The sequence below is a fragment of the Lycium barbarum genome, chromosome 12, assembly GCF_019175385.1.
Source record: "Lycium barbarum isolate Lr01 chromosome 12, ASM1917538v2, whole genome shotgun sequence".
Lineage (NCBI taxonomy): Eukaryota > Viridiplantae > Streptophyta > Magnoliopsida > Solanales > Solanaceae > Lycium > Lycium barbarum.
The window spans coordinates 104,756,805-104,826,960 of record NC_083348.1 but is presented as its reverse complement, the minus strand read 5'-3'; the positions used below and the strand labels follow the sequence as shown (position 1 = coordinate 104,826,960).

General features: G+C 36.1%; 9 protein-coding genes across 10 annotated transcripts in view; 3 read left to right on the top strand and 6 right to left on the bottom strand.

The window, feature by feature from the left end:
- LOC132622028 (uncharacterized) overlaps positions 1-2,272 on the top strand; it is an 8,094-nt gene extending 5,822 nt beyond the window's left edge. The window contains 5 exon segments of the mRNA XM_060336537.1: positions 310-433; positions 658-824; positions 912-984; positions 1,066-1,195; positions 1,282-2,272. Coding sequence (XP_060192520.1) covers positions 310-433; positions 658-824; positions 912-984; positions 1,066-1,195; positions 1,282-1,420 — 633 coding nt within the window. The 3' untranslated portion in view covers positions 1,421-2,272.
- LOC132622027 (ribosomal RNA-processing protein 8) lies at positions 1,960-6,136 on the bottom strand. Its single transcript, XM_060336536.1, has 9 exons — positions 5,940-6,136; positions 5,799-5,860; positions 5,317-5,368; positions 3,299-3,413; positions 3,113-3,207; positions 2,909-3,015; positions 2,706-2,820; positions 2,578-2,622; positions 1,960-2,495 (listed from the first exon to the last, which is right to left on the bottom strand). The coding sequence occupies exons 1-9, from the start codon at positions 6,090-6,092 to the stop codon at positions 2,424-2,426; spliced, it is 816 nt and encodes a 271-aa protein (XP_060192519.1). The 5' UTR covers positions 6,093-6,136; the 3' UTR covers positions 1,960-2,423.
- Positions 6,137-7,412: 1,276 nt separating this feature from the next.
- LOC132622525 (chalcone isomerase-like protein 1) lies at positions 7,413-10,462 on the top strand. The gene is made up of 4 exons (XM_060337131.1): positions 7,413-7,982; positions 9,051-9,291; positions 9,387-9,478; positions 9,946-10,462. The coding sequence occupies exons 1-4, from the start codon at positions 7,631-7,633 to the stop codon at positions 10,077-10,079; spliced, it is 819 nt and encodes a 272-aa protein (XP_060193114.1). The 5' UTR covers positions 7,413-7,630; the 3' UTR covers positions 10,080-10,462.
- Positions 10,463-17,103: 6,641 nt separating this feature from the next.
- LOC132621181 (fruit-specific protein-like) lies at positions 17,104-17,922 on the bottom strand. Its single transcript, XM_060335350.1, has 2 exons — positions 17,710-17,922; positions 17,104-17,423 (listed from the first exon to the last, which is right to left on the bottom strand). Exons 1-2 carry the CDS (start codon positions 17,777-17,779, stop codon positions 17,227-17,229), a joined length of 267 nt encoding a protein of 88 aa, XP_060191333.1. The 5' UTR covers positions 17,780-17,922; the 3' UTR covers positions 17,104-17,226.
- Positions 17,923-19,393: 1,471 nt separating this feature from the next.
- LOC132621363 (putative pentatricopeptide repeat-containing protein At3g01580) lies at positions 19,394-22,634 on the top strand. The gene is given in 2 exon segments (XM_060335596.1): positions 19,394-21,877; positions 21,879-22,634. Coding segments are annotated over 2 exon segments (2,022 nt in total). The 5' UTR covers positions 19,394-19,948; the 3' UTR covers positions 21,972-22,634.
- Positions 22,635-23,209: 575 nt separating this feature from the next.
- Positions 23,210-27,435, bottom strand: LOC132621364 (altered inheritance of mitochondria protein 32-like). Its single transcript, XM_060335597.1, has 5 exons — positions 27,016-27,435; positions 26,204-26,289; positions 25,500-25,805; positions 24,895-24,978; positions 23,210-23,823 (listed from the first exon to the last, which is right to left on the bottom strand). The coding sequence occupies exons 1-5, from the start codon at positions 27,376-27,378 to the stop codon at positions 23,502-23,504; spliced, it is 1,161 nt and encodes a 386-aa protein (XP_060191580.1). The 5' UTR covers positions 27,379-27,435; the 3' UTR covers positions 23,210-23,501.
- Positions 27,436-33,414: 5,979 nt separating this feature from the next.
- On the bottom strand, positions 33,415-37,838 carry LOC132623045 (serine/threonine-protein kinase D6PK-like). The gene is made up of 3 exons (XM_060337743.1): positions 37,403-37,838; positions 35,771-36,720; positions 33,415-34,436 (listed from the first exon to the last, which is right to left on the bottom strand). Exons 2-3 carry the CDS (start codon positions 36,697-36,699, stop codon positions 33,599-33,601), a joined length of 1,767 nt encoding a protein of 588 aa, XP_060193726.1. The 5' UTR covers positions 36,700-36,720; positions 37,403-37,838; the 3' UTR covers positions 33,415-33,598.
- A 14,742-nt stretch (positions 37,839-52,580) lies between these two features.
- LOC132621084 (uncharacterized) lies at positions 52,581-59,444 on the bottom strand. 2 transcript variants are annotated; one of them, XM_060335225.1, is made up of 4 exons: positions 59,298-59,444; positions 58,606-58,749; positions 58,405-58,527; positions 52,581-52,844 (listed from the first exon to the last, which is right to left on the bottom strand). In XM_060335225.1, the coding sequence occupies exons 1-4, from the start codon at positions 59,304-59,306 to the stop codon at positions 52,665-52,667; spliced, it is 456 nt and encodes a 151-aa protein (XP_060191208.1). In that variant the 5' UTR covers positions 59,307-59,444; the 3' UTR covers positions 52,581-52,664. The 2 variants fall into 2 exon arrangements, with proteins under 2 accessions (XP_060191208.1, XP_060191209.1); XM_060335226.1 differs by lacking the exon at positions 52,581-52,844 and adding an exon at positions 52,851-54,264.
- A 79-nt stretch (positions 59,445-59,523) lies between these two features.
- Positions 59,524-62,477, bottom strand: LOC132621082 (uncharacterized). The gene is made up of 6 exons (XM_060335224.1): positions 62,163-62,477; positions 61,654-61,694; positions 61,410-61,573; positions 61,193-61,295; positions 60,927-61,096; positions 59,524-60,289 (listed from the first exon to the last, which is right to left on the bottom strand). The coding sequence occupies exons 1-6, from the start codon at positions 62,315-62,317 to the stop codon at positions 59,765-59,767; spliced, it is 1,158 nt and encodes a 385-aa protein (XP_060191207.1). The 5' UTR covers positions 62,318-62,477; the 3' UTR covers positions 59,524-59,764.
- Positions 62,478-70,156: the final 7,679 nt, after the last annotated feature.

Genomic DNA, 70,156 nt, shown 5'->3' with positions numbered 1-70,156 from the left:
GGATGCAGTTGGAGTCACTTCATACGGACTGATTTCGTGAATAGATTTGCGTTGGATTCTTCCAAAACTAAATTCTTAGTAATACATAGTAATGATGCGTGTAGATCAACCAATCAATCAACTTACTCAACTCCAAACTAGTTGGAGTCAACTATATGAATTCTCTATATCCATTCCACTCTATTCGGGCCATTTCAGTAATGGTTCAGTGTAGATATAAAAACTAAATATAAAGATTTTTCACCAACAAGTGAGTTACCAAATGTACTTGGTTTCTGATTGTCCAACCATTTTCCATTTTTGTTACAGGTGCTTCTCTTGCCGATTCTTTCTGTCATGAGTTGCTTAGCTGATCCAATCATCCGTGTCTTGTTTGAGCGATATGCATTTGATTCTTCGGCAAGTGCTTTAGTTTCTTCTCTTTTCCTTTTCTGTAAGTATTGGATCAATTCATATTAGGGTGTCTGAATTACAATTTTATACTTTTTGAGTACTTCGGATGAGGGGTTTATAAATAAGAGCCCCTTTGTACTCGTGAGGGCTGAATCCATGTCTAGACATCAGACAAGAGCTGGAAAGCTACAATAACTTCTCTTGTTAAATGTACTTGTCAAAAAAGAAAAATTATAGTTTATTGACTTCTTTTCTTTGTTATAGATTCTCTTGGCTCACCATTCTTGATTGTCAGAGAATTGCTAGTTGCAGTGTTTTATGCCTTTGGAGATGGATTTAGACCTTTCCTGGTTAGTATTGGAGCTATTGCTCTAAATGCGACCTTGGATTGGTTCTTTGTTCACAGATTACATATTGGAGTGCAAGGATTGGTTAGTTATCTTTACCTATTTCTTGCAGTAAATAGTAGATAATATTCATGCTTTAACAAAATCTCATAGCTACTTACATTTATGAAGGCACTTTCAACATCACTCACAGCTGCCTTGTCTCTCATTACTCTGATCCATCTTCTTCGAAGGAAGGTTGGAGGTAAAATTTAGAAGTATGTTAGTCCAGCAAAACAGTTAATCTCTTAATTCTGTTTTATGTAATTTTGGTTTTACATTGCAGGACTTCTCCTTCTTCATGAATTGACAAGTCCTGGTTTGCTTCTATGCTTCTGTTGTGTCATCTCAAGCTTTGTTACCTCCTTCAGTTATGAAATGGTCTCCAAAATTTTCCTTTCTGAGTATATCACAAGGTTTGCCCTTTTTGCTCGAACCTATGATATGCCATGGGCCATGAGTATAATAATAATTTTAATTGCTTGTTCATATTCTAATCCAGGTTACCTAGGATCCAAGAACTCTTCTGCATAGTATCAGCTGCTGCTCTTGGAATTATTGGCTTCTTTGCTCCTCTTCTGTTATTATATATTTCTGGACATAAATTGGAGCAGAATAACTTGAATATTGATGACAAATAAGACTAAAGCACAGTTCCTTAGTATTTGGTCCTGAACTACTTGTACATGCCAGTTATTGCCAAGTGCTTTTGTTCAATGAAGATTGAAGAACTCAAACAATTCAGAGTAAAGTTTTGGATGATTGTTGGAACACACAACATTTGAATGGCTTAAGGGATATCAATGTGGGCTTGTGATAAGCCTCTTGATACTAGGCAGTCTTCTCGAATAGTTTCAAACATTGGGGACTGCATTGCCCTCAAAAGACACTTGGTGCACGAGCAACTAGAATTGAACATTTACTCTTAATCTGTGTAGACGCTCAATTCCTCAAAATTTTGTTATGTACTTGCGTACATTTATCTCGCACTTGCCTGATCTTGGTAAATGCATTTGAGATGACAAGCAAATACATAAAGCATTTGTTCTATAAGGCTAGATAATCTCATTGTATCTTTTTCCTATGTTATCATCAAAAAGCATAAAAACACGATTAGATCCACAAGACTTGACCCGAAAACGAGCATTGAAGCAAACACTTTATTGAATTGAGGCGCAAATTAGAAAGATTAAAGAGTATCAAGCATATATTAATTTAGTACTATAATCCTCAAATTTTCAATTTAAATAACTAATTTCAGAACCCATTATACAATAATGCTAATATTAATCCAACTCAAAATTGAGATTTAAAGAATTGACCACTTCTCGTAGGATCAGCGTGTCATTGTTTTAAGCGCACACGTCTATGAAACACACATAACGCCGTCCATGAAATAGACAACCCCTCACTCATCACTTCACTGCTGTAAGCGAGAAAAGAGTGCTTTTAATAACACTGGTCTTTCCACAAGGCACAAGGACCTTCTCATTCCTCACTTTAAAAAGTAGCAAAACTGAGCAGAGCTTCCCTTCCCTTTTCGGGAGCACGGGCTTAAATAACGAGTGAGATCGAGACAAGTTTAAACCATCTCCAGATTGGACCAGGACTACACTGAAGTCTTAAGCCATATTATGACCAAGCTTAGCGCCGTTTATATATACAAGGCTTGAGCTCAGGCCAATTTAGCTCCTTCTCTACTGAATTCGGGTTTTCCTGTTGAGAGAGGGACAAAAGCAATTAGCACATCTTTCTGTGTAATGGAAGAACCATAACAAAATTATGCATCAAATCTAACCTTTTTCTTTAAGTAGAACAGCACAAACATTTTGTTGGAGAAATCCTGCAGAAACATATATAAGTTTTAGAAGTTGATAGTAGATTTCATCAACTCATCAACTTATAATGAAAAGAGTCGGAAGAGACCTTTGACTCGATGGTAAACCCAAGCTCACAAATAGCTTTCAAAAATTTGTTTGCATCTGCTCCTCCAGTTGTTGGATCAAGCCTGCTTTTAACTTCTGCAATCAAAAGCCACCCCCTGGAAACAACCATCCAACTCAGTTCATAAACTAAACCATCGGATGAAGATACTTATCTTACAATATAAGAAAGTAGTGAATGCCAACCTGGGCTTAAGAACTCTGCGCGCTTCCTGAAGGAAGCTTGGATAGTTAGTTCCCATCAATGAAAGGCAAAAGACGGCCACATCAACTGACAAGGACTCTAGGGGGGTCTGCCAAAAGAGCAGCAGTAATTTAGAACAATGTTCCTAATCATTAATGTATTCAATATACTAAACTTAAAGGCAAGACACCAAGCGAGGCCCATACATTTGACATGTCACAAGCAATTACTGAAGGATCATTTGCAACAAGATCCAAGGACCAAACTTTGTTCTTCAGGCTTCTTGCCAGCCGTGCATCTCCTGAAATAAGTTGGACAATCAATGAGTCATTCAACTGCAAAAGTGACAATCACATGAAATTTGTAGCTTCCTGATAATTTGAAACCCATACCGCAGCCAAAGTCAGCAACAATTAATGAAGGGCTATGATCCTTTAGCCATTTTGTGATTATATTAACAGGTTGTTCTGGCCAATGTAACATTTGTTCTTGATACCCTGCATGATACTGACCAGCTAAGTATGGTTAAGAACAAGAAGATCATTACAGGATGATGGATACTTAACAAGAAATACTCCAGGATATTTCATAAATTGCAAAAAAAGCTGAAGTTGAATCAGACTCAGAAGTTGCAGTCCATACAATTCTAGAAGGGGATGTAAACCAGCCATCCCACAAGGGTAATTGTGGAAGACAGTAAAAATGTTATTAGGAGTGATTAGTCTGTCGTTACGAACATGCGGTCAGGGAGAAACAAATGGAGTAATTGTTCTCACAAGCCATACTTGGTAACAAACTTAGTCTTCTGAACTGCCCGCCTGTGGGCTTAAATATATGAATTTTTTTTCCTCTCAAAATATTAACACCTTCATTCCTATACAACTTTCAGGAATTCAACTTCATTAAATACCCCAAACATTAATTTTTGATATGATGCTTTCTCTAAACTATAACTACCACAATATATAAGTCAATTTAACATCTTCGACTTTTTGTTCAGTCAAATACCAGTAATATTGGACAAACGAAGTAATAAATTTATAGCAATATGAGGCCAAGAGTCCATATAGAACAAAATAATAGTGGATAGAGGGGGTGCAATAATCCTTTGTTTTTACTTCTCATCCTCTTTTAGTCCTTACAACAAATAACAAATGTAAAACCTTTATCCTTTCAATTTTTTACTTCTCCTCATCCAAAGCCGCCTCTTTTCAATTTTGATGAAACGTCATATACACTATAACTGGTCATATTTTTATTATATAGTGTTTGAACATTTTTCATCCTTTATTGAAATCCAAATTTTCACTTTATTTAACAACTCTTTTGTTTAAAGATTTTTATTTATTCTCCGTGTATATATTTGTAACAAATTCATCACACTTTAGAAATTCTAGGATATTTAATTGATTAGTTTTGGAATTACTTCTACCAGGTAACGGACAATTAATGAGTTATGGAGATAGTTTTCTATTTTTCTTTTTTGGATAAATTCGCTGGGAAGATAGTCTACGAGTCAAACAAGAAGGTCAGTAAGTAGTTTGTGGAGGCTATTATGAAATCTGCGGAACCAAGAATTGGTTCTTTGCAGATTCTAAAAAGTAGGTGTTATGGTACAAATTTGCCAATCTCCTTATATTAGCCATTGGATCCTTGAGGTTAATTTCTAGCCTTAGATAAGAAGGGTAAAACTTTTACCCCTTCTGAGCAGCTGTCACAGTAAGACATCATTTTTCCCGACTTATCTTCTTTATCATCATTTTTATCTCCCTTATTAAAGCTCTCAATAGCAAACCTAAGCACTTTCTCAATAGAATGGTTTCTCCAAAGGACTTACACTAAAGGAATCTCTTGTTCCAAAGCTCCTTAAGTTAGTGTGCCAAGATATTGATATGTTCTTCTTCATATGTCAAATGATGATCGACTTCAATAGATTCAACGGCCATAACATGGGACGGATCAAAGCAAAAAAATTTAAGAATAGAAACATGAAAGACATTATGGATCTTGTCTAACTCAGTGGTAAGGCTAGTCGGTATGCAACCGGGCCAGCTCTGTCAAGTACTTCAGAAGGCCCAATGAATAGAGGACTAAGTTTTCCTTTTTAACCAAATCTCATAATTTTCTTAAACACCCACTTGATGTTCAATTTCACGCCTCCTAAGATCAGCATAGAACTTTTGTCTATCTGAAGCAGTTTTTAATCGGTCCTTGATAATTTTTACCTTGTCTTCAACTTGTTGCACAATTTAAGGACCTAATTTTTTTTTTCCCGCTAACTCTCTTGCAGTCAAGTTAAGTCCAAAGCGATCTCAAGTCAAACCAACTCTAAAAACCTTGAGTTATCACGCGTATAAATAGAGGTGCAAAATACGGATGATAAATCTAACTGACAAAAAATGATGCTTACCACATTAAAAAGTTCTGGATTTTCTTTGAAATAATTGAGCGCCTCATCTCCACTGCATTTAAAAAAACAAAGCAATTAAATCAACATTCCACAGGGACAAGTAATTCAGACCATATCATCACAAAAGACTCAATCTTGGAACAAAATTACAGCAACATGGGAGAATTAGCTAACAAAAATGCTACTCCCTCTATCCCAATTTATGAGGCACTTCCCTTTTTAGTGTGTACCAAACAGAATGTCACCTTTCAATATTTAGAAACAATTTAACTTTATGAGATATTTACAGTCACACAAATATTAAGGCTTGTTTTGAACTACAAATTCCAAAAGTATTCCTTTCTTTTTTAAACTCCGTGCTTAGTCAAATGGTGCCACGTTAATTGGGACGAAGAGAGAAAACTTCTTTTCATAAATATGTAAAAAAACCTTAGTGGTTTTTCTCAATTAGATTAAAAGAATAAGAAAAAAGGAAGACGTACGAGCAAGTGTAGAGCTTTTCATTGAGCATACGGAAGTGGCCTCCTGATAATCTTGCCTTCATCTGCGTTAACAACACACAAGTATTATAGAAACTATTTTTACAAATATGAATATACGTTACGGAGAAATATAATTGCAACCTTATCGAGAAAAGACGAAGATTTTTTGGTTTTTGAGATAGCATTTTTTGAAGCAGAAGATTGATTCAAGTCGGAGATGTTAGAAGGAGAAGATTTTTTGGGAAGTTTTTTTCCTCTGTTGCGTTTACGGCTTCGCTTTTCTTCTTTCTTCATCCCAGCTATTCAGGTTGTCGCTTCTCACCGTTGTTGTTGTTTAGGGATACTAACCAAAGATCGGTCGGCCCAAGACATACTGGGGCTTAAGAGCCCGAATTTCTTATAAAATTGGGTCATTAGTCCTTATGCTGGTCTTTAAAGTTTTGGCCTTCAAAATGGTGGTTTGCCCTACACTAGGGACCGCTTCGTCATGGGTTCAAACCTCCACTCAGACGAAAATTAAAAAAAAAATTCTCAAGGCATAAGTTCAGAAAAAAGGCAGATTCTGTCTTAAGGCAGAAATTCTGCCTGAGGACAGAATCTGCCTTAAGGCAGAATTTAAGATAGAAATGGATAGAATTTGCAAATTCTGCCTTAAGGCAGAAATTCTGCCTCTTTTTACAACTTTTGCCTTGCGGAAAAAAATTTAAATTTTCACTGAGCGGGGGTTCGAACCCGTGATCAAGGAGTCCCTAGTGAAGGGCAAAACTTAAAGACCACCGAAATGAAGCGATCCACGCAAAACAAAAAAACAAAAAAAAAAAGATTTTTATCCCTCACAAGAAACAAGTTTTTCACGGGACGTAAGTTTACATTTTCATATCATAATGCTCCACAAATAATGCACTTATGCCCTGCTAGGTAAGGACAAAAATGAAAGACCAGCTCATTTAAAGGATAAGCATTAAAGACCAGCCCATTTGAAGGTGTGAAGGTCAAGCCTTGCAATTTCTTCGTTATTGTGGCCAAGTATGGCCCAAGTTTCTTACTCCATAAACTTTCCCAAATAGAAGTAGCTGCCCAGATTTGTAACTAACCAAAGATGGTCGGCCCAAGACGCGCTGGGGCTTCAGAGTTATTGTGTGGCCAAGTCTGGCCCCAGTTTCTTATAAAATTCCCAAATAGAATTAGTCTGGGATTTGTAGGTCTTTCAAGTTTCAAGACACCTTATCTTTAGCTAAATCTATGTTGATTCAAGGGATTTGTAGGTCTTTCAAGGCAACCTCTTTCCATATGATTTTAGGTGACATGACATGATATATAATAGCATCTCATAAGACTTTCTCTCATTTTAATTATCATTAATGCATGCTACTTGCACCTTTTAATGAATGTAATAATTTTTAATCTTATTTAATCACCACATGGGAGGTGTACCTTATTACCCATCCGTTCGATTAATATATCCGTCACCTCGAAATTGTAGGAAATATCAGTCACTCAAAATGAAGAAAGGAGATCATTAATGAAAGCCAACATAACAGGTCCCTTGAAATGTGTATCACTACAATGAACATAACTGCCTCCTCCTCCTTCAAGGTGAGCAGTTAATGAGCCTAGCTAAGCTACATATGGAATAACACGTATAAGAAAATTATCTGAGTGCTCATACCGAGGTACAATTGCATGGGAAATCAATGATATTTCACAACAATTTTACACTATAAATATGACCCCATTTGCCCCTAAAACTTCAAACCACAGCAACACCAAACTATATCATAGTCATTCCTACTTGTCATCCTTTTTTTCCTTTGATCAACCATCAGCTTAGAATGCCAAGCACTAAGGAAAATGTGACTTCAATGACGGAGGCAATTGAAATCGACCCGAAAACTGGTCTTCCTTTGAATAATAAGTCAGCAATTGATGAAAAACAGATCAGAGAAACAAAAGAGGAGAATATTACTGATGGAGCTAAAACTGAAGAGGAAAAAAAGGAGAAGGATGACAAAGAATCCAATGGTGCAGCAGCAGCTATAAAAGAGGAGGCAATTCCAGTTGAGACTGAACCAAAAACTGGAATTTCTTTCCCAGTCAAATTATTAGAAGATGGAAAGCTATTGAAAGCTGTTGGTTTAAGGAAGAAAAGCATGCTTGGCATGGGCCTCAAAATTTATGCCTTTGGTAGTTTTCTTCCATTAAATCCATTCTTTCTTAATGTTAGCTAAATAACTTCACAACTAGCTAGTTCTGTTTTTGTGTTAGTTTCAGGTATATGATCACTAAACTTTATTCTCTATATATTGTATGTAAAGTTACAAAATAGTGTTTGTCATGTTAAATTAACTGAACTTATCAATTACTATAAAAGTAGAAGTCGCAGATCTACTTTTGTTGCACTAAAATTGTTGAACAAAATCTAGTACAACAGTATAATCACGGCTTAATGCATATGCAGCCCCCTAAACTTGTCCCTTTTTTCCATTTTGGCACCTCAAACTAAGTGTTGTTCCTATTGAACTCCTGAACTCGTCTTCAAGTGTGTCTATCAAACCCTCTAAATCTGATTTTTATTAGAAGCAAAAAATAAATTGTGGTAATGAAGGTAAAGTAATATTTTAGACGTGTGGTAAGCTATTCTTTAGGTCATGGATGTGTCGGTTTCTGCTGGTTCTGCTCTTTCACTGCCAGCTTAATTAAGAGCTTACACTTTTTTTCCTTCTCAATTGCTGCAAATCTGAGCTAAAATGGCATAATTAAATTAGAGTATATATTTAGCATGTTGTTACATTGAAGATAGAATACTATGTAAATCAGATTGTGTTTGATAGACACACTTGAGGACGAGTTCAGAGGTTCAATAGGAACAACACTTAGTTGAGGTGCCAAAATGGAAAAAAGGGACAAGTTCAGGGGGTTGCATATGCATTAAGCCTATAATCACTAAATTTTACCATTATATATAACGACAAAATCTAGTGTACACATGAAGGGTAACTTTACTATTATAATAGATAAAGTTTTTGTGACTTTACTGTTATTGTTATTAGTTACTTTAAAGTGATAAAATAAAATTTGTGACCTTTTCGGTTACTACAATGTAACAAACAATAGTTTTGTGAGTTTATTGTTATAGTGAACTGTGAATACAGTGATCACCATACGTCAAATTGACCCTCAATTTACATGCATTGCTGGCGTTTATAGTATATTTTTCAAAATTTTCAATCCTAAGCATCTTCATTTATCCAGGAATATATGCAGACAATGAGAAACTGAAAGAATTCGTGGTCTCAAAGATTGGAAAAGCACCATCCAAACCAACAAAGGAAATGTATCAAATAGTGATTGATAGTGATTTTGGTATGATGGTGAGATTGGTGATAGTGTTCTCTGGGCTCTCCATGAGTGTGGTAAGGAAGAATTTCTATGAAGGACTTGGAGCAGCCATAAAGAAACTCACTGGTAGCAAGAATGAAGAGCTTACCAAAAAGTATTTACTACTATTAACAATTTTAAATACTACTGACTAACTGTAATTAACTATAAGTTAATGTCAAAACTCTAATAATCATGTTAATATATTAGGATCATGGGCGAAGCATCTGATGACATAAAGCTCACTTCTGGATCAGTGATTGAGATTTCCAGGCTTCCAGGATACGTTCTTCAGACTAAAGGTAATCATACTCGCATCTTAGGGGTATGCGACGATGAAAAATATTTGTTAAAAAATAAATTGGTGATAATCGGGAAATAATTTTCAAGAAAAAAAAAATCCACCAAAAGGGAAAATAACTTTCCTCACTTTTGAACGGAAGTCATTTTCATTCACAATTATCTCAATTCTTTAACTTCATTGGTTGCTTTAAGCAACGCTGGATATGATTATCAATTTTTAATGATCAGAAATTTTATGAACAGACTATCCTATTTGCTACTATTATTGTAAGTTTTTAACAAATGTTTTCTCAAAAAATATATTCCAAAAAAAAATATAAAAAAATGAGTAAGTCATCTTTCAAAAATATTTTTCTAAAAAAAAGACTTTCATCATATACCAAACATGTACACTTCTAGTTCTTACCAATTTTTTGTGCACTATCTTTTCAAACTCTAATAACTTAAACCTTCACTAAAAATGCAGTTATGGGTGAGATTGTGAGCAAGGTGGAAAGTGAACTACTCTGCAGGGCCTACATTTACATGTATTTGGGAGAAGATCCCTTTGACAAAGAAGCCAAGGAGAAGTTTGGCGCTTCCATGCTCTCTATGCTCTAAGATTGATGTTGATTTCAACAATTTATAGATTGTTCTGGAATAAGTTGACTTGTTCGTGTTGTGCATCTGTGGTGTTCTGTTCGTAGGGAGAAAATCGCGAGAAAGTGATGTCTTTTCACTTGTGCACACTTTCGTGAGAAATCTAGTCTAATTTAGCTATACAGGACTTAGTTTTGCATCACTGAATAATATGTTGTTGAATAAAACAATGAGTACGACATGGTGGGTTTTTTTCGAATTAAATGCAGACTTTCACTAGTTCTAATATGCAGGCTTCAATTGAGTATCTATGGTTTAAAATGTTATTCATCCATCCAATTAATTTTCCATAAGTTGTATAGTTAGCTCTCCACTATAACTATGATTTATCGAATTTTGAATTATTAAAGCTATTACTTTATTAAAGCTACTTTAATAAAGTTTAATCTTTTTTTTTGAGATGTCTTTGTATTGCTTCCACCAAAAAGTCTTTTTTTTCTTTTCTTAAAATGTAATTATTTTGTTCCTTCTTTTTCTTTGCTGAAAAGTCTTTATCTTGCTTTCACTAGAGTCTTCTTTTGTTGAGACTTCTTCTTTTTGCTTTTGTCTTTTTGCTATCATTTCTACTAAAGTCTTTTTCTGAAATGTCTTCAACCGTCTCTTTTGACTTGTGCTATCATTATTTTTCTCCATTAATTGATCTAGGTGTCCAAATTGTATAGAGCAACCGAATCAAAACTCATGCTTGAATCTAGAATTGTTTAAAATATTTGTTAAAAACCACTATATATTTAGAGCCATATTTATGTTTATATTGAAATAAAAACATAACCTCCCTATCACTTTGGTATCAGAGCAATCGGTGGTAGCCATCCCTAAACAACAACCAACAGTGAGAAGTGAGAAACGAGAAGCTGGATAGCTGGGATGAAGAAAGAAGAAAAGCGGAGCCGTAAAAGGAACAGAGGAAAAAAAACTTCACAAAGAATCTTCTGCTTCTAATATCTCCGATTTGGATCAATCTTCTGGTTCAAAAAATGTAATCTCAAAAACCAAAAAAGCTACGTCTTTTCTCGATAAGGTTGTAATTATATTTCTCCGTAACGTATATTCATATTTATACAAAAATAGTTAATAATACTTGTGTGTTGTTAAAGCAGATGAAGGCGAGATTATTAGGAGGCCACTTCCGTATGCTTAATGAAAAGCTCTACACTTGCTCGTACGTCTTCCTTTTTTCTTATTCTTTTAAGCTAATTGAGAAAAACCACTAAGGTTTTTGTAATATAAACCCCCTTGTAAAAATAATATTAATCTTTTAGTAATTTTCTCTTAGTGTGAAGTAGTTTTCGGGTTCCCCAACTTTGATATCAGAAAAGAAATATAGAGCATTAAAAGATCATAGTATTATAAAGTGTAATTTTAGTAACGGAAAACATATATTACATAGCGAAGACAAACAATTTAATACACTAGTAGATTTAGTCATAAATTTTAGTGAAAAAACTCAAGAAAATAATAAAGACATTACTAGAATACTGGAAGTCATAGAAGTTTCTCAAACTAATCAAAAGAAGAAGTTAGAAAAATTAGAACATAATTTTGATTACCTAAAATCACAAGAATTAGAATTAGAACGAAAAATTCAGATTTTAAACTAATAGATTGAATTTAGAAAAATCGCCTATAAAGATTGAAATAGAAAAGTTAATTAAGGCTATTCTAGAAAAACCCAAAGAAATAGAAATAAAGACAAACCAGATAGTAACACAAACAACACAACAAATAGAAAAATTAAATAACGATATTAAAGATTTAAAAAAGACATTAGAAGAGCTTAAAGAAATTACTCTTTCATGAACAAACTAACTATAGTCCAACAAGAAGCCTCAAAATTAATAGAACAATTAAAGAAGGTTGAAATAACACCTCAAAAGGAGAAAGCTAAAGTAATTAGAAAACCACAAAAATGGACTTTCTTCCAATTAGACCAAGAAACGAAGGAAGATCAGAAAGGCAAGGACAAGAAAGACCCAGAGTAAGTTTTTCAAACAATAGAATAAGTAATAATCTTTTATCAAGAATCCTAAATAGAAGAAGACCAGAAGAAAACAATCAACAGCTAAGTGAGGTAATAGACGTAGATAGAGATATACAGATTTTCCAACAAAATCAATTAAAACTACTAAATCCAAAGACTTTATACAATATAGGACAATTCTCAAGTACAACACAATTATATAGACATTATAGAGAAGAACAATTATCAGCTATAGGAACTAAAGTTACTACAATAAATCTAATAAATCCAGAGGCTGTAAGACAAATAAAAAACACTGGAAGAAGTTTAATGCATATGGGATTAATAGTAGTAGGATTAAACGGATTAACTAGAAAGAACTTAGGAACTAAAGTTTTAATAGTAATTTATGACGATAGATGGTCAGACATGAAAAAATCAATAATAGGACTAAGGGAAGTAGACATGACAAACAATGGAGGAATCTTTTAGATTAACCCAGACTTTATAATGAATTTAGCAGAATTTGAAAAACACATAAAAATAGGAATACAGACCAAGGGATATGAAGAGATGTGTGACGGTAATAATTTATTAATTTGTGTAGTTTTTTTTTTAGGAAAAAAGACTAATAATAGTAATACAAAATTTAAAATTAAGGTAGAAGATGTAGTAGAAATAATGGAAAATAGAGGAATAAGACTAATAAAACCCATAAAAATAAATTCTGAAGAATATGCAGGGATGGAATGAAATCTAAAAGATTTTAATATAAAAAAGATTCTGCAGCCAGAATCTCACCTAATGTACACTAATTCTAAGGGAGAGGTTTTTTCAACTTTTCTATATTCTCTTCTTTTCTCTATATCTCTATATAAATACCAGTAGTTTATAGCTATGTGTTTAACAAAAGGTTGTGTTTTCATGTAGAGGTAACTAGTATGGCTTAAATCGCTTCTGGATCTGCTTTTGAGAGTATTTCCTAGATCTTATATGTCCTAATAATTTATATTTTAATCCTGATATTATATCTATTAATTCTTATAATCTTAATTGGTTCTCTTTAATACTACTTAATCTGATATATTCTGGGTACATTCTTTCTAACTCTTGTTTTACCTCTAAATAGTTATCTTGCATTACCCTAATGGGATACATTTTACTTTCTGTTCTAGATGTCTAATACAATCTTCAGTTCTAACTATCTCGTTGTTGGTGAAATATATTTCCCAATTAAGATTAATTCTTAAACTTAGTATTGTTATATTATCATGCAAGTCTCGGCGATGGACTATATCTATATATCTACAATATTCTGTTAAAAACTTTCTTGTTTCTCTATGATTTGTAAGTCTTTTTCGAGTTAAATATATCATACGATAATTATAACTTATATATTTAGTAAAACTATGTTGTCTCATATAATATTGTCTATGAACAGGTATAGCAGTTTGTCTTCTTAGTCTAGCAGAAAACGGTCTTCTCATAAACTGTTGTCTAAAATATAGGTTTAGGTCCAAAAATCTTGCTCTAATACCAAAGTTGGGGAACCCGAAAACTACTTTACACTAAGAGAAAATTACTAAAAGATTAATATTATTTTTACAAGGGGGTTTATATTACAAAAACCTTAGTGGTTTTTCTCAATTAGATTAAAAGAATAAGAAAAAAGAAAGACGCACGAGCAAGTGTAGAGCTTTTCATTGAGCATACGGAAGTGGCCTCCTGATAATCTCGCCTTTATCTGCTTTAACAACACACAAGTATTATTAACTATTTTTGTACAAATATGAATATATGTTACGGAGAATATTGTAAAATAAACAAAAACAATTGCGCCTCAATTCTGTCGTCGAATACATGAATCTTCACTTCTTCACACTACTAAAAAATCACTATTTTTTCACTGAAAAATTTTCGGTGGCTATTTCTCATTGAATGTCGGTGAGAAAACCTACATAGTAGATATTTTACACAAAAAATTTAGGAAGTTTCTCAACGTTTCAATGGGAACCTGTTTCCCACAGTGCATTTTTCCAGTGAAATTTTTCGGTGAAAATTCGGTGGGAAAATCATGTTTAATAGCATAAATTTCTCACCAAATGTCGGTGAGAAAACCCTCTTTTTCTAATAGTGTCACTATTTAAACTCAATTCATAACATGCATCATTATAATTTATATCACAATAAAATAAAAGTGAAAAACAATTTTTATATTATATATGTATATGCAATAGTAATAATAATTATATTAGAAGTTCTTCGACTAGTCTAAAACCTATTCGTGTGGGGTCCATCCCCATTATTTGATAAGGAAAAATCTGCAAAGGGAAAATTTGGCACCGGCCGAATTGCAACTTTTGTAAAAAATAGTTGCAAAAGGTTGAATTTGGCACCAGCCAAATTAAATGCAAGGATGAAAAATGGCACATTTCATCCCTATAAATAACAAGCTCTCCATCATCTTTAAACACACCAGAAAAGAGAGAATTTTTTTTATAGAGAGTAAGGTATTCCATAGACTGTAAGAAAATAGTCTGTGAAGAAAAATAGAGTGTGAGAGATATTGTAGTGAGGTGAGAAAAATCAAAAGAGTGTTTTTTCTTTTTGTGTGTGTAGTGGTCTTTGGAGTATTTATACTTGTGACTACACAATGTAAAATTCCTTACTATAGTGATATCAGCCGCTCCTCTTGGCCGTGATTTTTCCCTTATTCAGAAGGGTTTCCACGTAAAATCTTAGTGTCATTATTGCTGCATTTTATTCTTGCTGATTTAACCATAAGTTTGTGTTCCGCGTTTATCACTAATACCGTGAATATTATTTTTGCGAGTCTATTTTATTCCCAACAAGTGGTATCAGAGCCAAGGTTCTATCTGAGTATGCTCTGTGGTTGCAGCACAGTCTGAACTTCCACATCAGAAAAGAATTACTTTGGTCTCCGAAAAAATAGTATTTGTATTTGTGATAAACGATGGAAGCCAACACTAGTAGAATAGTTACTTTGAGTGGCGTAAATTATGCCATTTGGAAGGGCAAAATAGAAGATTTGCTCTATGTCAAGAATTTTCATCAACCTGTCTTTGCCACTAAAAAGCCTGATAATAAATCAGATGAAGAGTGGAATTTGTTGCATCGGCAGGTTTGCGGCTTTATTAGACAGTGGGTTGACGATAATGTGTTGAACCATATTTCTGGGGAGACACATGCTCGGATCCTATGGGAGCATCTTGAAAGTTTTATGCTCGGAAAACTGGTAACAACAAGATGTTTTTGATAAAGCAAATGCTGGGTTTAAAATACCACGATGGTTCCGCAATGACAGATCATCTGAATATTTTTCAGGGGATCATGAACCAGTTATCTGCTATGGGCATTAATTTTGATGAAGAAATTCAAGGTTTGTTTCCACTTGGTTCCCTACCAGATTCTTGGGAAATTATTAGAACTTCATTATCAAATTCTGCTCCGGGTGGTGTGATCTCTATGGATCTTGCCAAGAGCAGTCTTTTAAATGAAGAGATGAGAAGAAAATCTCAAGGTTCCTCCTCATCAGATGTCTTGGTGACTGACACTAGGGGGAGAGGCAAGAATCGTGGTTCTCAAAATAGAGAACATCATAGAAGCAAATCCAGAAGCAGACTTAAAGATATTGAGTGTTATCATTGCAGGAAAAAGGGGCACACAAAAAAGTTCTGTCGGATTTTAAAAAAGGAGAATAGAGATAAGGAGGAAAAGAAAGAAGATAGCAATCGTGTGGCCACCGTCACTACAGAAAATTTTGTTACTATCCTTGATGCGGATCTGATAAATATTGCTTGTGATGAGTCAAGTTGGGTTGTGGACAGTGGTGTCGCATCTCATGTGACATCAAGGAAGGAATTTTTCTCATCCTATACTCCGGGTGACTTTGGAACTTTGAGTATGGGTAATGAGACTGTATCTAGGGTGGCTGGTGTTGGAACAATTTGTCTGGAAACTAGTATTGGAACTAAACTAGTTTAAACAATGTAAAGCATGCACCCGATGTTCGTTTGCACTTGATCTCTGTTGGTGTTTTGGATGATGAGGGATATGTCAGTACCAATGGTGCTGGAACGTGGAAGCTTACTAAAGGTTCCATGATTGTGGCTCGTGGCGAAAAGCGTCGTGGTCTATACTGGACTACGGCCTCTACCTGTGTTGATATGGTGAATGCAATTGAGAGCAATAACTCTTCAACATTATGGCATAAGAGGCTTAGCCACATTAGCAAGAAAGGGCTAAATGTTCTGGCCAAAAAAAAATTATTATCAAATTTTGAAAGTGCTAAGTTAGAAAAGTGTGAGCACTGCTTGGCTGGAAAACAAAATAGAGTTTCTTTCAAGTCTCATCCTCCTTCAAGAAAGACAATTCTGACCAATTTTTGTGCGCTATCTATTCCAACTCTATTATTAAACTTAAACCTTCACTAAAAATGCAGTGATGGGTGAGATTGTGAGCAAGGTGGAAAGCGAACTACTCTGCAGGGCCTACATTTACATGTATTTAGGTGAAGATCCCTTTGACCAGGAAGCCAAGGAGAAGTTTGGTGCATCCATGCTCTCTATGTTCTAATAAGATAGTGGAACTTCAATAATTTCTAGATTGTTTTGGAATAAGTTGGTTGTTCGTGCTGTGCAGCTATGGTGTTATGTTTGTACGGAGAAAATCGCGAGAAAGTAATGTCTTTTCATCTGTGCTCACTTTCGTGAGAAATCTAGTCTAGTTTAGCTATAGAGGACTTAATTTTGTATCACTGAATAATATGTTTGAATAAAAGAATGAGTTGGACATGGTTGCTCTTGAATTACATGCAGGATTTCACTAGTTCTAATATGCAAGCTTCAATTGAGTATCTATGGTGAAAATGCTATATTAACGCAAAGCATTCATCCATCCAGCTGATTTTCCATAAGTTTGTACAGTTAGCTCTCTACTCTAATTATTATTTGCCGAAATTCGAAGTAGAGGTTGAATATGAGAGAGATCAGAGATGAATACATATAATCCAAACAGCTGCACTTTAATAAGTATTAAAAAGTACAATTATTCATGTGTTTTTCCTGACTTTTTTCACACACAAAAATACAAATTATTAGCAAGACAAAAAGGATAGAAAGTTTTTTCTTAAATTACACAAGCCAAAACCCACTCTGCATAGGGATCAGTAGGGTGCATTTGAGTGTACTTGCATGATTTACAAATCCAACCATCAGAGCAATCACTATCACTATTGCATTTCTTTCCACAAGTCACTATATCTGTGAGAGATAGTAACTTTTTTCCCATCAACGTATTTGGTGGCATCTCTTGGACAGCCATAACTGCATATAATAATTTTGGCCAAAATCAGATCACTATTAGTAATTTAGTATAATATAAACTGAAAATGAAACATAACAAATAACACAATTGTCACTATGTTGCTCGGAATCTCCAAAAATGTTGTGGTACTCAAATTTGATTCTTAAATATGTACTACTTTGGAGAATTCGGCACATAACAATCGACATTTTCAAAGAATCCGGAAAGCAGTTGATAAATATATAGTTTTATCTTGTTTAAATATAAGAAAAGATAGAGAGAAAGAGTGATATTATAGTCACATACCTGAAGATGCTATAAAGAGAATGGTGAAAAAGATGCCAAAATATTTGAGCAATTCTTGTCCACTAGCCATACTAACACAACTTTGGATACTGATCAGAGAGAATAGAAGAGTGTATATATAGTTATTTGATTAAGACTCAGATCTATAGCTGCTAAAATTATCCTACAGTCAACTTATATAAAAGAGAAGTCTTTATTAAATAATGCTGAACTAATTAATTTGGAGTTTTTTGGGACAACTTGTTGCAATTGTTTAACAATTTAGCTCCCTATTCTGAGGATTCATGAACATGTCCCTGAAATAAATGATCATACCACTAGTTGGTATCCGATCATGTCAATATTTAAATGATTAATTAACTTTTTTTTAATTAATGTCAACTCTTTAGCCAAGATCAAATTACTAATAGTACCTCTATTTTTTCATAAAATAATGTCAAAAGCATTTAGGGTTTATCCATCTTTTATTTTCTAGTTGGTTTTTGGGAATCTCACTTGATAAATATTTCCACAATATATCAGAAGATATATTATGATTACTTGTTAATCTCATTTCTAGACTTTTACCAACAGTTAAGAGTGTGACTAGAGTCTAGATTCTAGAAGTCATTATTTTTTCACGCATTTCCCATTGATAAGTTCATGATTTCTTTTTCTCATTTCTTGAATTTAGAGAGCAATTGGCCATGATTACAAGTTATTCTTATTTAAATATTTCCCACTGAGAAGTAATCCTGATTACTATTTATTAATCTCATTTCTTGACCTTGTAGAGCAGTTGATTGTAATTGACTGTGATAACAAGTCCTTTTTCTTGAATTAATCTAAAAAATAATGTCTTGTTATCATAGTCAAGTAATCAACTACTCTCTACAGTCTGGAAATGACAACCTGCGGCAGATTAATAGCTAGCCCATGTTACATTTTAAAAATCTTCTTAACGTACACATACTTAGTAGGCGTTTGGACATGTGAGATCATGAGATGAAATCAGCGTTGAACATGCGATTTCATCTCAAAAGATGAAATTTTAAATCATCCAAAAAGACATGATTTGAGATTTGAAATCATGATTTCAAAAAATATAAATGTAAAATTTGACTCATACGTTTATATTTTATAAAAAAAGACTCATAAGTTAGTAGATATATTTATCAATCATGTTTACCAACCATTTGTATTAAATATTAATCTGCAAGTTACTAAAATATATTTACCAATCATATTTACCATGTGTGAGGATTATAGTAAAGAGTAGTTACATTACTATTCATGTTAAATTTTCCTTTTTATTAAACTAAAGTTTGATTAATTGATGTTGTATTTTTTAGAAAGGCCTTCTAGTAGCGTATTAATTTTATTATGAACTATGATTTACTCATTTGGTAAGACTGTATAAGAATTGGGAAAATTTTGATGGTTTTCATAACTTGTGGGGTTTTTATGTTTATAAAAAAAACTGCAACTTAAGAAATCCAAATTGCATGTCCAAACATGATTTCATTTTATGATTTCATCTCATGAGATGAAATCATGTCCAAACGGCTCCGTAATAAACTATAGAAGAAATAGAAGCTCAATCACAAGTAAATCCATGAAGAACTTTTCTAGGGTCACATTGCGCATGTTCTTTAATAAAATGGACTATCGCATTTACTTGACCCAAGAATTACTCAAAATCATAGTATAAGATTCTTTAACCAATATGAAACATTTAACTAACACCAACTAGTACACTAAGGGATGTTTGGTTCGCAGACTAAGTTACCCAAAATTATAGTCTTGAGATTATAATTTTTGGACTAATTTATCCCAAACGATCCCTAAAGACCGAAATTTCCTAAGTATGAGGCATGAGGGCCTAACCAGGGGCGGAGCCACATTGGCTCCAGGGGTTCGAACTCCCTCGGCAAAAAATTATAGTGTATTTTTAAAGTTAAAATTATTTTGTTAGGTATATATAGTAGATGTTGAACCTGACTTCGTGTATTTAAATTTTTGAAATCCCTCGATGAAAATCCTGGCTCCGCAACTGGTCCTAACGTTGAAAAACACAAGAATAATGATGGGTTTATAGTGTCTGCACTTCACCCATTATCTTAAATTTTTTGGTTGGTATGTTCAAATTCTTTCACATGATATTGTAGTGAAACTTTGAAAAGAAATCTTCAATGTTGTAACTTCTTAGGTGGAATATGTGAAATGTAATTTCATACGAACTGCTTATCTTTTGCGACATATGAGATCACGGGAAATTGTCTTGAATCTTGTAGGAGTATGTAGAAAAGCCAAATTGCTGTCTCAATTGCATTCTTTAACTATCAAAACTGGACTACTTTACGAAACTCACTTAGCTCCAAAGTTGACCGAATTATATTTCGAGTTGTTACCTTTTCAAACTGCACGTAAGTTGTTCGATGAAATTCCTCACCCAAATGTATACACTTGGAATTGCATTCTTCAACGCTTCTGTGGAAGAAAACAATTTGAGGAAGTATTGTCACTCTTTTCGTCTGTGTTTTTATTCGAAAAGCCTGATCATTTCACTCTACTTTTCGCATTAAAGGCGTGTTCTGCATTAAAAACACTAAATTTTGGCAAAACAATTCATGGGTTGGGGAAGAAACATGGTAACATTGATTCAAACATGTTTCTTGGATCAGGCCTTATTGAGATGTACTCAAAATGTGGAAATATGGACGATGCTTTATGCACCTTTGAGGAATATTCAAAGCCGGATATTGTTTTATGGACTACATTGGTTTCTGGATATGAGAAGAACTTTAAGCCTGATGAAGCATTAGCTGTTTTTACTGGAATGGTGATAACACGTGGCGTTAGTCCAGACCCGATAACTCTTGTCACTGTTGTCTCCGCTTGTACTCAGTTGCTGAATTTGAAAGCTGGAAAAAGTATTCATGGAGTTCTAATTCGAAAGGGCTATGAAAATCCCCTGCCTTTATTTAATGCTTTGCTAAATTTATATACAAAGACTGGTTCCATAGAGTATGCGGAGAGTTTGTTTAGGGTGATGGAAGAAAAAGATGTAATCTCATGGAGTTGTGTGATCTCTTGTTATGCTCATAATGGGGCTACTGATAGAGCAATAAGTCTTTTTGATGAGATGATATATAAAGGAGTTGAACCTAACTCGGTAAGTGTGATTAGTGCTTTGCAGGCTTGTGAAGCTTCTTGTAATATAGGAAAAGGTAGGAAAATACATGAATTAGCATTTCAGAAAGGTTTTGAACGGGATATATTGGTTTCCACAGCTTTGATTGATATGTACATGAGCTGTTGTGCACCTAATGAAGCGATTATGGTATTCGATAGGATGCTGAGCAAAGATTCTGTTTCTTGGTTCGGTCTGTTATGTGGTTGTATTCAAAATGGAATGGCCAACAAGTCCATGGAAATATTTTGTGACATGTTGGCCAGCGATATCCATCCTGATGATATTGTGATGGTTAAAATTCTTGGAGCTTGTTCTGAGTTGGGGATTCTTCAATTGGCTTGTTGTCTTCATGGTTATGTCACTAAAGGTGGGTTCATCAGCAATTTGTTTGTTGGGGCTTCACTTATTGAATGTTACACAAAATGTGGTAGCTTGGAGGAGGCTATCGAGGTTTTTGGAAGATTAACAGATAAAGATGTTGTTATCTGGAGCTCCATGTTTGCAGGCTACGGAATTCATGGGCAAGCTAGGGAGTCAATTAAGTTATTTCATCGTATGGTTACAGATTCTACAGTGAGGCCTAACAAAGTTACTTTCCTGTCAATTTTAACGGCTTGTAGTCATGCAGGTTTTGTTGAGGAAGGAATTGAATTCTTCAATATGATGCTGAATGAGTACCAACTGATGCCAGAATCAAAGCATTATGCAATCATTGTTGATTTACTCGGACGAACTGGAGAATTGGACAAGGCTATGTGCATCATTAACCAAATGCAGTCAGAGGTTGGAGCACACGTATGGGGGGCCTTGCTTGGTGCTTGCAGGATTCATCAGAATGCAGAGATTGGAGAAGTCGCCGCCAGGAATCTTCTCCGGCTAGATCCAGATCATGCAGGATATTATATCCTGTTATCAAATGTGTATGCTGTTGATGGGAAGTGGGATGATGCAGCTGAACTTAGAAGTTCAATTAAAGAGAGAGAGTTGAAAAAGATTACTGGCCAAAGTGTTGTTAGACTTTAGGAACGAGGTCCATGTCTTTTTAGCCAATGGTAGATATCACTGGGACTTAAGAGCATATCTATGATCCTAATTTTAACATTCTGCTGCATCATGCTGAAAAACTTAAATAGTTCTGAAATTTGAGAGAGAAGACATCTGGGCAAGATAGTTGTCCACATTTAGAGAGATGGTTGTGTGTTTTTGGACTGCTGTAGTGTCACCAGATCCAGGATATAACAGATTGCACAGGAAACAAGAGGGAAGGTCAGAAATGAGTTGCTCAACTGTCCTTCATCTAGTCCTAAGACACGTTGGGGAAATTTTCTAAAAGGTTACATTTGAGAAATCCACCGAAGAGACGTGAGAGAAGATCACGTTCAACAAGTATTTGCTCAAGTCAGAGCTCGGGCAGTGGCTTAGATCCTTCTGTCCTTAATCAGGTGTCTCAGGTTCGAGCCTAGGATGGAGATATTCCCGATGGGAAGCTTTTTCCCGTTGGTGAGCCCTACACAGCGCAAATCCCGTATTAATCGGTCAAGTGAATTTCACATACGGGTTGGTTATAAGCAAAAGTATTTGCTCGAGTCCATAAGATTAACCTCACTTTTGAGCAAAAATCTCTCTTTGTTCTTTTTAGTCTTACAGTGATATACTTGTATAATGGTTGTGGTTGTAACTAGGAGTTTAGTCGAGCATTGTGACTTGTGTGTGCTTATAGCCATGACAGCATGTTACATTCATTTCATTTTACGGCAAAATGTCTTCTTTAGGAGCAGAATGGCCTAAAATCCTTTATACGGTACTGAACAAACATTCTTTCATTATTTTGTCAAATATCCCACCAATTATTTTAACAAAATTGCATGGGAAGAGGACGAATTTTATAATTTCAAATTCCCCAAAAAGTTGGGAAACGGAGATAACCTAAGGTTCACGAGCCATTAGTCAACAAGCATCGTGTAAACGCATTTATAAGTTGTAACATTCAACAACTGTTAGAAGACAACGAAGTACAGACACCGGACGTACCACTACTGCTAGCTAGCCATTCATCAAGAAGTATTCTGTGACTCGTTTCCATGGTGGTCAAAAGGAGCGGGCTGAAAAGACTATTATATCACCCTGTTTCTCGAAAAAAAAAAAAAAAAAAAAAAACCAAAACAAAAATTGCCCATAACGATTAACGAGCCGGAAGCTACAATCCAACCAATTCCAGATAGAATTATTGAATCTACCAAATTATTAAGACAGAGAACCTAATAAAAACATATTGATCTTCACCCTTGAATCCAAGCAAGGAGAAGCGAAAACTACCAAGGCATCTGGAATTTAAAGAATCTATGTATAGTGTTACTTTAAAGTACATATAGCAATCAGTTGGCATTTTATATTTATCAGTCCTAGTTCTTGCTTGGAACGAGCAAAGGAGCCCATCTCCATAGTCTGAATTACAGATTGCATTTAGTTTTCACTCTTAAATTTGACATATACTAAATGTGTATGCATTTTCAGTGTTCGAGATATCACGAACATTATTACCTTTCTACAAAACCTAGATGCCCGAAAACCCTTGAGCGAAAAGTTTGTGCCACATTAACAATGAGTCAAGGATGTTTCACCGTGACTTCTTGTAAAAGCCATAAGCCACAGCAACAACAGCAACCGCTCCAACCACGCCCACGGCTGTGAGAACTTCTCGCTGCTCCCATTTGCCAAACCAGTTTGAAACTCTTCCCTGCCCCTTCTTACTCTCTTTCTGCTCAGCACTTGCATCTCTACAACAAGAAACTCCTGCATCACCTTGGCAACAGCTGAAACCAGTCACATTACTCTCCTGAGTTCCATTTTCTAGAGGCTTCTTTTCTTCATTGGTTACTTCGGGAACCTTCTGTTCATCCACTTTATCAGTTACCTTCTCATATTGTCCCATTTGGCCCCTACAGTAGACCAGAGTAGAGTGTATCACATCTGTGATTACAGCAATTTAAGAATAAAAGCAAAATAAATTCATCTTTTGCAGCTGTGCTAAAGACGCTTCCTCCATTCAAAACTTTAGGAGACCATAAAATTTAGAGGTCAAAGAAGCATGACGTAGGTCAACCAAACCATCAAATTTTGCAAAAAGTGGCCGCATTGAGGCAATTAATCCTAATAAAGGGGTATGGTTCCTCCAAGCAGTCCTCATAGAAACTGGTCCAATCATATCGGAGACACATCCAGAAAATGGAACTGACTAAGATGATATAGCCTCATACAAGGACTTGTTGACTGTTTAAACATGAGGGAAAGGAATAAGCTCTGTGTTTCTGAAATTTAGTGGCCCATCGTATGGAATATACTTATATAATATAATATAATATATAATACTATCAACATACATCCTCCAAGTGTTTTTTTATAAGGCAAACAATTTAACTAATAATGGGAAAATCACCCTATACACAACGCCCAACTGATAACACTCTCAACCCAAAAATATCTCCTTTCTGCAATGAGAAGGATCACCTTGCCGCTAGACCAAATAGTATGGAGAGAAATCAACTTCGCCACATTATGACATAATCAGCTAGCAAAAGAAAACAAGTTTTTCAAACAACAGACTAACCAAATCCCAAAGTGTCTTAAAATCAATAAGAGACAACCTTTTGTTACGTAAGAGAAGTAAGTGAGTGATACTGAACTATGTAAGTAAATATAACATCGTTCCCCATGCTCCACCTAAAAGGAAAAGGAAGCAACTGCTGCTCCTTCAAAATGAAATGATGGGCAAATATGGCATAGGAATGAGCACAACCGCACAGTTAAAGAGTACGTTGAGCAAGCTCATAGTTGAAGAGTAAGATGTATGTCTAGCTAGAGTTTAATGTATGGAAAACATCGAGATATTTCATCAAGATTAAGTGGCCCACAGCCAATCTTCCAAAAGCCAAACAGAAAAGTGGTTCCATGTAGCAAACAACACTGAAGCATGAAAAAGAGAAACAAAGGAAAGGACAACCAATACAAACCTCCAAAGTCGTTCAATGACTTTTCCCTCTCCAATATGCTCATCAAGCAAAACAGGTACATCATTTGGTGTAACATAGCCATACCTGCAGTACGACAACACAGAGCACATAACATGTCTGTAATGGACAGTCTAATGCAAAGCTTCTTAATTGATTCTTGACATGCTGCTCGGAATGTGTGTTTTTCTTAATAAAATCATTTTCCATGTTGGCTTAAATTGTTCAACATCTTCCCACAATTAAAAATATTTTCCATTGAGTGGAGAAAATGACCATCTCCTAACACAATTCTTACTTTATTTCACTTGCTTCAACCAATATGTAATTAATGCGTCAATAATTAGCACTCAAAAATATCACCAGAACACCAACCCATGCCCCATCTCCCACCTTCCATGATTATTACATGTGACACAACTTTATAGCCAACCAAATACAAAAACTTATCTGTATAATAGTTTTCCAAGGTAAAGGATTTTAAAAATAAATAAATATTCATGAAAAACATTTTGTATCATACTGCCGTTATCAGATTACGAGTTTATCTGGAGGCTAGTGGAAAAACAACATATGGTCTTCCTTTATAAGAGAAGAATATGACTTACCAGTGGCCAACAATTTCCCCATCTTTGCCAGAACTGAAGATTATAACATTACCAGCATACTTGTGGCCACCAATATGGGAACAAGCTGTTACATGAACTTTGTCTTTCAAACCCTTGGACTCAATCGCCTTGCTAAATTCCTCAATTAGAATTGGTCCGCAAACACCACATCTTCGATCGCGATTATTATGGGCACAGACAAACACATAAGAACCACTCAGTGACTCCTGCAATCCAGAGCTCCAAGGATTTCCATTAACAAGCACATCATCAACAAACGCATCCACATCTGACTCCTTCAAATCCCTTCATCATAGAAACAAGACTTGAATATAGGTCATGAGATTCAACTGATTTGAACGAATCCGACAATGCATACACGTTTAGATCGACATTTTGAAGAAAAAAAAAATGTAAGGTTAATGAGGCAACTTAGTGCGGTATGTGGCTATGGCCTATGTGCCAACATCAGAACCGGTTTCTTCTGAAATATCAGAAAGCTAGGATCTAGCTAATAGAATCAAGTCAAATTCATGAATGCTTATTTCTCGTTTTCATGTTTTAAAATTGAGTATAATATTGTCATTCTTCCCCAAATGCATGGAATATAATTATGAAAGAAATATCAGCTTTCTGCAGCTTTATGCCAAACTTTAAAACAAATGAATCTAGAATTAGATATAATGAATAAGCAAATAAATTACCTGTATTTGATCATTTCAGGAAAAATCAGAATATCACCATCTGATACTTCCATGTCATCACGTACTTCGCATACCGTCAAAAGAGTCTACAGCAAACAATCACCCAAAAAAAATCAATCAATATCAACCAATCAACTAAACCTTAATCACAAATCAGTTGGATTCACTCTAGAAATAATTACAAAACAGAAAATTAGCGCACTACTCCAGTTAACACACTTAGAAACCTATTATTTTGGCGAACGACATCCACCTTACCTTTAATTCACTTCTATATATTAACATATAAGGAAGCGGTAATCACAACAATAAAGTTCCTCCTAGCACCGCTTGACAAATTCAAAGTTGTAGGAAACCAAATTTGTTTAGAATTTGGTATTTGCAAGTTTGTTTAATTCATAATAAATCAGAATTAAATGATATAGGAATAGGTTTTCGTGTTTTGAGTTAAAGTAATATTTGCAGCTTGCTAGTTTCATAGCTTAGCATGGAGAATTGTAGAGAGCATTCAAAGATATATTAGTTTATTAATAAAATATTCTCCTTCAGTAATCAGTTCAGAAAATCTTACCTTGATTTTAATTTTTTTTCCTCATTTTATCTTTACTTATTATCTAATAATCTTATTTTATCATTAATTACCGCTACAATACAATATTATACGATACATTATGAAATGATACGTAACAACCAACCAAACAAGGTGTACGTAATTCGCTTGTAGACATTAGCACATAAGGAAGCAGTAATCACAACAATGAAGTTTCTCGTAGCACCGATTAACAAAATTAATCAAAATTAGTAAACCTAACCTTGATTTTGATATCATCCTTACGAGCTTTAAGAGCATTAGAGAGTAACTTAGGAAGCAGATCGGTATCAGATGCTTCAACGCGAGGAGGCCACGTGTCATGAGACTTGTAGCAGAGGAACAAATGACGATCATATGACGTAGCTGTACCCGCAAGTTTACTCTCGTACATCTCCGAACGCTTAAACCCAAACTTGACGTCATCACCGTCGTCAGCAGCAGTGGAGATGTTTTCCGGTGTTCCGGTGGCCATAGAGTGGGTTAGTGCACGCGCGGATAAGAGAGTGAAGGGTTTTTGAGAGATTTTTGTTGAAGAGAAGTGCAAGTAAAATGTGATTGAGGAGAGAGAGTGCTTAAAAAGCATGGGAAGCCTTACAAGTTACAAGGTACAGACTGACTTGGGATTTGGGAGAAAATGATATTATTGTTGACAACAACCAATTTTCTCGTTAGAGATTTGTAAAATGTTCGAGCCAAAATCACATTAAAGACAAAAAAGGAAAAAAGAAATTTTACATACATTCTAGGGAAAAGGGTTAAAAATACCCCTCAACTTTCATAAATTAGCTACTTTTACTCTCCATTACAAGTTGGGGCCAAATCTACCCCTCCCGTTACAAGTTGAGGTCAAATATACCCCTACCGTTAGCAAAGTTTTAAAGATACCCTTCATTTCTAACATAGTCTCACATAAGCAAGGTTAGACATTGGAATTGAGTGACATGGATGCCACATGGATTTTAACATATTATATGTGGTGCCTACGTGACAATTTTTTTTTAAAATATCTGGAAAATTACTTCTTTTTTTTTTTTACAAATTTGGAAAAAAAATGGCTTTAGTTAAAGATCTGAAACTTTTTTGATTTTAGAAAACCCGTTTTCTAAAAATATATTCTCGAAAATTGAATTTTTTAATTAAAAAATCTGAAAACTGATTTTTTTTTAATTTGGAAAACAGTAAAGTATTTTTTTTAAAGTGTCCTAAATTTTATTTTATTTTAAAATCTGGATTAATTTAAAAAATTTGAAAAATTGATTAAAAATATTTTTAAGACACTTTTCAAAAAAAAAAATACGTTACAGTTTTCTAGATTAAAAAAATCATTTCCCCAGATTTTTTAATTAAAAAAATGCAAGTTTTGAATTTCGAGAATAGATTTTTAAAAAACGAGTTTTATAAAATCAAAAAAGTTTCAGATTTTTAATAAAAGCCATTTTTTCCAAATTTGTTTTAAAAAAAATAATTTTTCAGATTGTTTTTTAAAAAATTGTCATGTAGGCACTACATAGAATAAGTTAAATGCCACGTGGCGTTCAAGTCACCCAATTCCAATGACTAGGCTTGCTTATGTGGGAATATGTTATAAATGAGGGGTATTTTTGAAACTTTGCTAACGGTAGGGGTATATTTGGCCCCAACTTGTAATGGAGCGTAAAAGTAGCCAATTTATGAAAGTAGAGGGGCATTTTTAACCTTTTCCCCCTACGTTATATCACATCAATGTATAATTGTTTTTACACCATTACGTTATAATAATAGATAAATCCTAGTATCAAGCTTAATATGATAATCTGAAAAATAAAAATTAACATGTGATCATCAATTTCGACTTAATGGTATAAAATAAAGGGGTAAAGGGTCAAAAATATCACTCTACTTTGGAAAGAGGGCTGAATATCCTCCGAACTTATTTTGGGTCAAAATACCCTTTAATCCTTAAAGTTTTTAAATATATCCCTGTCTTGACGGAAATTATCCCTAAAATAACCCGAAATCATTTTTTAAACCCGCTCCATTATTTAAACCCGACCCAACTAAATAATAAGCCATAAGATCCCCTTATTCTCTCAATTCCCTCAAACTTCAAACCTACATATTAGGGGAATAAAGAGATCTTATGAGTTATTATTTAGTTGGGTCGAGTTTAAATGATGGAGCGAGTTTAAAAAATAATTTCGGATTATTTTGGAGGATAATTTCCGTTAAGATAGAGATATATTTAAAAACTTTAAGGATTAGAGAGGGCATTTTTAACACAAAATACATTCGGATGATATTTTTAATCTTTTTCCAAAGTAAAGGGGTATTCTTGACCCTTTTTCCTAAAATAAATATACTATCCATATATATATATAACTTAAAATCTAAAAAGATCATATACTAGTTGTCCATTATTAAAAGATGATAGAATTGAATACCTAACGTGCCACTTCAGAATGATGGAGCCGAACATTATAATAAGTATGGTCAATGTGTAAAAAAAGTTATACCATCACGTTAAGTTTACGTACAACAATAAGTATCTTCAAACCAAACCCGATATGGACATATAGTAAATTGAAAATAGAAAAATACTTGGGCAATTTGCAAGGTTGTCCTTCGCTAGGGGCGGTCTTTAATTTTTATCCTCTACTTTTATAAATGGGCAATTCTTTTGGGGTGATCTTTAAATTTTGCCCTTCGGCTAAAATTCATGGGTTTCAGGTTCGAAATCCCGCTTAGTCAAAAAATTTAAAAAAAAATCGCAAGGCAGAGTTTAAATTTCGCTATGCCCCCACCGACAGAATTTTAGGTATGTTTAACCAAAAGTCTGCCGATGGGGGCAGACTTTGCCTTGAGGCATATATATATATTTTTAACTTTTCAAGATAAACTTTTAGTTATGCCTTAACTAAAAGTGTGTCCCATAAGACATAACTAAAAGTATACCCATAAGGCGGAACTTTTCCTTAAAGAAGAACTAAAGTTATGCCGAACCCGACATAACTATAAGTTCCGCCCTATAAGGCAAAGTTTATGCCTTAAGAAAAAGTTCCGCCTTAGGGGCATACTTTTAGTTATGCCTTAACTAAAAGTCTGCCCCATAAGACATAACTAAAAGTATGACCCATAAGGCGGAATTTTTCCTTAAAGCATAACTAAAAGTTTGCCTTATAAGGCAAAGTCTATGTCTTAAAGAAAAGTTATGCCTTATGGGGAATACTTTTAGTTATGTCTTAACTAAAAGTCTGCCCCATAAGGCATAATTAGGAAAAGATTTTTAGTTAAGTCTTAAATAAAAGTCTGCCCATAAGTATGCCAGACCCGGCATATACTTTTTAAGGAATAACCAAAGTTATGTCGGACCCAACATCCATATGCCAAGTCTGCCCATAAGGCATGAGTATGCCGGGTCCGGCATAACTTTGGTTATTCCTTAACAAGTGTATGTCGGGTCTGGCATACACGCGACCCAAACCTTCCCTTGCGATTTTTTTAATTTATGCTTGAGCGGGAATTCGAACCCAGAACCTCATGATTTCTGCTTGAAGCTTAGGGTTGCAACGCGAAGGGCAAAAATTAAAGACCAACAATATAGGGGGCAAAATTTAAAGACCACAAATATGAGGGGCAAAATTTAAAGACCACCCCAAAAGAAGGGCAATCCGCGCAAAAAAAAATGTTTGCAAATTCTGCCTTAGGGTAGAATTTCGCAAGGAAGAATTTGGGCCTTAAAGCAGAATTTGCAAAGGCAGAGGAAAAAAATTAAAGACCACCAATTTAAGGGGCAAAACTTAAAGACCACCCCAAATGAAGGGCAATCTACGCAAAAAAGGAAAAAAGAAAATACTTAACATGTCATAATCGATTAAATCGATTGGAGGGTATAAAAGAAAATACACTAGCAATATATATAAACTTAAAATTTATGAGGTAAAATCTTATTTGATTTTTAAGTTTTAAACTTTAAAATTTCCTGCATAGTTCAAATAAGGAAAGATTTGATTAAAAAAAAAATATGTAGCTTTCAAAGCCATAAATAATAGGAAATAATTAGATTACAATTTTAACCAATATAAAAACTATTTTTAAGTGGAGAAAAAAAAGAGCGAAACTATTTCGTTAAGGGGCTTCATGTCTTTAATATTATATATAGATTGTTCAATTACTTCAATCTCTTAGCTATTTCATTTTCATAAGCCAATAATATTTCTTAAGTTTGTATATATGTTTTCAATTTTGAAATATTATTTTATTGATAATTTTAAAATTAACCTGAATGATATATATTGTTGTTATATTATCACTTGGTAAATCTTGTAAAATATAGATATGTTGTAATTGTATTAATAGGAAGAAAAAAAGTAAATTGAAATTGGTAACCTGGAGTTATAATTTATAATTGGGATTAAATTATTATTGTCTTATTACAGGTCTTATTACATGTTTTCTCCTTAGCAGAAGGAGAAAAGAGTACTTACTTCAATGATTTATTGAAGTAGGAGATGATAAATTACAAGATTGAAAAGATACGACACTCTCTTTCGGAGGTAGAACAATTTTAACATCATGTATAAGAGTTTGCAAATTAATCTGTTCTCAGCATGTGTTCCTTCAAAATTTGTTTTGAATCAAATCTAGCGATTTCCTCTTTTTATTTTAAGTCCCCAACATTTTGGGGCTTCAAAAAATATTTAATATTAAATTTATAATTTTATTTTTGCTTAAAAAATATTAAAGATTTTAGGGAAATACAAAAAATTTACAAAAAGGAATAACAGAAATACTTTTTTTAAGAGTAGATATATTTTACACCTTAAATTAAACTACTCAAATCTTCATATTCGTAAACAAAATTTCTTACAAAAAGATCCACGATAAAGTATTGTAAACACATGTTTAACATCTTATTAGTTTGAATTAATCCTGATCAATATAAGAAATAACATTACTATCAGATGTTTGTTGTAAATTTAAAGGCTTTACATCTTATAGAAGTACTATATTATTTTTCTTTATTAATAAGTATGGGAAAAGAAGCGACAGTGTTGTTTTGCATATTTGTAAAACATAGATTCTATTTTAAAAAATTACGGTCTCTTACTAAAAATACTCTAGGCCACTAGTTTATTGAGTTGTTCTTGTTGGGCATTCTAGGATAGTACATGTCTTCTAACTAATGAATGAGTTAGGACAGAGAGAGAAAATCACAAAGTTAAAAAATTTAAATTAAATAATACTAACATCACGAGTGATAGTACGAGCACGATCACGACAAACCAATTCATCGTGAAATATAGAGATGCAAAGAGAACTTCACCGATGAACAATCAAGTTAAGATCCATTACATAGAAATGACTTATCTTTTTTGTATTTGTTACTTAAAAATCACCTAACAATGCTTCAATAAAATAACAAGTCACTCTAGCTGGATTCTTCTAATGCCTTATTGGAAAAGTTGATGCGGTCCTCTAAAATAGGCAATTTCCTTAATAAATATATTGTTTATGTTTTATTCCATTTCCCTACCGGTATTTCAATTTGACCCTGACAAAAAATCAAATACCTATTTATTTACCCCACTAACTTAATATAAAATCGGAAAACCCCTATCATTCCCAACCAAAAAAATCAACATCATCTCAGTTAATTTCCTCCAAAACGTGAACTTTCAAAGATGCATCAGTCCAATATAACTTAAAACCAAAAAATGTACATTAGTTATCCACTATTAAATGATGATACAATTGTATACCTAAACAGGTGCCACTACTATTGTATTATATTTTTTTATTTTTTATTTTTTGTTAAACATCCAATCCATGATGTTCTCACGAAAAGACTGTTTTTAATTTTTATAATTAATTAAAATTAAAATATTATTAATTTGAAAAATATATATCGATTATGTTTTACAATATCAGTTACAAATACATGATTATTAATTAATATATTTTTAATAAATAATGTATTGTTAAATACATATTTAATATAATTTATAAAAGCGCATATTTTTCAAATATTAATTTTTAATTTTTGATAATTAAATTTTATTTTAAATTAAACTAACTATGTAATTACACTGTAATTACGTGATGACAAACAAACAGGTCGTTATAATTACTAGGTTGTGTAATTACTACCCTAGTAATTACACCAATTCCAATTACCAGGTGGCTTTCCAAACAGACTCTTAATCTCAATTCTTCCGTTCACTGCATCAAAGTATACATCTTCAAAAAACATTGTGGACACGTCGCGTCAGCCTATTTCTAGCAAAATTTACGCCACATGATAATATTTAGCGACTGTATGTTCCTCTTCCTTTAATAAGCAAGTGAAAACGGACAATATGATGAGGATATGAAATGAGCTTAAATGAAAAAGTAGGCATTGATATAGCCGACCCCAACTTGTTTAGGACTGAGCCGCAATTGTTGTTGTTACGCATTTTGCGATTCCATCTAATACTCCCAATTACCATCAACTTTTTTAATGACTGGATAATGGCACATTAACATTTGATTCTTCAGTTGTAAATTTTAAAACATCACATCCAGTAATGCCTAGCTTTAGAGCCACATAACCTCCACATCAAGGCCTACTTCATTAATATCAACAACACGCTTAACCATGGAGAGAAATCATTCATTTCTAGTTGGATAACATTGAACTTTGAAGAAGTGTATACAAGGGAAAATGGCCTTCAACATCCGCATTTCAACAGAGTATGCGCTTTACATTAGCATAATCAAAGGAACACAAAAACAATGTTTCTTCAACGTGGCTCTTCGTATAATGCGGCAAGGAAAAGAATTCCTCAGAAGAAATCAATCTCAAAATAATTACCTGAAGGTTTCATATCAACTCCGGGGGCCTTTCCTGCTGGTGGTGTTCGGGGCATATCATATATCATGGATGGCTTTGGTACATCTGGAGGACTGGCACATCGTATAAGTGCCCAGTTCACATTTTGAAAGAAAGGATGTTGCTTTATTTCAGTAGCTCCTCGCCTATATGCAAGGCGATGTTGTGGCTCCTTCACAAGTAAACCTCTTATCAAATCCCTTGCAGCAAAACTAACACTAGGTGTTTCAGGAAATCTCAAGGGCTGACCAACAACATTAAACAATGTTGCCCTATTGCCCGCTCCTTTAAAAGGAGTTTGTCCAAACAAGAGTTCGTATAAAAAGATCCCGAATGTCCACCAATCTACAGCACTGCCATGTCCTTCGCCTTTTATAATTTCTGGAGCCAGGTATTCATGCGTCCCCACAAAAGACATCGATCGAGCACTTGTTGGTTCAGCAAGAAGTTCAGGGCGATTCACTTGGTTATATGTTTCAGTTTTTTGTTTTGACTTCTTTTCTTTCTTGGGCTTGCTTAGAAAACGCGGTGTAAAACATGAAGGTTGGATACATGAGGGCTGTACAACACAAGATGGCTCGATACAATATGATGAGCTCTTGGACTCTAAGCTTGAATTTGAGGATCTAACTAGAGTTGGGCTAACGGCACACCTCAAGGAGAGGTCAAAATCAGAAAGCATTATATGACCATCTTCTCGAACCAAAACATTCTCTGGTTTAAGATCTCTGTAAATGATTCCAAGCATGTGCAGGTACTCTAGAGCAAGAAGAACTTCGGCCACGTAAAATCTGTACTCCAAAAATAGAAAAATCAACGGTAAGAATCGCAACTAAACTCAAACATAAGTACATAACTCCAACCTATTACTCACTGAACCATAAGTGTAGGCGTACTATCAATGATCACAGCAGAATGAACTTATCTTTGGTTAAGACAAAACTACTCGTTATATTCAACTCCATCAGCCCCAATAAACAAAATTGTAGAACCTTACACCAACAGTTTCCTTTTCTAAACCAAATGACAGAATGATGAATATGAATATGCACTGGAAAACAAATATTTGCCACTGAACTGCACATAGCAGGAAAGGTCTGAACTTAATTTTGAGAAAAATCAAGAATGAGTAGGGAAATAAGCAAACATGTTCAAGTGAAGAGATATCAAGGGAAATATACGGATACAGATCTAGAATACAACAGGACGAAACAAAGTCAACAGCTATAAGCACAGTGCGGTATATCTAACTCATCATGTTTCGAACAGCAAGGCCTATAGAGGTAATAAAATTGGCAGAAAGATATATATATAGGGACTTACTTCTGTTGACACAGGATCTTCCTTACGTAATAGATTAAATTTAGTTCTACTTCAACAGACCTTTAAGACACTTAGGGGTCGTTTGGTTGTTGGTTAGGAAGTGAATTGTTCATGTATTAAAACCAGCATAATTAGTACCATGTTTGGTAGCATTTTAGATGCTATGTTAAAATTCATCACACTAAGTACGGTGTTAGGTTACCAGTTTACAATCCAGCATAACTAAAACATGTACTCCCTCTGTTTCAATTTATTGTGAACCTATTTTCTTATTAGTCTGTGCCAAAAAAATGACCTCTTTCTATAATTACAAACAATTTGCCTTTATGAAATGATTTATAGCCACACAAATCATATGTGACTCATTTAACACCACAAGTTTAAAAGTCTTCTCCTCTTTCTTAAATTCCGTGCCCAGTCAAATAGGTTCACATAAATTGAAACGGGGGGAATATAATTTATGAGCGAATTTATGTATTATTTTATGCAGAACAGAAGATGGAATAACTAATACATGAATACTAAAACCAGCAAAATTGGTACCCTGCATAACTAATCTCTGCATTACTAGTACCTGCATAACTCTAACCAGCAACAAAACAACACTTAAAGCATAATAATAATGGCAGGTTCTCAGAAAGAGATACTTATGTCGGCATTGCGTATAAAACAAAATATGGTAACAGATTTATTTATCCAAGCAGCAATTCTAAACGTTGTTTAATCATTAAGATCGCAGCAATAGTTGGATATCTTAATCGCAAAGCAAAGAGATGAATAATATAAGCGGACAAACACTAACCTGGCAGCATGCTCCGGAAAAAATTTTCCTGGCTGTTTTTGCCTAAGTGCATGTAAGTCTCCACCAGGGCAGAATTCCATCACCAAACAGGAAAATTTGTCTGTTTCAAAGTGTGAATACAGTGTTGGTAGAAAGGGATGATCTAGAGACTGCAGTATCTCTCTTTCTGTCTGAGCTCTCACAAGTTTCTTGCGACTTTCTAGAGCTGCCTTATCCATCACTTTCATGGCAAAGAAACTTCTCGTCCCAATCAACTCTGCTAGAAAAACGCTTCCAATATCACCACATCCCAATCTCTTCAAAAGTCTGAAGTGGTTAAAGCCCAATGTACCCTCACGGGCTCTAATGGCTTGAATTGCATCCCACCTAGTATCATTTGACTTATGCGGCTTATATACTGCACTGTTGAAACTACTAGAGCTGCTTTCATCACTAATGTCACTACCTGTACTAGTTTTGCTTTCAACAAAATCACATGAATTGCTCACTTCACCACTTTCAGTACCAGACTTGTCCACAGTACTGCTAGCGCATTCACTGACAGAAACTTCTGTGTTGGAAAAACTTTGTTTGGCTTCTGTGTACTGCGTAGCGGAATAAAAACTGTTTTGAGGACTAGGAGGACAATAGGTGATTCCTTTGGCAGCAGCATTTGAAGTAAAATCACTTGGCTCTAAATCGTCGTTTGAAGTAGTATTCTTCAAACCATGATGTAAATCCTTGATAGATGATTTAGTTTCAAAGGCCAAAACTTGCTCTCCTGAACAACCTTCTGCTAATTGATTGACAGTAGCTTCTGTTTCCTGAACTTCCTTTTTCCCTTCATTTGCCACTGATCCAGTTGGAGTGTGAGTTGTATTGCACTCAACAGAAGTGAAAGAAATGTGACCGTTTGGCAAGGAACTGATTCCATCAACAAGAGACTCCATTGTGTTTTTATGGTGCAAACACTACCATTACACAGTTTAAAAATGAAGAAATTAGCTACTTAAGTTCAACAAAAACTGTAGTTCAACATTATTTTAACTGAAGTGCACATTTTCGAAAAAATTTGATTTCCATGATCTGGTAATGCAGCATTGATTACAGAACCACACGTACACTAACAGTAAAGTTACAAAACTATTCAGAATGAAATGATCATACAACAAATCGGAACGAGGTACACAACCACAACTCACCCTCTAAGGCAGGGGTAGAGGGAGAGTGTCAGCTAGCTGAACCCAATAGCTTTAATTCAAACTCTATATTTGTCTCAAGAATCTATTAAATATGTACTGATTATTTAATTTAGAACTCAGTAACTTAAAAGGATTTATAATTCAAAACGCATAAGCTTCAAATCCTGGTTCTGCTTTAAGGATTCTTCCAAAAGAACGTTAAAATACACAGAGATTGCATTTCAACTTTCCAATCTCATGTCACCAAAATCAGTTCATAATAAGGAAAAAAAAAGATTTGGGTTTACTTGCAAGATTCAGGAAACAGAGGTGCCAAAAAGAACTTATACAACTTCTTGCATGACTTGAATTCTCATTACTATTTCCACAATTCACAAAGAACCAAAAAAAGAAAAAGAAAAACAGAACAGAGAAAGAAAGAAAGAAGAGAGTTATAGGTTATTGATTTCACCTGATTAGCAAATGCAGAAAAAAGAATGATCTGTCATGATTATTTAGAGTCACCAAAAGAGATAAATTCGCTCAAAAAGCGCAACAGCTTTGCATTGGTAGCACCTTTTCTCTTGTATTGATTTCTGAGTCCTTTTTCAGATCCAATCGAAACAATAAAGAGTACAATAGATATGATTTAATTAGTAATCTAATAATTTTCGTTTGGATAATGGGCTGAAATAGTAAAATTATATTGGGAAAGAGAGTCGATGAAACAAAGCTCCCAACAAGCAAAGCAAAAGGCTAATGGAACAGAGCAAAGCTTAAAGCCAATTGCTTAGAGAATAAATTGATACGTGAAATTTCTCTTATTCTTTCTTCTTTCTATTTCACTCTGTTTTTTCCCTTCATCTTCACCTTTCCTTGTTTCTGTTAACGCTTATATTGTATCTTACACGATGCTGCTTTCTTCTTACTTACTTACTCCGCTGTCCCAAAAAAGTTGGCACTTTTCGCTGGTCAAGAGTTAAACTTTTTAATTTTGATCATGTGATTTAATATAAAAAAAAATAATTGAAATAATATTTATATATTTAAAACTATATAAAAAGTACTATAAGTCATCATAATTAATAATTTAAAATATTTAAAAATCGTATGAAAAAACTTTTTTACCGAGAGCCACTGTTAGTTACTGCCGAATCATTCAGTGTTTTGACTGTCACGAAGCCTCTGAATTTCATGCTCAATTCCGTTTTTCTTATCATTAATTTCATGCAAGTGGGAAAGCATGTTTTCATTTAAGAGGTTTCGGTTTTTAAAATTCGAAATTCCAATTTGAAATAGTAATAAATTTCAGGTACGTTACCCAATTCAAAACTATAGGTGCCAGTGAAAAAATAGAATCACTTCAATTATTGTTGTCAATCAATAGTATGATAAGATAAGATGAGTAAAGAGACGTGAAAATATATGAACAAAAAAGAGACAACATCTGTCACAAGAATAGCTGTTTATCAAAATTTTGCATATTGTTCCCAGTTTTGACATTATATGAGATATTTTTTATGAAACTAAGTTTTGGTATTAACTATTTTAATTTTTTCTCCAGTCAAATAATTTAATATTAAATGAACAAAAGGAGTAATACACAATTATATGTCATTTAAAGAAAGGCTAGTAAAATTCTAGTGGATCAACTATTTTTTCAAATTGAAATTTTGTAATATTCAATTCCCAAATTTATCTCAATTCTCAATTCTCAATTCTCAAGTCGTGTTTGACTTGTGATGCTTCAAGGTCAAAGCAATTCAAAGGAAGCTACCTGGTTGTGCATATTATCAAGCTACGAGTGACGTGTGTAATGAAGTTAAGATAGATAGGCTTCTCTTATACTTTACAACTTTACTGGTAAAAAATTACTCACATAAGTATTTACACCAAATCAATACAATTTATTACGGTTAAGTGGTTTAATAAAGTAAAAATGTATGTTAATTAATCATGATTAAGTAAAAAAAAATAAGTGGTTTAATAAAGTAAAAATGTATGTTAATTAATTATGATTAAGTAAAAAAAAACTCTATATTCAAACACATGGCATGTCTATATTGATTTGGTGTAAACACCCGGTGTGGATAAATTTTACCTAACTTTAATACAGTTATCTCCCTTTTTTCCTAATTTGAAGTTTCAGGATATTTGAAGGAAACTTTTTTAGATTATGGTTTCTACAGTTGATATGATTGGAAGGTCCAAATTAAATTAGTATAACATTTGTGATAGCTGCGCTTCTTTTGGGCTGGTCTTTAAATTTTGCCCTTCATATTTGCGGTCTTTAAATTTTACCCCTCATATTTGTGGTCTTTAAGTTTTGCCCTTAGCTTGGATACCTGAGATTCTGGGTTCGAACCCCCGCTCAGGCATAAAATAAAAAAATAATTTCGCAAGGCAGGGCTGGAGGGAGTGTATGCCGGATCCGGCATAAAGTCCTTAAGGAAAAACTAAAGTTATGCCGGAGGGGGCATAACTTTTCTTCAAGGCATAGTTTAGTTATGCCTTGTGGGGCAAAACTTTTCCTTAAGGAACTATGCCTTATGGGGTAGACTTTTAATTAAGGCATAACCAAAAGTATGCCTCATAAGGCAGAGTTTTTCCTTAAGGTAAACTTTTAGTTATGCATTAAAAAAAAGTTCCGCCTTATGGGCATACTTTTAGTTATATTTTATGGGGCACACTTTTAGTTAAGGCGTAACTAAAAGTATGCCCCATAAGACAAAACTTTTCCTTAAGGCATAATTAAAAGTTTGCCTTGAAAAGTAAATATATATATATATATATATGTCTCAAGGCAAAGTCTGCCCCCTCCGGCATAACTTTAGTTTTTCCTTAAGGATTGTATGCCGGATCCGGCATAAAGTCCTTAAGGAAAAACTAAAGTTATGCCGGAGGGGGCATAACTTTTCCTCAAGGCATAGTTTAGTTATGCCTTATGGGGCAAAACTTTTCCTTAAGGAACTATGCTTTATGGGGCAAACTTTTAATTAAGGCATAACCAAAAGTATGCCTCATAAGGCAGAACTTTTCCTTAAGGCAAACTTTTAGTTATGCCTTAAGGAAAAGTTCCGCCTTATGGGGCATACTTTTAGTTATATTTTATGGGGCACACTTTTAGTTAAGACATAACTAAAAGTATGCCACATAAGGCGGAACTTTTCCTTAAGGCATAATTAAAAGTTTGTCTTGAAAAGTAAGATATATATATATGTCTCAAGGCAAAGTCTGCCCCCTCCGGCATAACTTTAGTTTGTCCTTAAGGATTGTATGCCGGATCCGGCATACACTTCCCCCAGCCCTGCCTTGCGAAATTATTTTTTTATTTTATGCCGATACGAGTCGAAGATTCGGGTGGAGGATGATCAATTCGAGCTCCCCCAGGGCCAATAAATGTGAATAAAAGTTTTGAGAGACCAAGGAAGGGTTACGAAACGAAGGTCGAATCGTCGAAGGAAAGGTATCGGCCATACTCCCATTCGGAGAAGCAAAGTTTTAGGTCGGAAAAATCAAGGGTGAGCCCAAGCCGTTTCTCCGATCGGGGTAGTAAACAGGTCGAGCGCCCATCGAACAGCCGGGGTCTATCATTCAGGAGCGATGCCGGAAGCTCTGCCGGCAACAAGGACTCACCAAAGATATCGGAGTACAACTTCAACGTTAGTACTTCGGGTCTCATCTCGGCTATCGGTCGTGTCCCGGATGTAAGATGGCCGAGACCTCTAAGGTCGGATCCAAGCCAACGGGACCCGAGCATGGTGTGTTAATACCATGGACCCCATAGTCACAGAACCGCGGATTGTCGCCAGTTGAGAGAGGAGGTAGCCCAGTTACTGAAGAATGGTCATCTCCGAGAACTGCTGAGTGAACGAGCCAAAAGTCACTACAAGGAAAGGGAAGCTCATCGAAGGGCCGAGCCAGTAGAACCCCAGCATATAATCAACATGATAGTTGGGGGTATCGATGCCCCTCGGGGGCCGGTGATGAAATGGGCCAAGGTTTCTGTTGTTCGCGAAAAGCGCAGCCGGGATCATTTACCCGAGGGTTCTATCTATTTCAGCAACGAGGACGCAGAGGGCATCATTCAACCGCACAATGATGCATTGGTAATTTCTGTACTTATCTTTAAAACTAAGGTTAAACGTATTTTGATTGACCCAGGTAGCTCGGTCAACATCATCCGGTGGAGAGTGGTCGAACAGCTAGGGCTGCTCGATCAGATCGTACCGGTAGCCCGGGTACTCAGCGGGTTCAACATGGCGAGCGAAACCACAAAAGGGGAGATCTCATTGCCTGTGAACATCGATGGCACTATCCAGCAAACGGTGTTCTATTTAATTGAAGGGGACATGAAGTATAATGCATTGCTGGGTAGACCCTGGATACATAACATGAGGGTCGTGCCCTCAACACTACATCAGCTGCTGAAATTCCCCACCCCGGAAGGGATAAAAACCATTCGAGGTGAACAACCCGCTGCAAGGGAGATGTTCGCAGTTGAGGAAGTGACACCTCGGCCCAAAGAATCGGTTAAGAAGGAAGAAGATCTAACCGGAGGAGAGGACACCAAATAGCAATCAAAGCACACCGGGTCGGATCCGGGGTATGAAGGGGATGATTTCGATGTACCCAGATCGTTTGTCATGCCGGATGACTCGGATGCAACCAAGTCGACTGTAGAGGAGCTGGAGCAGATCATCTTGTTCGAGTACCTACCGGACAGAAAGGTATACCTGGGCACGGGGCTAACCCCGGAGCTCAAGAACGAGTTAATTGAATTTCTTCGAGCTAACGCAGATTGCTTCGCATGGTCCCATATAGATATGACAGGCATATCACCAGAAGTAGCAGCTCACAAGCTTAGCTTGGACGGGAAGTTTCCCCCGGTGAAGCAGAAGAGAAGGCCCATGGCGGAAGCAAAACACGTCTTCGTAAAAGACGAGGTAACAAAGCTTTTAAAAATAGGTTCTATTCGGGAGGTAAAGTACCCGGATTGGCTATCTAATGTGGTAGTGGTGCCCAAGAAAGGTAATAAATTTCGAATGTGTGTTGATTATAAGGATTTAAATAAAGCATGCCCGAAGGATTCATTTCCGTTGCCTCACATCGACAGAATGATCGATGCAACGGCCGGGCATGAGATTTTAAGTTTTCTCGATGCTTACTCCAGGTATAACCAAATTCGGATGCACCCGGAGGATCAAGAGAAAACATCCTTCATTACCCGGTATGGGACTTACTGTTACAATGTCATGCCTTTTGGATTAAAAAATGTCGGTGCAACTTATCAACGCCTAGTTAATAAGATGTTCGAAGAACAAATAGGAAAAACAATAGAAGTTTATATTGACGACATGGTAGTCAAGTCCTTGGAAACAGAGGACCATTTAAAACATTTGCAGGAAACCTTCGACGTGCTCTGCAAGTATAACATGAAGCTCAACCTGGAAAAATGTGCCTTCGGGGTAAGGTCCGGCAAATTTTTGGGTTTCATGGTGTCAAACCGGGGGATTGAAATCAACCCGGATAAGATCAAGGCCATCGAGGATATCGAGATGGTGAATAACGTCAAAGGAGTACAGAGGCTCACCGGAAGGATAGCGGCGTTGAGTCGCTTCATATCGAGGTCCTCGGACAAGAGTCATCATTTTTTCTCCTTACTAAGGAAGAAGAACGACTTCGCTTGGACACCGGAGTGCCAAAAAGCTTTACAAGAATTGAAGAGGTACTTGTCTAGCCCCCCGCTGCTGCACACACCGAAGGCGGACGAGACGCTTTTTCTCTACCTTGCTGTCTCCGAAGTAGCGGTAAGTGGCGTTTTGGTCCGAGAAGAATCAGGTACACAATTCCCTATCTATTACGTGAGTAGAACTTTGGGGGATGCGGAGACCAGTTATCCCCACTTGGAAAAATTGGCATTGGCATTGGTAAGCACTTCTAGAAAGCTCAAGCCCTACTTTCAATGTCATCCGATATGTGTAGTAACTACTTACCCCCTAAAAAATATCATGCATAAACCGGAATTATCGGGTAGACTAACTAAATGGGCTGTAGAAATTAGCGGGTATGATATCGAGTACAAACCTTGAACGGCCATCAAGTCCCAGATCTTGGCCGACTTCGTGGCAGATTTCGCCCCGGCTATGGTCCTCGAGGTCGAGAAAGAACTTCTGCTGACCCCAGGAAAGGCCTCAGGTATTTGGTCGCTACATTCGTACGGGGCCTCAAACCTCAAAGGTTCCGGGCTGGGAATGGTCCTTAGAACCCTGGCCGGGGATGTCGTTCGACAGTCTATTAGAACTGCTAAATTGACTAACAATGAAGCCGAGTATGAGGCTATGATTGCAGGTTTAGAACTGGCCCGAAGTATGGGGGCCGAAATAATTGAGGCAAAGTGCGATTCGCTTTTGGTCGTAAACCAGGTGAACGGCGTCTTCGAGGTCAAGGACGAACGGATGCAGAGGTATCTTGAAAAAATCCAAGTGATACTACATCGATTTAAAGAGTGGACCATACAACACATACCGAGAGAGCAGAATAGCGAAACCGATGCATTAGCAAATTTGGGATCCTCGGTCGAAGGGGAGGAAATCAACCCCGGGACAACGGTGCACCTGTTAAAAACGACGATAGAAAACGGACACGTCGAAATAAACACAATGGGTTTAACTTGGGATTGGCGCAACAAGTACATCGACTACTTGCGTGATGGGAAGCTCCCGAATGACCCAAAAGAATCACGGTCATTAAGAACCAAAGCTGCGCGTTTTTGCTTGGTAGACGGCCAATTGTATCGACGGTCTTTCTTCGGACCCCTGGCCAAGTGTTTGGGTCCCGGAGAGACGGAGTATGTGATGAGAGAGGTGCACGAAGGAACCTGCGGCAATCACTCCGGTGCCGATGCTCTTGTCCGAAAGATCATCAGGGCCGATTATTATTGGAACCGGATGGAGGAAGACTCGAAGAATTTTGTCCGTAAATGCGACGGGTGTCAGAGACATGCTCCGATGATTCATCAGCCCGGGGAGTTGTTGCATTCGGTGGTGTAGCCCTGTCCTTTTATGAAGTGGGGAATGGACATCGTCGGTCCATTACCATGGGCACCAGGTAAAGCCCGTTTTATTCTGTTTATGACTGATTATTTCTCCAAATGGGTTGAAGCGCAGGCCTTTGAAAAAATCAGAGAGAAGGAAGTCATTGACTTCATATGGGATCACATCATCTGTCGTTTCGGCATCCCCGCTGAGATAACTTGTGATAACGGGCCCCAGTTCGTGGATGGCCAAGTCAAAAAATTCCTCGAAGGGTCGAAAATCAAGAAAATTGTATCAACTCCATATCACCCGTGTGCGAACGGACAGGCGGAATCCATGAACGAGACAATAATCCAAAATCTGAGGAAAAGACTTGAAGCATCATTGGAGAGAAATATTACCGGAGGTATTATGGGCTTACAGAGTGACATCGAAATCAAGCACGAGGGAAACTCCTTTCTCGTTGGTCTACGGGGCTGAATCCCTTATTCACGTGAAAGTCGGAGAACCGACCCTCCGGTTCCGATATACAACCGAGGAGTCAAACGAGGAGGCCATGGCCATAAGACTCGACCTCACGGATGAACTTCGCGAAAGCGCGTCGGTTCGTATTGCAGCCCAGAAACAAAGGGTGGAAAGGTACTACAATCGGAGAACCAATTTTCGTCATTTCCAGGTTGGGGACTTGGTGCTTCGAAAAGTTACCTTGAACATCAAGAATCCCAACGAAGGAAAACTGGGTCCGAACTGGGAAGGACCATACAAAATAACCGAGGTAACGGGTAAAGGATCATACCAGTTGGAGTCCATGGACGGGCAACGGTTGCGCAATAATTGGAATGTAGCTCATCTGAAAAGATACTACTGCCGAGGTATGAACTCCCCATGCTTTTCTATTTTTGACCCTTCTTTTTTGCAGGAAACTGAGTACCGGGCAAAGAAAAGAACCTAATTCTGAAAACACGTGTTGCACTCTTTTTCTTAGTGCGGTTTGGTCCCAAAATGGATTTTCCGACAAGGTTTTTAATGAGGCAACAAGTACAACGTGTTACTTGACAAAGATAAAGGACAAACGTCCGGATTCTCGGGGTCTCACCCAACGAATGGGGACTCGATAGCACTCATTCGATCTTGCAGCTCGGCTAAGGGCTAGGGGACTATCACACCCACTCCGTAGTTTTCCCTGGTTAGCCGAAACCGGAGGCCGCCCTCAACGAACAAAACCGGACCAAAAATGTTAGGTTCCGATGTAAGGACCAAACGATCAAAATGAATCGTGTCCACGCAATATTTGCTACGGCAAAACAAAGAACCGGACATTCTGCATTAGGTTCCGATGTAAGGACCAAACGATCGGAATGAATCGTGTCCATTTAGTACTTGCTACGGCAAAGGCAGGAGGAAAAAGTTCGTTCTCATGTATACAAATACTTGCAATGAAAAAATTATCGAAAGTTTGGATAATATTCTCGAAATGTCTTTCTGGTAAAACACTTTACCCCGAGGATTACTGTCGTATTTCGGCACTACTTCGTTCATATATACCCGATACCGGGCGCTACGGTCGAAATTCGACAAAGGCAACAAGGTCATAGTGAACCGAGCCAAAATTGGTAGCCCCACAGACGGGGACTTCTACATCAAAATCCAGCTAAGGCTCAGATTCAGGTATCCGAAAAATACCGGCCCTAAAAGGTAAAAATAACCGAAAAATTTCGGCCCTAAAAATGCCAGCTGTGATTCGGAGACGTCCTTATTCACAAAGCATAAGATAAGTCCCATGGGCAAAAACTAAATAAAATTCTCGGATAAAATGTACCGGATGAGGCAAAATGCCGATATATAGACACAGTTAGAAATAATGACTCCTTAAAAACGAAACCGACAATTCAGGTGGAAACCATAACAAAACATTCAAGCAAAGTGAACAGTCAAGGAAAATACATGTTCCATTTATAACGAAGGATTTTTACATTGAAAACTCCTACAAAGGCAAAAAATAACAAAAGGCTAAGTACAGGCCCCAATCTATCCGGAATTGCTGGAGCCGGAGTGCTCGGACACTGTCCGCTCGGAGTTATCAGAGTCGGTCCCGATGGCACCCTTTGCCTCTTCCTCGATTCTTTTTGCCTCGAGAATAAGGGCCGGCAGATCCGTAAAACCACGCTCGGCTTGCTCAAGGGTGATCCTCAGAAACTTCCATTTTTCGTATTCAGCGGCAATGGTAGCATGAGCCTCGGTGACCTCGACGCTCTTCAAAGCTTCGTCCAAATCAGCGTCGGCCGGGGCTAACTTGGCCGCTAGAGCATCCCGAGCCTCTCCAACAACATTCTGCATTTGGATGGCCGATTGAAGCTCGGCCTGGAGAGTGTCATTTGCATCAGCCGTCTCCTTAAGCTCGTTTTTCAGATCATCACACATCTGGGCCCTCATCTCCGCCTTCTCCTCGAACACCCTTGCACGCTCTTGATATAGGGCACCCTCAGATTCGAGCAGCCGATTCCTCTCGGCCAAGCTCGCAGCATCCTACTTCACCAAATCCTGCTCCTCCCGGAGTTAGGAGAAGGTGGTTTCGAGCTCACCAAGCCTCGAGGAAATTTGAGCGTTGTCACGGCTAAGGCCGATCTTGTCAGCTTCGAGACTCCGATTGTATTCGGCCAGCTCACTCCTTAACTGACGGTTTTCGGCCTTCGCTGCGTCAAGCTCGGGTCGGAGATTGGAAAGTGCGACTTCTCGGTTCAACTCCTCCTCCTTCTCCTGAAGAATGTGCAGATATTTCTCCGCTTCCCGGCCCTGGGCATCCAGTCGTCCCTTAAGATCGTCCATCTCTTGCTGGGCACGGATGAAGGCTTCGTTGACGAGCACCACACTTTGCAAATGAAGAGAGTTAAAACTTGAACAAAACAAGGCTAAAATTCGCAGTAAAGTTATGCAAGGACGGCTAAAAGTCTTACCCGGTTGCCCGCATGCATACCCTCATTAATGAGGCACTGCCAAGAGACCCCGGTCATCTTCCGCTTGTCCGAATCCAAGACAAGAGGCCTCAGATAGCTCGCCACACCCACCGGGCGAGAAAGAAAGCTGCAGTCCTCGGGGACGGTGACCATAACCGATTTTTTTCTCCTCGGCTCCACGCTTGGGGCCGGAAAGATACGCACCAAGCTGTCCCTGGTCCCAGATTCGGAGGTCCGGCTGGCCGACCTCGTGGCCCGAGGGATCGGAAGATGCCCGAATCCTGTAGCTTCGCCGGTAACGGGAGGAGTGCCCGAGAACATATCCTCAAATTCGTCAGGCCTCGGAGCCGAGGTTGAAGAACTTAGAGCAACCTCAGCAGCTTCAACAATGAAAGGGGGCCCCGTAGTTGCAACGGTCTCATAATCGGGCAATGGGCCAATGACCGGTAGAGTTTCGCTCTCGGGGGCCGGCTCTGTTCTTTGAGCAGCTTCGGTAGCAGCCGCCCCCCCAGATCTACTTGCCCATTGCAGGGGGGTCTCTTCGGAGGAAGCCTCACCTGAAATGTCGACGAAATCAATCGACCTTAGAGGAGCCGGGTGAAGAACTTCTTCCGCACTTGTGGGTAGCGCCGGGACTAAAGGCCCTTCACCGGCCGAAGGAGGTGGAGAAGCGGTGACATCCTCCTCCGAAACAGGGGCCGCATCGATACTCCGGACTAGAAGCTCGGGCTCTACTTCGTCCCGGAGAGTCCTAACGACACTCCTCGCCCTTTTCTTCGTTTTCTGCCCTTTGTCTGAGGGCCTTTTTCTTTTGGCAGCAGCAAGGATGCGGGATGCAGCTGCTGAATCAAACTCGGGTGCTTAGGTTGTAGGTTCGGCTGTCGTCTCCGGTCTGGGATCCACCGAGCCCTTGGGCAAACCTGAAAATCAAAGACACAATGAATACGGGTAGTAGAAGATGCAGTGAATACGGGTAAGGGAAAAGTATTACCGTGGTTCCGGGCGACCCATCGACCGCGTGACAGGTGGCTCCACGTCCGGTTGTCGTGAATATGTTGGCTAAGGAGTGCAGTGACCCATTCGCTCAGGTTCCGGACTACCGGAGGAATATATCCATTGGCTGATATAAATAAGAAAAATGGTGAGAAAGTGGGATCAAAATTTGATGAAGCATACAAAAGCAATTACTTGAAGATTCAGACTTACGCTTGTTGTTCCACTTCTCCGGGAAGGGCATGTAATTGGCCGGAATGATGTCCTCGGTCCTCACCCGGACATATCGCTCCAGCCAGCCCCTGTCTCTGTCTTCGTCCATTTTTGAGAAAAATGGATTCCGGCTACGCTTGGCGAGTTTTATTACGCCACCCCGGAACAGCCTCGGGGAGTATAAGAGTATCAGGTGGGCCAGCGTGAGCTCCTTCCCGACATTGTTGGCCAACAACCGGAGGCATGCTACAAACCTCCAAACGATCGGACCAATCTGTGCCAAGGTCACGTCGTAGGTCCGGCACATATCCAGGATGACCGGATCTACCGGAGGGTCGAGCTTGAGAGTGAAGGGATAACTATACACATACAAAAAACCTTCCCGGTGGTCAGTGACTGATTCACTCGGCCTAGGGGCAAAAACCCGAACCGGACGGGTGTCCCACCCGCAGTCAGCCCGGACTATGTCGAGTTTCTCCTCAGTAATGGATGAGGGGTGTCGCCTCACATCGTACCCCCTATCGGACACCGAAGAAGGTTTTTCAACCTCAAGATCTTTGTTGAAGTTGGGTTTGGCCGGTATAATGTCCGAGGCTGTAGGCTCGAAGGTGCTCTTTGCTTTAGCCGGAGATGCAGGCTCGGTTCCTTGGGATGAAACCGAGGGAATATCATGGGAAGTGGTCTCAAACATTTTGAAAATATGGAAAGAAGAAGTTGAGTGGATTCAGAAAGGGAGTTAAAAAAGAGTAAGGGAATAGACGATTCAAGGAATGACAGAGTAAGAAGCAGCGACACTTGAGCAAGAGCAGTTAGCAAAGATGGTAACAAGGTTGTTTCTTTTTACGTGATATAAGCGATGGATCGACAACAAACTTGCTATGGAGGATAACTATATATGGTGAAGATGAAGAAGTGCAGTAAAGAGTGAAAATGAAGAAGGAATGGATCGTAAAAATGTTAGAATGAAGAGGTGAAAAGGCCTTATATAGGTAAGGACTGTGACGGTTACGATTCCCCAGCCAACCGGGGAGCACCACGTGCCCCATAATTAATGAGGAATGACTTGAAACGACGTGCGTGCGGCGGTTGTCAGAGCGGACCATCCGGGATAAGACACGTGGCCGATGGCAGAAGAACGTGGCGCAACTATTCCCGCCAAAAACGAAAAGATAACGTCGGACAAAGGGAGTCACCGGTTCGGTGATTCATCCACTCCCCGTCACTCCGACAAATCTACGATCCAGGAAGGGTGGGGACTATTTGTATACGGTAAAAACCGGGTATATGTTAAACCGGTGAGACCGAAGGCCGAGGGAAGAAAGGGACAAGAACGTGCATGAAGGCTCCCGTTCTGAACCGGGGAAACGCTTGGACCGGAGAAAGGGAAGGGCATCATTTGGTCCGGTTCTTTTATGACCGGTTATTCGAGGCCGTATGTCCGTTTGGTCGTGGCCGGTGGTCCGGGAGATCCGTTGCGCGGTTGCCACAGGTCGATGACGTCCTGCTATGTTCAACTGCCAATCGTACGGGTGTCAGACCGTACGGTCTACCTAATCCAACCTAACCCAACTCAGAGCTTTTTCATTATTATTTTATTATTCTATTATTCATGCTGTGTGAAGCCCATGGGGCACTACTATAAATAAGAGGCATTGTCCTTCTCTTAGGGGGTTGACTTCTACATTTCCAAGAGCTCCTGTAATAGCAATATATATACAAAATCTCCCTCTCATACATCAGATTCGATCCATATTTGTTATGCTTATTTCTTATGTTTCTCAAATCAAATAACGCTCATGTACTAGTAGATACACGAGTCTATAGCTAACCATTGATCATCAGTTGCTCCTTTATAGCATATTCTTATATTTCTTCTCTCTATCAAATAAGTACAAGATATAGCCACATATTCTATACCTCACGTACAATTTTAATTGATTATTCAAATCCGGGGTAAACAATCACGTCAGAAGAATTGAAATTAAAGTTTAATAATTGCAATTTAACAGCATATAAATTATGAAATTAAAGCTTATCTTATATGTATCACTTAGGTGTTAGTTTCAATTTTGAAAAGTGAATTATTTTTTCCTTCCTCCCACACACTAATTACAAATTACGAACTCAATTCAACCCCCCCCCCCCCCCCCCCCACACACACACACAAAAAAAAAATAAAATATATATATATATATAAAGCTAAAAAGGCTACTTAGGCATTTTGTCCAGATTCGGTAAATTCCATTTTTATTGGAATGATCTTTCATCGGGTTTACTTAACTATTATAGGGACTTTTACCATTATGCTTTACTTCTCTTCGAATTTGCACATTCTTGCCTTGTCATATCAGCATAAAAATAACTTTATAGCATTTATATACTAAGAACATTTATTTTTACCTAATAATTCAAAACCATATATACGATGCGTAAGACATGCAAAATAACATTAAGAGGGATAAAAAATAAAAAAAAATAAAAACAAGTATGTATAGACTTCAATATATATAGTAAAATTCACTTATGAATTCGTTACTGCAACTGTAAGTCTGTAACACATAAAAAATATTTTTTAAATTATCCTGCTTCTGATAGGTGAATCGGGAACGGTGCAAGTTAAGGGAAAAGTTAAATTTTGACATATACTAATACTACTAAGAACGGTACATTTTAACATTATAAAACTGCACTCAATTTAGTAGAGTAATAATTAAAAGTAATCACATGATGAGAGGCACCAAAAGTTGAATAGATACAATATAACTACAATTACGGGACGGGTAAAGGAGTATCACATGCACGCACGTGAATCGGAACCGTCGCATGTGGACCGCCTGTCGAGTTCCTTTAATTATTTTATTTATAAAATATAAACCATTAAACTAACCTCTATATACGCCAAAATTACTTAATGCAGAAACTACATCCACAAAAGAAAAATATTTGTCCTGATAAATTGCTCTATCTAGAAAATTTATTAGTAGTATATAATAGCAGAGGTCAATGCAGGCGATGCATCCTTCACTTGTCGAATATTCACTAAAAATATCCTCTAGTCTTCTGATCCAGGAAAATTCAATAGTGCATAATTGTTTTTCGTATTCTTTATCTTTTTTTTTTTCGTAATGGTTTCATTTGAATAGCTTACTTGACTTTCGATTATTTCATCAGGTACGTATCGTCCCGTCAAAACAGATACTCCCTCCGGATTAAAAAAAGAGTCCACTTAACTATATGCACACCCTTTAAGAAAATACTAACTTCTAGACAAAAATAGGTAATTTGACTAAACTACCCCTAATTAAATAGGCATTGGAATTTGATCATATAACACTTAATATGGGAAAATATGGAAAAGTAAGGTTAATTCTTTCTTGATTTGCTAAGTGGACTCTTTTTTTTATTCAATAAAAAAAAAGCTAAGTAATCTCTTTTTTTTATCCGGAGGGAGTATATGACAACTTTGTTCACCTAAGTTTAGATAAATGAAAAGAAATCGCAACTAACGTTTTTGCCCCTGCTAATAGGTCTAACAGTACTAATAGATCTCATGGCCCACTGCAATCACCAAATCAAAATTGTACATCTGTCCATGCCATCCCAAAAGTTTTGGGTTACTTTGAATATTTTGAATTACCATATGAAATGAGCTTGAATAAAGAAGTGGAATTCATACAGTCAATTCCAACGTGTTTGTGATTGAAACATAGTTATTGCTATTGTTGTTATGATTTTAACACGTAATTTAAAAGTGTGATGAATTTTTAGAATTTCTACGCCCATAAATGAATGTCACAAGTTCGAAGTCTAATGAATGAAGAACCGATAGGAAGCTTTTTATCCTTGTTACTTGGTGGATTCATTCGATGTGAATATAAATGTCTGATCAGTGAAATTCGGATACTTGCAGAGTGTTGTCGGACAAGTTATATATAAGCAACTACATTTGTGGCTGAAAATTCAGAAGGCGTTACTCAATAGGCTACTGAGAAGAGAAAAGTAGTGAATAAATGGTGTCCTAACACGTGGTAGAAAAGATAGTGAGACAGTGCCTGCTATATCGTGGACCCTTGCCTGCAATCAAATATACATGCTTTAAGCTTATACCAAATCACTCATTGTCAATGTAATACGAGACTTCATTCCCGTATCATTCTCCACCATAAGCTCTATCCAATGTGGGAAAGTTCCCATTACCATCAACAATAAATATAGTAATTCCCTTCTTTTTATAGATTTTTCCCCTCCCTGGTAACATTCCCCTTTTTATTTTTTGTACTTGAAAACAGTAGTGTTCAAGTCAGTTCGACTATTTCACTGAACACCTGATGCCACTTACCAACATAGTCACCTTGATAACTCCGACCACCAAGGCCTACGCAGATGAAAAGGAACCTTGATACAACTTAATATTAAGGATCTGATGTATGATTGAGACATGCTGCCAGCAAGATATCGAACAAGTTCTTTTGACATAAGCAATTCAATTACGTTGTATTTCATAATGTACACATAAAGATGAAGGGAAGAATCATAATCAAGATTGTTCTAGCAAATTTTCTAAGTACAAATTTAAGATGTATCTTCCAGTAGACAACACATCAAGCCTCTTCTCGCTAGGCTCGTATTTCCCTTTTCGAAGCTGATAACGATGGGTTACAGCTGAAATGGTGTAAGCTCGGCCTTCAATGGTTACACTCTCTCCGCACTGCAAGTTCTGTCATTGAAAATTAACTTTCTATTAGACCAGACACCATCAAACACTATACCCCAATTGCAAGGCCATTGTTAGATGTCTGTCAATTCCAAAATCTTATGTAGGGTCTATGCATGTAGCAATTCAATGAATTAGTGAAGCATTATTGGAAACATTACAGAAAGGTCACATGTCTTTTGTATGACATGAATGTTCGATATAGGAAAGGCATCTGTTGCAGTGTGTATACCTTTGCTTAGTTTCGCATCAAGCTAACATCTGACTGTTACATTGAAACAAGAAAAGCACAAACTTTATGAGTAGTTCTTAGCAGGGGCGGATCCATTAAGGGTCGTGGGAGTGCCACGCCACCCTCAAGCTTCGCCCGAAACCCTATGTATATATATAGAAACTATATACAAATATTTAAAAGTGGCACCCTCACTACAAAATGCCCCGCTGGTGCCAATGGCGAAGGGTTCTGTTTTCTTCTGTCCGGTCGCAGGATCGAATCCCAGCGGCTGCACGCTGCACTTTATTTTTATTTTTACCTTGTTGGCAACAATAAGCACATTATGTGACTGGGCAGTGGGTACAAAACAATTCCCAATTTCCCATTAACTTTATATTCTCTTTTCTTATTTCTATAATTGTTGTTGACTTAATTTAATTTTTTAATCTTTGACTTTTTTATTTCTTAAAGTTGAAAACATAAGTTGCCCTCTCTTCCTTCTCATCAAAAAAAAAAAAAAAAAGAACCTCTCTCTCTTCTCAATTCTCATCAAAGAAACAAACCCTCTCTTCTCAATTCTCATCAAATAAACAAACCCTCTTCATGAAGTACAGATTAGAGATTTGAGTTACCAACTCGATACTGTCATATTTCATATGCGAAGTGGTAATCCCAAGTTCTCCAACTTGCAAGGAATTCGTGATTTGGCAAAAGCATTGGTTGAGGCAAATCTTGTGGATACTTATTCACTTGTTTACTTACTTGTGAAATTAACTCTGATCTTACCTGTTGCTACCGCAACTGTGGAAAGAGCATTCTCATCCATGAGGCGGATCCAAAATGAAGTGCGGAATAGCATTGGTGATCAATATTTGAATGATTGTTTAGTTTGTTACATAGAGCGTGATGTATTTACAAATGTAAGTAATGATGTCATCATTGATCATTTTCAGAAGGTGAAACCTCATCGAGGACAATTGTAAATGAATGATGGATATTTATGATATTAGTAATATTATTGGAAAGTTTTATGTTTTTCTCTTCTGTATATTGCTATAAATAAATGTTTCATCGGAAAAGACGAATATAATCCGAATCAAAGCCCGAAAAGACGAATAATCCGACCCGAAGCCCAAATTGATTGAATGACGGATGGCACCCGGAAACTTCAAATCCTGAATCCGCCTCTGGTTCTTAGTCTCAATATAACTGCCGACAAAGTGTCAACACCATGAATAATAATAGACTAGTGGTTGCATGAACAGGTAAATCACTTCTTATTGATTGTATTTTCTGACACACCGACCTATGCTTCTACATTCATCTTTCTAGTGAACCAAAAGAGGAGAGAAAAACAAAAAAAATCCACAGCCCACAGGTAAGCAGGATTGTGAACTTAAATGCACAAAGAGCTTAATGAAATTATATTCAGCCAGTTGAAAATTCACAGCTATTGTTCACTTTTGGGTTTTACGGTGAACCATTGAAACCTGTGACTTATTTCCTCTGTTCTCTCCAAGAGAAGAACAAGTACAGCCAATTCGAGGATGAACGATAAGATGTGTTTGTATTTATTTTTGGTTAGGTAAATAATTTTATTAGCGGTAGGGGTATATCTTCGATAAGGAACCTCAGAGATAAAAATTTGCTTCTTGTGAAAAGAAAATAGGGTGATTCATCCCTACAAATGTCATATACCTTAGTCTTACGCACCACGCTTTGCACATGATACACCGCCATTCAACTTCCAAAATTGGAGCTTCACTAAGGAAAAATATCGTATTGCTTCCTACCTTAGCTCTCTCTCTTTTTCCTTTTTTGATGAAATAAGTGGTATATTAATAACCAAGCATCCAGGGGATGCAAGATCATGCGCTAGCTCTCTCTCCATAGGACTCGTTCATCCAAGGGGATAATTATGGTGCTATCTTTATCATTCTGAGACTTGATTCAGGGAAGGAGAATTATTGTTCCGACACACACCTATCAAATACAGATTCCTATGACTGGCTTGGCATGAAGGACCAGCTAAAGGGCCCAAAAGCAACCAATTAGAAGGTCTAACCCATGAGGATCATTTACTTTTGGTTCTAGCAATTTCAATCCACCAATGTGCCAGATGAATAAAGACAACCAATAATAGAGTTAAAGAAGCCTCAGCCTTCACATCCTAAACAAAATATATCATCAGCAGGTAACACCTTAAGGCTTGAACAGAAGTACAAATGCTTAGACAAGTGTGCTAATGCAGACACAACCAATGACCCGAGTACTGGAGGGCAAACATATCAGGCATCTATCTTGCAGTTCTCAGATAGATGCCTTCACCTTTTCAATCAAGTAGCGGCCCAACTTTACCTTTTCAACAACAAAGGAAACGGGTTAATTTCACCGACAGTCAATGAACTTACTCTTTGTAATACTTAAAGCATGAACTTACTCTTTGTAACACCTAAAGTCAAAAAAACTATCTTTTGTAAAAGTAAAGTCACTAAACTAACTATTTGTAACACTAACTACACCTGCATGCCACACCAACTTATATAAGTCGTCTTCTTCTGTTTTGAATAGTTAATGCCTTTGGCCTTAGCTTGTCCAAAATGGGAAATGCTCCTCTGAATGCCACCAGTAGAAAGGCTCTACTCAAGCTGAATTGTTAACATAAACAGAAATTGGTAATTCCTTAAGTGTCTTGTTGATGCTGCTTCACTGTACATATTACATTTCCTATAAGAGGAAGTAAAAAACAGCACTACTTCTATAATTAAGTGGCAGCAGTAGTTATTATTCCCATTCAGCAGTGTAATCTACCCGGTATGCCCTTTAATTTCCACAAGTGTACCAACTCTAGTCCACAACTCATTCAACTCCACTAAAATACACTGCTTTCTTCCTCTGTTATGTTGTCTTCTTTCCTCAAATTACTCTTCTTGCATAACAAGATATAATTTGATCATATAAACAAATCCAAAATCCTTTGAGATAGAGCCACTCGTTTGTTTCCAACCATGGGTGAATGGGATCCAATACATAAACTAGTTAATAAAAGAATCTACTGTGATAATTTTGATGTATCCCTCATCCCAAACATTGACCAAATTCCTTTTTTTGATAAGAATTATTGAGCAAATTACTTCTTGAAGATTCGAAGAAAATTTTCTTTCAAGACGATTTTCCCAGATAAACACTGAACATTATCTCTCTAAAAAGTTCTATTGGCAGTGTTTCTATATATGCAGTTCAAGTATAAATTTTGTTCTAAAAAATGCAAAAAACACATAAAATATGAGACCAGAACTTGGTCAGTTTGACCACCATGAACTGAGTCAGTAAGTTTGATGCTAAAGGAAATGTAAATGATTGGCATGAATATCATAAAATTGTTAAGTGCTTTATGGATAAAATGTAAACACTTAGAGCTAAGGCAAAAAGCATAAAGGGGTCCACAATCTAAACAAGAAATCACAAAGGAAGGATATTTATATGTAAGTCTAATATCAGCAAGTTGCAGTGCTACAGAGTTCAACCAAGTTATATTCATCTTTATCAGTAAATAAGAGAGACCTGCAGCTTTGGACATATTTTATACTGGTCTAATATATGTGAATGTAACTTATTCTCACAATGCCTAATAGAACCAGTTCCTGTTAATGGACCAGCGACAATATTCATGCAGGAATGTAGTCAGGGACTATCAGCAGGAACCCAAATTATGCACCTCCAAGAATCTGACTTGTTTCTTCTTTTCATTTTCATCTCATGTAGGGACATTCAACCAATACTCAAGATACAGCAAGAACCCATAATTTCACTTGAAAGTACTCTTAGGTTTTGGTTCTTCGTAAGCAAGACTATGAGCACTGTTAGCAGATTCTTGGGATTCAAAAGAAGAAAACCTCAAGAACTTTGCCACCACTCTCACCATGCCTCACACCCCTCGCTGAAAGATAACTTTACTGTAGCATATCAAGCCTACAAAAATGAATCTTTTCCTGACCATGGAGCCATTTTGGAACCTCTTTCTTCAAGCAATTAGAAGATTTTCACCTAATTTCACTAGAAAAAGTACTTTCGCGAAGTTTTTCAAACATTTTGTCCCTAAATTGAGTATATGTGATCAGGTTTCACCTTCCTTGGAACACTGGCGAAGAACATAAGTGGTTGAATCAGAGTACTAGGATTAGAAATCAGGTCATTTAGTCTTTTCTTTACTGTGTATAATGTCGGCATATCAGTTTTTTGTAAGAAAATTATAAGTAGTGTTATAGCAGATTGTACTGGTAACTAATTGTATAATAACTAATAAGCCTAGAGGTCCAGTCGTAGAAATGATGATGATGATGCCTTTAAGCTATAACTACCAAAGAGTTTCAATACTGTATCTATAATTCTAGATGCAGCTCACGTGCTATGAGGCACAACTATGGTCCAAGAATGAACCAACCAATTCCTGTGGGAGCACATATAGCACAAAATTCGCTCTTTGTGCACTACAGGTATTTGTAATGAAACGAATCTGAATAGAGTGGACTGAACATAGAGATTCATATAGTTGACCTTAACTAGCTTGAAGTTGAGCTGTACTTAATACCCACGTGAATGTAAAAGGAACATGAAATTAATCTGAAAATGTGGCCATAAGAATGCCACAAAACAAATTAAGACATTCAACAAAAGCCAATCAACCACGTCCTCCACAACCTCCTCGGCTGTTTCCAAAAGACCCTCGGCTCAAGAAAAAGCATGACAAAAATAGGATCAAATAAGAATTGACGAAAGTAAAGAAGTCATGGCAAAATACTATAGATAAGCATTATGAAGAAAAGTAACAGTTACTGCAGCAAACTAATACGATAAACAAAGTATAAGAGACACCATATAGTAATAGAAAATCGAAGGGCAGGAAACTACAAAGATAAAACTACGCCTACTAGTATGGATTATGGGAGGATACACGAGACAACACTCTACGACCGACTAACCTTCTACCCTAATCCGCGTCCTCCACAACCTCCTATCTAAGGTCAAGTCCTCGGTATTTAATCCAATCAAATGACAAGAATTCCAACAACAACATACACAGTGTAATCCACAAGTGGGGTAAATGACAAGAATTCCAAGATAAAGAAAGTTCTTTTCTAATTTTCCCAGTAAAGTAAGATGATATTTCTCCTTTTAACAAACCATAAAATAAAAATAAAAATAAAAAACAGCAATTGCAAGAAAAGGAGCATTAGCATAAACATAATAATCATAACGCCAATCAATCAATAAACTGGGAATTCGAGGCCATAAGCATTATATCAAACAAACAAACAAAAAAATTGGTTTGAGAAAATGATTGCTTACAGAGGGAAGGCAACGTATGCCAAGGTTCTTGGGAGGCGGAGAAATTTCAATAACTTTATAAGGCTGAGGATTTTGACTCTTATCTTTCTCTTTCTTTTTGCAGTAAACTTGGTACATTTGTGTCTGCAATTTTCCTAATAACATCAAAACCCATATAGGCTTAACAAAACAAAAGAAGGAGATTAGAGAGTCGATTCATACCTTTAAGAATGCATTAGTGTTAGATACCATTGCCATTTCTCCTCCCACCTGCTTGTTTTGTTTCTTCTCTCTTTGTTGAATGCCCTGATCAAAAATAGGAAGATTTTTATTTGGGTATCTGCAGTTTCTTCCTCGCTGTTTTCCCTTCATTCACCGACAAAAAAAAAAAAGGAAAAAGGATAATCAACTTTCTAAAGACATGGTAATTAACTTCGTAGTTAGTACTATTGGTTGGTTAAACTATATAAATGGCTTAGAATTAGAAGTATTACTAGTTGTTTCAATTTTTGATAAGGCTAAAAAGGTCCACACGAATCTGTGAATTTGCTTTTGTTTTTGACCTTCCATTCCATCAATGTTTTGTGTTCGTTCTGATTGTGTGGCTACGGGTTTACACCCTTTTTGTTTTATCTTTTGACACGTCTACTCCTTATTTGTTTAGAAAGATTTTTGCCATTGCGGACAAAAATATCGCGATTCAGCTATGCAACATTGCAACTACAGTATATGACAAGTTAACACATGTTTGGCTCTGAATTTATCACGTTGGTTATTCAAACCGATAAGCTGAGTTCCGAGACAAAAGTAAAGTACAATGCTACACTGTAAAATAGTAACTTCACTGATCATCTAAAAGTAATAGTACCGATTATCAGGACCAACAAATCAGGTTACCAAGCATAACTCCTTACCTTATTCATTTGCTCGTGTTGACATTGCCACTAGAATCTATCAAAGCAAAATTTAACTTGTTTAACCAGCAAATTTGACCCAGGAACAATAGAAATACAAGAAAAAGGACAGAAATGTGACAGCCAAAAGAAATGAAGAATAATTTTGATACTACGTAGATGCTATAGGGACAATGCTGTGGATTCTCAGTATTTCAATTGCTTAAGGATTGCAGATAGCTGATGATGGCTGAACCATGTTTTCCTTGATAAACCAATCGATATTAAAGAAACCAGTATATAAATTGAGCAAGTACATAGATTTAACAGAACTTAAGATTTTTCATTTTAAAAATCGAGGTTAAAAAAAAAAACAAGATTAGATCTCAACAATTGCCTCATTGCGCAATGCGCATACATCTTTGGCCATAAGCTTAAAATCACCAAGCCAAAGACAATTCAGCTCTGCCCCTCAATATTTCAGCGTTCTATCTCCCATAAGGGTGATACCTGCTAGAACCAGAACCACCATAGCTTCCCCTACTACTTCCATACATAGAACCTCCGGTAGCATCTCCGCCATAACCACCCCCAAGACCAGCACCATATCCACCGCCATATCCACCGCTACCGGCACCATATCCTCCATAACCTTCACTGGCTCCCCCATAGCCGCCACCAACATCATAGCCTCTACCAAAGGCACCACCGCCATAACGGCTAGAATACCCAAAAGAAGCCTCCTCTCTGAAGCCGCCTCCGTAGGACCCACTGCCACCATATGCTGCTCCATATCCACCCATTCCAGATCCACTATATCCACCAAATGCACCGGATCTGCCACCATAAGGGCCACCGGACCTATAAGGACCAGCACCAAAACCAGAGTCTCCATATCCACCATATGAATCTGAAAATCCACCGCCAAATGCAGCTCTCGGATGACCTTGACGCCTGGATGGGGCTGGTGGTGGCGCATTAGGTCTCTTAGGCTCAGCCTTCTTGATTTCCACCTGTTAGCCAAATAGAAAAAGGATAGCAAACTGTGAAGTTAAGCAAAGCTTCAAAAGGCTATTGAAAAAAACTCGATCATGCAACAGATGAACGCTCAACTACTACGGGAAGAATAATTTCAATTAGTAGTTATATTCAATTCAATCACGGCAACTCGAGCATCATCACTTAAAAAGTAAGCTTGTATGGATATGCAAGAGCCCTCAATCCAGTTAAAGCAACTTAAGCATCTTAAGCTCATTGATAAGTTTGACGGAAGATACAAAAATACATGGTGAACATAGGCATTAACATTGTGCAGCCCCAATACATAGCATTGATATTTCATTGGGAACACTCGGTTTCATTCATTCTTAACAGGAAAAGAGAAAAAAGATCATAAGCCCAATTCCTTTCAATTTAAGGACATTTTTCAGAAGACCTGGAAACATTAAAAAGGAACAACATAATAAGCACATATATTTAAGGGTGCAACATTGGCAACAAAATCATGTTCGAAGAAGATAGAAAAGCTTGATAACTTTACAAGTCCACCAAAACAATCTAGAAAAAGTATCACAGCTTAATAATTTTTTATTTTTATTTTTTTTGGTAAAGAGTATCACAGCTTAATTAAGACACTATGGCTATACTGACCTGGGTTCCAGCAAAATCAAGCCTGTTTCCATTAGTCAAGATATCCTCAACAGAATTTTCTGTCTCAAAAGTAATGAATCCAAAGCCACGAGAACGACCAGTAGAATGGTCTCGCATGATCTGGTGCTCTTTCACCTCTCCAAACTTTGAAAAGAATTCACTGAACTCGTCTGAAATATAAAATGCAACTTAATATCTCAAAGACTTGTTTTAGAAGAATCCAAATAGTAAAGAAAGGGATCAGTTTCTAGTTACAGAAATATAACCTTCACTAATTGTTGTTGGGATGCCGCCCACAAAAATCTTCTTTGTCTTGAAATCTTTTGAGCTGGAACCTCCTCCTCTAGGTATAGTTCGCTTGATTTCCACCTGACACAATCAGAACACCAGTATGAGGTTCCAATATTTCCATCCAAAATAAAATGAAATTGCACACAACTAATTATAAGAATGAAATTAAATAAAAGGCAGATGTAATCTTACTTGCTTTCCGTTTATAACATGGTCTTCCTCAATGACTTTATCCACCACAGAGGGGTCAGCATAAGTCACAAAACCAAACCCACGTGGCTGTCCTGTTCGCCTATCCTTCATAATCACGGAATCAATAATTTCACCATATTTACCAAAGTGCTTGACAAATTGAGCTGCAGATATACATGCAATATTAGAGACAGGAAAGAGAGTTGAGGAAAAATCAATAAACGGAGGATGACAATCGACAAACCTGAAGTTGTCTCTCTAGCCAAGCCCCCAATAAATATCTTACTGCATAGCCACCAAATCCGTTGATTAATACAATAACATGAGCAACTAGATTAAAAATCAACCAAAACAGCGAGGCCTGCCCAACCAATAACTAAGTAACTCCTAATAACAATGCTATTCATCATGGTCTTAGATAAAAGAAAAACGGTTGATACATAGGTAGCTTTGACCGGATATTTCATTTAGACACTCGAACTAAGCCATGTTACAATTGAATAAAGTGTTCCATTTAAACATTTGAGGTTGATGCGTATAATTAAAGGAGATACATCTTTTATGTGATTTAACTTAAAACCCTAATAGACGAATGAATTTGAACTGAAAGAGTTTAATTGAAACGATTTATTAGGAGTTGAGGTGTTCAATAGTAACATGAATTAGTTCGAGCGTCTAAATGTGTTAAAAATGATACAGAATAACATAAAACACACACGCAGAAGGAAGGGAAAGGGCAAAAGAGTAAAATACCCAGGACTAGCACCATCTCCGGTATGGGGTTGAGATGCGCCAACGTCGTCGTTTTGATGGTCGGGAGTAGTAGTTCTGAGGTCGTCATTAGTTTGTTCTTCTTCTTCCTCCAACTTGATTTGAACACCATTTACAGGCCCATTTTGTTCGTCCATTACGAAGGAACACTGAGGATGCTTGCTTTTCAAGAAAATTAGCTCGTGCAACGAATCGGTTATCTACGGCCTTTACCGGGATAATATGCGGGTCTGATCTAGCACAGCACCTTGTCGGCGCCTTTATATACCCAAACCCTAGATACTATGATGGGGAACCTTGGATTTAATTAATCATCTGCACTAATAATACTCCCTCCATCCTAAAATTAGTTACTTAATTATCTAAATTTTTTTACTAATATTTTAAAATATATTTATTAATTACATTGACATGACAATATGATTTATTAGAATTTTATATAATTTTAATCGTTAAATATTAAATTGAACAAATTTTATTTATAAAAACTTTGTCAAATTATTAACCTTTAAGGGGTCGTTTGGGGTGAAGGATGAGCAGAAATAGTCCTGGGATAAAATTTTAGTGTCTCCTTATCTCATTTTTGGTTGGAATAAAAATCCGGTATAATCAATCTCGGGATTAGTTATCCCGAAATTGTAGTCTTATTTTATCTCACCTTGAGGATGGAATAACTAATCTCGGGATAAGTTGTTTCCAACCAAACGAGCCCTAAGAGAACGAATTATGATAATTAATTTAAAACAGAGGAAGTACTTTTTATACACCCGAATTAAAGAAAAACACATACTTAGGGGTCATTTGGTTTGAGGATGCAATAATGAGTTATAAAGTTGAGATCCTAATATAAAAATTAACAAGTACGGGAGTGTTTGATAAAAGTTATAATTTAAAATACACATATATATATCGTACATTATGGAAAATTAATTGAAAACTTAATCTCAACTATTTGCAAAGTATAAATTTATTCACACTTCGAATTCCTTTTTTTGGTTTGGGGTTACTAACACATTTGAACTTTTTTTTTTTTAAAAAAAAAAAGATGATTAATTATCAAATGCATATTTTGCAATTAAACAAATGAAGACAAAGAAGATGAAAGAAGGATCAAAATAATTATTTAGGAAAAGAAAATAAGAACTGAAGTGTATTAATAATCCATTAACTCAGGTAAACAAATGTTAATAAAATTTAAATCACTATAATCATTTGCTTCTATTTGAGTTATCCACTTAAATTGCTTTGTTAAATTAAAACTTTAACCGACATTAAGGGATTGTTTAGTTGGTCAACAAGTAATATTAATTTTATAATAATATAGTTATAATGTTAATATTAAATGATAACGATATTTTTTAGTGAATTATATTTTTATTAATAAATATTTGATTTATTAGGTTAAAAGATTATATGTGTGCGCGTGTGTTTAGTTTTATATTTCTAATTTAACCTTGTTTTTAAAAAAAGATTTCAAGAGAAGAACCTTGGAGAATGGCATATTGATCTCATATAGGTGTTTTACTTTTACCCGACTATCATCCCGCATCGAAGATAGTACAAAAATGGAGAAAAGGACCAAAATCATCCATAATGTTTGGGTTTGGATCAAAATCATACATTTTCTTTCACATGGTGCACTAATAGTACATTATGTTTGCATAAGTGGTGCACTTTTAGTCACAATCCCAAATAAATTTAACGGAAAAGAACAAAAATGCCCCTGAACTTTTAGAAAAGGTATAAAAATACCCTTTATTCATCTATTTTGCTAAAAATACCCCCCAATTCAACTTTTTGGCTCATTTATTCCCCTTGACTAACGGACAACACTAATTTTTATTTTTATTTTTAAAAATAAATTGCACATGACATTTTATTACTGAAAAATTGATTTATTCTTTTAAAAAGAAATCTGAAACCTTGGAATTTTTTTAAATTTGGAAAACTTTTTTTTAACGAGTAAAACCTTGACTAACGGACAACACTAATTTTTTTTCTTTTCAAAATGTGAAAAATTGGATTTTTATAAAAATCTGAAAAAATTATTTTTTTTATGGAAAAACTGTGTTTAAAAAAAAAACCAGAAAACTATCTTTTTTTAAATCTAGAAGAAAATTATGGAGTATTAGTTTTGCACATTTTACTTAAAAAAACAATCAGTTTTTCAGATTTAAAAATTGAATTTTCTAAAAAAAAAAATGGGGTTTCCACCCGTTAAATTTTTTTTTCCAAACTTAAAAAAATTCCACATGTTTTAATGAAAATCCAATTCTGTTTTATATATATATATATATATATATATATATATATATATATATATATATATATATATATATATATATATATATATATATATATATATATATATATATATATATAAAAGGCTTACTACATTTGTTTTTTTAAAGAAATGGATGTTGAAAAATTATTTTTCCTTATTCTACAAATAACGATTTTTCAGATTTCTTTTTAAAAGAATAAATTAATTTTTCAGTAATAAAATGTCATGTGCAATTTAATTTATTTATTTTTTAAAAAAATTAGTGTTGTCCGTTAGTCAAGGGGAATAAATTCTCAAAAAGTTGAATTGAGGGGTAGTTTTAGCAAAATAGATGAATAAAGGGTATTTTTATACCTTTTCTAAAAGTTCAGGGGCATTTTTGTTCTTTTCCGTTAAATTTATTTGGGATTGTGACTAAAAGTGCACCACTTATGCAAACATAATGTACTATTAGTGCACCATGTGAAAGAATATGTATGATTTTGATTCAAACCCAAACATTATGGATGATTTTGGTCCTTTTCTCTACAAAAATGATATGACATTGAAGAATTACTAGCAGCTACATGTACAAAAATCAAGAATCCTACATTTTATCATGAGATTATTATACAGTATCTCACATGTCAAACAACCTTAGAGGGTGGTTTGGTTGCTGACTTGCTGATAGGAAGAGAGTTATTCATATATTAAAACTAACATAATTAATATTTCTTCCATTTCATTTTGTTTGTATTGGTTACTATTTGAATAATCAAAGGTTTTTTATTTAATCATAATCTTTTTCAAATATTTTCTAAATTTTTGAACTGTTAAGTATTGTGACTTATAGTATTTTTTATTGAGTTTCTAAATATGTAGATTTTATCTCAAAATATTAAAAATTCATGTCCGAATTTACATCGACATTAGTTAGTCTGACTCATGACTCAAGTACTCTGAACTAAGACAAATTGAAACAAAGGAGTATCATATTTGGTAGATTGTTAATTGCTTTATATAAAATTCAGCACACCAAATATATAGTAATAAAAATAAAACAACTAATACATGAATTAATAATACATAAATAACTTAAGTTTAGACAACTAATACCGGTATAATTCTAACTACAAACAAACGGACCTTGACCGTTTTATATCATTACTTATGAAATTATCTTATATTATTTTATCTCTTACGCTCAAATTATTCCAGGGTTGTGAAAGTGGGAGCACACTTGCTGCTTTTGTTTGCTTGTTTCTCCAAAGTTAGCTCGCTCTCAGCGAAGATGATGAGAGTCGCAGCTTATTACTATCGCAATGGCCATCTCGTCACTCCATTCATGGCTATTTCTCATTACAATGCTGAGATTAAAGAGACTATTCTTTCTGTCATAGCAGTACATTTGTTTCGATAAATAGGAAACTTGAAATTCCTAACGACTTTAACAACGTGAAGTGTTTAGATGAAGTTGTTAATATGTTCTATCAAATTATCAGAACGCATGCTCTTTCCTCTCCTGAGGTCAAAAAGTGGATTGGCAACAGGTCGGCACAAAGTGATTCATCATGCTCAAACATGAGCAGATCACACTGTTGGAGTCTGATATCGACCAAGAGATAGAAACATGGATTTCTTTATAAGGCTGCAATTCTTCTTCCTTTGAACTAGATTTTGAGGTTAAGTTAGGCTCAAGATTCATTTTTTTTTTCAAGGTATCCGAGTATCTCTAGATCCGTATTATTTTCCCGCTTTCAATTTTTTATCTTTTGAACTAGAAGTTTTCTGCTTCCTTCAATTTGATTAATAGTGGTTGAAGTGAGTCAAGTGACAGATTCATCTTATAAGAATATTGCTGAACAAATTGATGTCTCGCATTCATTCTTTTCCTTACCATTAGGTTCTCCAGGAATGAATTTGATTAACACTAGCTTTGATGGCACCAACTTTGGTAGCTGGAGACTCAGCCAAAAATAAGCTTGGATTTATTAATGGGATTAGAGCTGGACCCATCCAGATTCTTTGTTTCTAATGTTGCCCCACTCCCCTCCCTCCCCTCCCTCCCCCTCTTCCGGTCTTATATTGTCCACGCTCCAGATGTCCAGTCTCGGATATGGGAGGTGTTGAAGTCCCACATCGACCAAAGGATACATGAACTTCTTTATATGTCTTGGGCAATCCTTCCCCACTTTAGCTAGTTATTGGGGTTGAGTTAGGCCCAAGGTCTATTCTTTACTTATTCATTAGTGATTGTTTATAGATTAATGAATTCATCTTGAATATTGTAGTTAACAGTTGTTGCTTGATGCATTGTACCGGTCTTAGATTTTTATATTAGCAATTCAGTTGAAGAATGACATTTTATTGACATTGTCTCTTTTAATTGAGTTTAATTTTTAATATTTATAATACCTGTCAACATTTTCACACGTGTATCTCTTTGGTACTACTATACGAATCGATGGAGTTATTATTTTGTGAAATTAATGTCCCTACTAGTGCTGTAGGACCATGTTGTAGAATTCCTTTCCCCTTCAGGTATATAATGAGCTTTTCTCTAGTGAATTTCAGAATTTTGGAGTAAATATCTGGAAAGGTCACTCAACTATGAAGAATTACGTAGTACACTCATTTAATTTTATTTGTATCAATAAAGTCACTCAACTAAGGGTTTTTCTCTTATAAAATCACTCAACTAAATTTCTCATAAAAAAAACTCCTCTTTGCCCACTTAACATTTTGGTTTGGGAAAATAAATAAATACCCCCTTCACATTTTGAATGGAATAATAAACTCCCTTGATCTTAAATCAATGACTAGAAATGAGTTGAATTATTACATATTTTAAACAAATATACTTACTTGCCAGCTTAAAGAAACAAAATAATAATTTTAAACAAAGAGTAACAGAGTAGAGAGCATTTGATCTTTTGTCTTTTTACAACAACATACCCAATGAAATCTCACAATGTGGGATCTGAGGAGGGTAGGGATGTACGCAAATCTTACCTCTACCTTGGAAGATAGAGAGGTTGTTTTCGAAAGATCCTCGACTCAAGAGAAAACTTGACAAAAAAATTAAATACAGACAAATAGATCAAAGCAGTTTGAAAATGAAAATAACGAGAGCGAAAAAGTCATGATAAAGCAAGCATGAAGAAGAGGCAGTAAATACATAAGGTAAAAGCATGATATAGCATTATGAAAAGGCAGTAACTACAGCCTATATACAAATGGACTAATCGCAGTACAAAAAATAACAAAATGTAACATAAGTCAAAGGTCAAGAAAATAATACTACGACTCCCACTATGGGCCTACTAAGTAGTGCAGTGCATGACTACCCACTACCTTTCTACCCTAATCCGTGACCTCCATAGACTCCTATCTAAGGTCATGTCCTCAGTAAGTTGTACCTTCGTTATGTCCTGTCTAATAACCTCTCCCAATACTTCTTCAGCCTACCCCTCCCTCTCCTGAAATCGTCCATAGCCAATCTCTCACACCTCTGTACTGGGGCATCCGTGCATCTCCTCTGCACATGACCAACCCATTTTAGCCTCATTTCCCGCATCTTATCAATCACCGAGGCCACTCCCACTTTGTCTCGGATATCTTCATTTCTAATCCTATCTGTCCTAGTATACCTGCACATCCATCGCAAACATCCTCATTTCTGCAACTTTAATCTTTTGAACATGAGAGTTCTTGATTGGCCAACACTCAGCCACATACAACATAGTTGGTCTAACCACCGCTCTGTAGAACTTGTTTTTAAGTTTTGGAGGCACCTTTTTGTCACACAAGAATTTTTTTGTCTATTTGATGGATTTCAAAAAGAAACTGCTAAAAATATATTGCTATATACAGTAGCTACTTATTTTCAATTAGTCCGTTATTCACCCTTGATGTGGAACAATTTGCAAAAATATAAGTAAAGATGATTTCGTTTTTGCAAGACGTGTCGTTTACACTTAAGGTAAAATATACTACGATAATCCAATTCATTTCTAGTCATTCATTCAAGTTCAAGGGAGTTTACTATCCCATTCAAAATATGAGGGTATCAAATTCCAAGCTCAAAATATTAAGGAGGTAAAGTGGGCTTTTTTAAGATAAATTTGGTTGAGTGATTTTATAAGAAAAAACCTCTAAGTTGAGTGACTTTATTGATACAAAATAAAGTTAAATGACTCTGCTATATAATTTCTCATAATTGATTGACCTTACGAGATATTTACTCCAGAATCTTGTACAACTAATCATATAATATCAAGATGATAGTAACATTTTTCATGGAGTTGACGGGTTGAAATCAGATGAGGTACCGCAACCAAATTGGATGAGTAAATTATTATTATTATATGTTATTACGCTCAGGTGAGTGTGATGTCTCATGTCAATAGAACAGCATTATTACTGATGCTTGTGTAGAAAAAGGATGCAACTCGTATACAATAATAATGTAAAAACATTTTGCACTGTTTTTTCACGTTAGTAAGTTTGTGTTTGCGTTATTTTTCAGATTACTAATCTCAACTTTTTTGATCGAGTACTTATAATATCGTTCAGGTGGTCAGATAGTGCAAAAAAAAATAAAAATAAAAATGAAGCAAATAGAAAAAAATGGTGGATCTACTTTTACAAGTACAATAACAATAGATTTCAGACATTAGACAAATTGCTTGGCTGAAAATACTGCGAGAATATGTGATCTTATATTTCCCAACTTCCCTCTCTCAAAAAAAAAAAAAAAAAAAAATCAGCAAAGTATCGCTTTTAGCTCTTTTTTTTTTCCCCTTCTTTTGATTCAATTATTCTACATCTGAAATTTATTAGTGAACAGATTAATTCAAATTTGTATCAAATATCCTTCCCCTTCTTCCACCTTATCCCTCATCCCCAAGAAAATGTAATTTTTAGGAGCATAAGTTGGGTTTGGGACAAAATGAGATAATTTATGACGCAAAAGGAAAGAATAAAACCAATAATCCATATTTCAGTTTATACAACACATTTTTCTTTTCAATTTGTTTTTTTTTTTTTTATATTAATCTATGATGCCACATAAATTGAATCAGAACGAACAAAAACAAATAAAATGAAGGGTCAAGAAACGTGCCAACATAGCAAACGTGAGGGGCAATATATGTAGATGTAGACGAATTCGATACAAACAAATGAATAGTAGGTGTGAGTTGTGACTATGTGGTTCCCGTCGTCGCTTAGCACATTAATACGCCGCTTTCTAATTTTGTTATGTTATTTTTTATTTTTTAAGCTATGCACAACCTAATTCGTGGACATTTTGTTTTCAATTTTCGCCAAATTCTTTCTAAAATTATCTTTTACATATATTATTTAGACAATGTTTGATTACCATTCTTTTTTCTTCTTCCAATAGTACTTGATTTTCAATGCATTTATCCTGCGAAAAGATCAGCGAACACATTCGTCCCAATAACTTAGGCAAGTGCTTGAATAAATTTAGTTGTTATGTGCTTGTTATTTTGCTGTTTATGACTGTACCAAACATTAAGATGCTAAACTTCAGCTATAAGATGGAGTAGTAGTGCAGCTGAATTGAAGTAATTAGCAAATCTACTTTGTTCTCACTTTTGTGTTCCATTAAGTATCAAGAGATGCATTAATTTATCACTTCAATTCGTTTCATTTTTTTTGCTATTGAAAATACTCACTTTGGTTCCAA

What these genes read in the sequence shown, in the direction of transcription:
- LOC132622027 (XM_060336536.1), bottom strand. Translation starts at nt 6,092, where the DNA reads ATGAAGAAAGAAGAAAAGCGAAGCCGTAAACGCAACAGAGGAAAAAAA. An exon ending in CGCAGAGTTCTTAAGCCCAG is followed by an intron (nt 2,821 to 2,908) that starts GTTGGCATTCAC and finishes GGTTGTTTCCAG; the next exon opens with GGGGTGGCTTTTGATTGCAG. An exon ending in GGTTTACCATCGAGTCAAAG is followed by an intron (nt 2,623 to 2,705) that starts GTCTCTTCCGAC and finishes ATGTTTCTGCAG; the next exon opens with GATTTCTCCAACAAAATGTT.
- LOC132621082 (XM_060335224.1), bottom strand. Translation starts at nt 62,317, where the DNA reads ATGGACGAACAAAATGGGCCTGTAAATGGTGTTCAAATCAAGTTGGAG. An exon ending in CCCAACAACAATTAGTGAAG is followed by an intron (nt 61,097 to 61,192) that starts GTTATATTTCTG and finishes TTTATATTTCAG; the next exon opens with ACGAGTTCAGTGAATTCTTT. An exon ending in TTGATTTTGCTGGAACCCAG is followed by an intron (nt 60,290 to 60,926) that starts GTCAGTATAGCC and finishes TTTGGCTAACAG; the next exon opens with GTGGAAATCAAGAAGGCTGA.
- LOC132621181 (XM_060335350.1), bottom strand. Translation starts at nt 17,779, where the DNA reads ATGGCTAGTGGACAAGAATTGCTCAAATATTTTGGCATCTTTTTCACC. An exon ending in TCTCTTTATAGCATCTTCAG is followed by an intron (nt 17,424 to 17,709) that starts GTATGTGACTAT and finishes TATTATATGCAG; the next exon opens with TTATGGCTGTCCAAGAGATG.
- LOC132623045 (XM_060337743.1), bottom strand. Translation starts at nt 36,699, where the DNA reads ATGGAGTCTCTTGTTGATGGAATCAGTTCCTTGCCAAACGGTCACATT. An exon ending in TTTCCGGAGCATGCTGCCAG is followed by an intron (nt 34,437 to 35,770) that starts GTTAGTGTTTGT and finishes TTTGGAGTACAG; the next exon opens with ATTTTACGTGGCCGAAGTTC.
- LOC132621084 (XM_060335225.1), bottom strand. An exon ending in ACACTAATGCATTCTTAAAG is followed by an intron (nt 58,528 to 58,605) that starts GTATGAATCGAC and finishes GGAAAATTGCAG; the next exon opens with ACACAAATGTACCAAGTTTA. An exon ending in GCATACGTTGCCTTCCCTCT is followed by an intron (nt 52,845 to 58,404) that starts GTAAGCAATCAT and finishes TTTCAATGACAG; the next exon opens with AACTTGCAGTGCGGAGAGAG.
- LOC132622525 (XM_060337131.1), top strand. Translation starts at nt 7,631, where the DNA reads ATGCCAAGCACTAAGGAAAATGTGACTTCAATGACGGAGGCAATTGAA. An exon ending in CCTCAAAATTTATGCCTTTG is followed by an intron (nt 7,983 to 9,050) that starts GTAGTTTTCTTC and finishes TCATTTATCCAG; the next exon opens with GAATATATGCAGACAATGAG. An exon ending in AATGAAGAGCTTACCAAAAA is followed by an intron (nt 9,292 to 9,386) that starts GTATTTACTACT and finishes TTAATATATTAG; the next exon opens with GATCATGGGCGAAGCATCTG.
- LOC132621364 (XM_060335597.1), bottom strand. Translation starts at nt 27,378, where the DNA reads ATGCTTTTTAAGCACTCTCTCTCCTCAATCACATTTTACTTGCACTTC. An exon ending in CCTGAAATGATCAAATACAG is followed by an intron (nt 25,806 to 26,203) that starts GTAATTTATTTG and finishes TCTATGATGAAG; the next exon opens with GGATTTGAAGGAGTCAGATG. An exon ending in GTCATTGAACGACTTTGGAG is followed by an intron (nt 23,824 to 24,894) that starts GTTTGTATTGGT and finishes GGTCTACTGTAG; the next exon opens with GGGCCAAATGGGACAATATG.